The 72,089-nt window shown below is 33.7% G+C and overlaps 4 protein-coding genes across 4 annotated transcripts; 2 read left to right on the top strand and 2 right to left on the bottom strand.

The window, feature by feature from the left end:
* The first annotated feature begins 13,623 nt into the window (after positions 1–13,623).
* LOC125819320 (50S ribosomal protein L3, chloroplastic) lies at positions 13,624–16,059 on the top strand. The gene is made up of 2 exons (XM_049498776.1): positions 13,624–14,273; positions 15,696–16,059. Exons 1-2 carry the CDS (start codon positions 13,721–13,723, stop codon positions 15,983–15,985), a joined length of 843 nt encoding a protein of 280 aa, XP_049354733.1. The 5' UTR covers positions 13,624–13,720; the 3' UTR covers positions 15,986–16,059.
* A 5,760-nt stretch (positions 16,060–21,819) lies between these two features.
* LOC125819367 (uncharacterized) lies at positions 21,820–22,347 on the top strand. The gene has a single exon (XM_049498814.1). The coding sequence runs from the start codon at positions 21,820–21,822 to the stop codon at positions 22,345–22,347; it is 528 nt and encodes a 175-aa protein (XP_049354771.1).
* Positions 22,348–25,718: 3,371 nt separating this feature from the next.
* LOC125819279 (uncharacterized) lies at positions 25,719–31,241 on the bottom strand. Its single transcript, XM_049498747.1, has 9 exons — positions 30,813–31,241; positions 30,403–30,439; positions 30,244–30,322; positions 30,126–30,171; positions 29,962–30,060; positions 28,287–28,355; positions 27,838–28,216; positions 27,596–27,747; positions 25,719–26,752 (listed from the first exon to the last, which is right to left on the bottom strand). Exons 1-9 carry the CDS (start codon positions 31,197–31,199, stop codon positions 25,922–25,924), a joined length of 2,079 nt encoding a protein of 692 aa, XP_049354704.1. The 5' UTR covers positions 31,200–31,241; the 3' UTR covers positions 25,719–25,921.
* A 31,851-nt stretch (positions 31,242–63,092) lies between these two features.
* Positions 63,093–63,467, bottom strand: LOC125819369 (uncharacterized). Its single transcript, XM_049498815.1, has one exon. It carries the CDS (start codon positions 63,465–63,467, stop codon positions 63,093–63,095), a length of 375 nt encoding a protein of 124 aa, XP_049354772.1.
* Between the last annotated feature and the right edge of the window lie 8,622 nt (positions 63,468–72,089).

Here is a 72,089-nt window from a genome sequence, read left to right on the forward strand (position 1 = left end):
TAACTCATCCATCAAATGTCAATATTGGCAACATATGTACGTTTTGTTGGATAATATGTTGAATTTTGCAACAAAAATTACAACAGATACGTCATATGTGGCAACATATGTATATCCTAAAATGTAGTTTTTGGTATTAATTCAATTAAACTGTGACTTAATACAATATTTAACACTAATATGTAGTCTTACAACATGTTTAAGTACAAAATTATGGTCTAATACAACAACCTTCATAAATTCTATCAATTATTTTTACAAATATTATCATACCACTAGTTCATCATACAACGACTAAGTAATTTCATATGATAGTTATATAACATCCTTGTAAATTGTTGTTTGAAGTGTTGTAACATCTTTTTATTGTGTAATTATGGTCCAAAGTACTAAAATATGGTTCAATTTGAATTTTTTCATTGCTAAATTTCTTAATTTATCAATTAACTCATCCATCAAATGTCATATGTGGCAACATATGTGCGTTCTGTTGGATAATATGTTGAATTTTGCAATATAAATTGCAACAGATACGTCATATGTGACAATATATGTATATCCTAAAATGTGATTTTTGGTATTAATTCAATTAAATTGTGATCTAATACAATATTTAACACTAATATATAGTTCTACAACATGTCTAAGTACAAAATTATGGTCTAATACGACAACCTTTATCAATTATATCAATTATTTGTACAAATATTATCATACCACTAGTCCATCATACAATGTCTAAGTAATTTCATATGATAGTTATATAACACCCTTGTAAATCGTTATTCGAAGTGTTATAACATCTTTTTATTGCATAATTATGATCTAAAGTACTTAAATATGATTCAATTTGACATTTTTCATTGCTAAATTGCTTAATTTATTGATTAACTCATCCATCAAATGTCATTTGTGGCAACATATGTACGTTCGGTTAGATAATATGTCGAATTTTGCAACAGAAATTGCAACATATACGTTATATGTGGCAACATATATATATCCTAAAATGTGATTTTTGGTATTAATTCAATTAAATTGTGATCTAATACAACATTTAACACTAATATATAGTTCTACAACATGTCTAAGTACAAAATTATGGTCTACTATAACAACCTTCATCAATTCTATCAATTACTTTTACAAATACTATCATACCACTAGTTCATCATACAATGACTGAGTAATTCCATATGATAGTTATATAACACCCTTGTAAATTGTTGTTCGAAGTGTTATAACATCTTTTTATTGTGTAATTATGGTCAAAATTACTAAAATATGGTCCAATTTGATATTTTTCATTGCTTAATTTACCGATTAACCCATCTATCAAATGTCATATGTGGCAACATATGTACATTATTTGGATAAAACACGTAAATACTTTATAAAAGTCATAGGTCCAACCTATAAAACTGGCCCAATCGGCCCATTATTTCATTTCTAGAAGGAATTTATATAAATTAGGGTTTTCATTTTCATTTTAAGAATAGAGTTTTTATTTTCTTCCTCGTCGCTTCGCTTTCTCTCTCTTCGCATGAATCTCAGATCTCTGGAGTGCATGAGATATAATGATGTTATTTATTTCATCAGTCTTTTTTGTCCTTTATTTTTTAACACGCAACTAATTGATTGAGGTTTGGTTAGACCAAAATAATAAATAAACATAGTTTTGCACTTCAGTCCCAACATTTTTATTTGTTCTTAACATAACATAACACCCATGTGTTGCTACATATGAGTCAAATGTTGCAATATTTGAGACATATGTTGTTATAGATGACTCATTTGTTGCTATAGATACCTCAAATGTTGCAACATATCACCCTTATATAACAACATTTTACCATATGAGGCATATGTTGCAATAGATGACCCATGTGTTGCTACATATAAGTCAAATGTGGCAATATTTGAGGCATATGTTGCTACAGATGACCTTTGTGTTACTACATATAAGTCAAATGTTGCAACATTTGAGGCAAATATTGCTACAGATGACTCATTTATGTAGCAACATTTGATCATGTAGTGGATATATAGAGTTAAAAGGGAATTGATTGAAACAACATAACATATAACATCACAGATAAAATAAAACATTGTCATTAATTACAAACACATTATCAAGGCTCCAAATTCTTAGCTATTATCCCAGCAACCCGATTTCATTGTAATCGACCAACCGTATTGTCACACAACAAGGTGTTGGGAGGTTGAATTGGTGTGTTGGTAATCAAATGCTCAATAAATGCAAGCGAATATGATCCGCACGCGACACTGGTGGTAATTTTTACCATGAGTTTCAATCGACCTTCAAATTCCCATGGTTCATTAAAGAGCTTATCTGACAAATGCTTCATTATTCCACTTTGTCTCAATAAGATTGACAACAAGTCGAACACATGTTGTACAAATGTAAAAAATGCATCATGTTCCGTACACGTCAGGTTGCAGTCATAAACAATCATGCGACCCTCGTGCAAGAGGATCTCAAGAGTCACAAAATGAGTATTATTCATGTTCATGACTATCAGAATTTTTTTTGCACCAATCCAATCGATGCCTCCAGAATATGGTCTAATGCCCTTGATGTAGTCAATCATATTGTCATTCCATACAAACTCATTAAGTAACTGTGTAAAGCTTTTGCCACCAACTCTTGTTGTCTCATCGCTGATATTGTTATACCTTTGTTTGAAGTTGGTATAGAAGTTGAGATCAATGATTCTATCCGTGGAATCATAGTGCTCAGGATATCTCAACCGCCTCTCCCACATGAGGCTGAGAATTTCATCAATATACTGAAGTAACAATTAATATTAAAAAGTAAAGAAGAGTAATGATTGAAAAGATAAAACAAACAAACATTATAAATTGAAGGTTAATAGAAAAAAATTACACAGTCTTCCCACCAAACGGTTGAACTACCTTTTTATTTATTTTTGAATTTCAATAGTATAATGTTGCAACATATGACAATTCAAAGTGACATATGTTGCCACATATCTCCTTTTTGTGGGGCACATGCATATAATTGTGTGAGTTTTTTTACAACAAAGGTTCTATATGTTGCTACATATGACCTTCCTGTTGGAGAACATACAGATAATTATGTGATTTTTTTACAACAAAGGCTATATATGTTCCAACAAAATAATAAAAATAATAATCATTAATATTATCAGCAAAAATGAATACTTCATCAATTGTTTTTTATAACTTATCAACAAAAAAGATCAATGGTATACATAACCATCAAAACTAAATCTAATCAATGGTGGTAACCATAACATTTTCATCTGAACATGACTAATAAAATATTCATGTTGTTACTCACATCCTTCGCATCGACAAGAAAAGCATTTGATGTTAGATGAGGAAGCAACACTGGCAAAAGATTGAGTTGTTGCCACAGATGAAGCTCCTTGTAACATTTTGTCTACAAGGTAAATCAAATAATAAAGGTAAGAATTTATACTTATGTTGGCACAGATGAACATTATGTTGCCACAGTTGTACCTTCTATTGACACAAATGAATCTTCTATTACTACAAATGATCATTTTGTTGGTCTAACACATAGGTGACATGTTCCAACATATGACAACTATGTTGGAATATGTACCAACATATCACTAATATGTTGCAACATACGACACAAGATGAACAAAATGTTGGATAACTGAACAAAACTAAATTTCTATAATCATATCAACAAAATGATCACAAAAAGAAGAACAAAAGCAACAAAAATGACTCTTCACTAAACAACAACAAAAATGTCTCTTCACATATACATTTCCTAAAAATTAGGATTTTTTTGGGTTTATAAATTTTCTTTTAAAAACAAAAATAATAGGTACCATTCAATACTAAAAAACAGTGACCGACCTACAAATATCGACCTTCGGAGGTCGGTATTCCCTGAAATACCGACCTAAAATCAACATCCCAACCTAGGTCGGAAAAAACTTGGTCGCTATTCAATACCGACCTTTGGAGGTCGGTATTTACTGACCTTTATTTTATGTCGGAATATTCATTTTTTTAAATTCCGACCTCTGGAGGTCGGTATTTTTATTTTTGCATTTTGAGATTCTGACCTCCGGAGGTCGGTATTTTTATTTTTGTAATGTTAAAATTCTGACCTCCGGAGGTCGGTATTTTTATTTTTGTAATGTTGAAATTCTGACCTCCGGAGGTCGGTATTTTTATTTTTGTAATGTTGAAATTCCGACCTTCGGAGGTCAGTATTTTTATTTTTGTAATGTTGAAATTCTGATCTCCAGAGGTCGGTATTTTTATTTTTGTATTGTTGAAATTTCGACCTCCGAAGGTCGGTATTTTGATTTTTGTATTTTTGAAATTCTGACCTCCGGAGGTCGGTATTTTTATTTTTGTAATGTTGAAATTCTGACCTCCGGAGGTCGGTATTTTTATTTTTGTAATGTTGAAATTCTGACCTCTGGAGGTCGGTATTTTTATTTTTGTAATGTTTAAATTCTGACCTCCGGAGGTTAGTATTTTTATTTTTGTAATGTTGAAATTCCGACCTCCGGAGGTCGATATTTTTATTTTTTGTATTTTTGAAATTCTGACCTCCGGAGGTTGGTATTTTTATTTTTGTAATGTTGAAATTCCGACCTCCGGAGGTCGGTATTTTTATTTTTTGTATTTTTGAAATTCTGACCTCCGAAGGTCGATATTTTTATTTTTGTAATGTTGAAATTCTGACCTCCGGAGGTCGGAATTTTTATTTTTGTATTTTTAAAATTCTAACCTCCGGAGGTCGGTATTTTTATTTTTGTATTTTTAAAATTCTGAACTCCGGAGGTCGGTATTTTTATTTTTTAGTTTTGTAATTCTGACCTCCGGAGGTCGATATTTTTATTTTTTATTTTTGAAGTTCCGACCTCCGGAGGTCGGTTTTCTGCTACAAAACAGGCAGCAAATTGCTGCAATTTTTAGTTGCCCACCTGCATATTTATACCAAAACAACCCAAAATCAAATAAACTTCATCCAACCAAAACAACCCAAAGCCAAATAAAATTCATCCAACCAAAACAACCCAAAGCCAAATAAACTTCATTCAACCAAAACAACCCAAAGCCAAATAAACTTTATCCAACCAAAACAACACAATATTTTCAACATATACATTAAACTATTTCAAAATAAACTTCATCCAACTTCAAAATAAACTAAAATACGATCAAATTAAACAATTCCAAAAATATTGAATTCTAAAATGTCAAATAGATACAACTACTCCTCATCACCCTCACTCTCCTTATCAGACTTACCATTCTCATCATCCTCACTCTCCTTATCAGACTTCATTCTCATCACCCTCCTGATTAGATCCATCACTGCTAGCCGGACATGGAGGAAGAATATTTCCTGATTCAAAAAGAAAAGTTAGTTGGGCCTGAAGCGCTGCATACCTCTTGTTCTCTACCTCCTTTGCTGCCGCAATCTCCTCATCTCTCTTCTTCTCTCTTTCTTCTCTCTTCTTCTCTCTTTCGGCTACAACAACAAGCTTGATTGTTTCTATTATACATCCAACTACGATCAGGATCCATCTACACAAACAATAATGATAATTGTAATTAACTTTAACTACATTAGTTTTAACTTAATTCCAACAACTAAATTCACTAATTAACCCACATTATTTATTTTAACTTATTTAAACAACTTAACAACTTTTTAACTTTAACTAGTTTAGTTTTGACTTAATTCCAACAACTAAATTTACTAACTAACCCACATTATTTATTTTAACTTATTTAAACAACTTAACAACTTTTTAACGTTAACTAGTTTAGTTTTGACTTAACTCCAACAACTAAATTCACTAACTAACCCACATTATTTATTTTAACTTATTTAAACAACTTAACAACTTTTTAACGTTAACTAGTTTAGTTTTGACTTAACTCCAACAACTAAATTCACTAACTAAACCACATTATTTATTTTAACTTATTTAAACAACTTAACAACTTTTTAACTTTAACTAGTTTAGTTTTGACTTAATTCTAACAACTAAATTCACTAACTAACCCACATTATTTATTTTAACTTATTTAAACAACTTAACAACTTTTAAACTTTAACTAGTTTAGTTTTGACTTAATTCCAACAACTAAATTCACTAACTAACCCACATTATTTATTTTAACTTATTTAAACAACTTAACAACTTTTTAACGTTAACTAGTTTAGTTTTGACTTAATTCTAACAACTAAATTCACTAACTAACCCACATTATTTATTTTAACTTATTTAAACAACTTAACAACTTTTTAACGTTAACTAGTTTAGTTTTGACTTAATTCCAACAACTAAATTCACTAACTAAACCACATTACTTATTTTAACTTATTTAAACAACTTAACAACTTTTTAACTTTAACTACAATAATTTTGACTTAATTCCAACAACTAAATCCACTAACTAAACGACATTATTTATTTTAACTTATTTGAACAACTTTTTAACTTTAACTACATTAGTTTTGACTTAATTCCAACAAACTAAATCCACTAACTAAACGACATTATTTATTTTAACTTATTTAAACAACATATCAACTTTTTAACTTTACCTAGTTTAGTTTTGACTTAATTCCAACAACTAAATCCACCAACTAAATCAATTTTATCATCTACATGATCAAATAGTGTTGGTACTTATGCTTAACAAATATAATATTTCTAAATTTAAAGCTAAGTGTCAACACTAGATGGACACAAATCGATCCTGCAAGAAAATCAATTTGTCATCAATAGGATCAACTAGTGTTGGTACTTATGCTTAACAAACATATTATTTCTAAATTAAAGCTTAATATCAACACTAAATGGACACAAATCGATCTTGCAAGAAAATTAATTTTGTCATCAATAGGATCAACTAGTATTGGTACTTATGCTCAACAAATATATTATTTCTAAATTTAAAGCTAAGTGTCAACACTAGATGGACACAAATCGATCTTGCAAGAAAATCAATTTTGTCATCAATAAGATCAACTAGTGTTGATACTTATGCTCAACAAATATATTATTTCTAAATTTAAAGCTAAGTGTCAACACTACATGGACAGAAATCGATCTTGCAAGAAAATCAATTTTGTCATCAATAGGATCAACTAGTGTTGGTACTTATGCTTAACAAATATATTATTTCTAAATTTAAAGCTAAGTGTCAACACTAGATGAACAGAAATCGATCTTGCAAGAAAATCAATTTTGTCATCAATAGGATCAACTAGTGTTGGTACTTATGCTTAACAAATATATTATTTCTAAATTTAAAGCTAAGTGTCAACACTAGATGGACAGAAATCGATCTTGCAAGAAAATCAATTTTGTCATCTATATGATCAACTAGTGTTGGTACTTATGCTTAACAAATATATTATTTCTAAATTTAAAGCTAAGTGCCAACACTAGATGGACACAAATCGATCTTGCAAGAAAATCAATTTTGTCATCAATAGGATTAACTAGTGTTGGTATTTATGCTTAACAAACAATCGATGGACATAAAAAAATTATCACAAAATTAAAGCTAACTAACAATACTAGATGGACACAAACACATTTTGAAAACAATTGTACTTGAACTTTAGAAATTTAGAAGCATCAACCTTATCTCCTACTTTGATGAAAGAAGCAATATAGTCTTGTATCAACTTTTTTAGATGTTGAGCTTCCTCAGTTGTTTAGCACGAAAAGTTCTAAAATTAGTTATATATAAACTTCAAATCCAAGAATATTAGTTTATATATATATATATATATATTCAAGTTTTAAGAAGTTCAAGTTTTCAATTCAAGTTCATATCTAATTTCTAAAACTAATTAGTTATATATTCAAGCTAATTAGTTCCAAGTTCAAGTTCTACTTTCAAGTTCAAGTCTAAGTTCAACTTCAAATTTTAAGTTCATGTTCTAAGTTCAAGTTCAAGTTCTAATTTCAAGTTCAAGTTCTAAGTTCAAGTTCAAATTCTAATTTCAAGTTCAAGTTCAAATTCTAAGTTCAAGTTCTAATTTCAAGTTCAAGTTCTAAGTTCAAGTTCAAGTTCAAGTTCTAAGTTCAAGTTCAAGTTCTAAGTTCAAGTTCTAAGTTCAAGTTCAAGTTCAAGTTCAAGTTCTAAATTCAAGTTCAAGCTAATTTCAAGTTCAAGTTCAAGTTCAAGTTCTAATTTCAAGTTCAAGTTCTAAGTTCAAGTTCTATGTTCAAGTTCAAGTTCAAGTTCTAAGTTCAAGTTCAAGTTCAAGTTTTAATTTCAAGTTCAAGTTCTAAGTTCAAGTTCAAATTCTAAGTTCAAGTTCAAATTCTAATTTCAAGTTCAAGTTGTAAGTTTAACTTCAAATTCTAAGTTCAAGTTCAAGTTCTAAGTTCAAATTCTAATTTCAAGTTCAAATTCTAAGTTTAACTTCAAATTCTAAGTTCAAGTTCAAGTTCTAAGTTCAAGTTCAAGTTCTAATTTCAAGTTCAAGTTCTAAGTTCAAGTTCAAGTTCTAATTTCAAGTTCAAGTTCTAAGTTCAAGTTCTAAGTTTCACTTCAAATTCTAAGTTCAAGTTCAAGTTCTAAATTCAAGTTCTAAGTTCACATTCAAATTCTAAGTTCAACTTCAAATTCTAATTAAGTTCATGACATTCAAACATTCATCATCTAAATTCATGACATTCAAACATTCATCTTCTACTCATAACACTTCAATTACTAATTTCTAACTTCAAATTAACACTTTACTAACTAGTCCTAAAATCAAATCCAAAAAAATCCCAATTCAACCTCAAATTACATATTCTCAAGTTTAAACTAGTCCTAAAATATAAAAATGTTAATTCTTCACTAACTAACAAAGCCCAATTTAAAAATGCCTAATTTCTTTTTAAAAAAACCTTAAAATAAAATCTTCAATTATCTATACCTAACTAACAATAATCAAATCAAATTAACAATTGAATAACACAACTGGCAAACAAAAACAATAATATACTAACAAACAATCAATTATAATCACTAGAATTAAAGCTAAGTATTAATACTGGATGGACACAAACACATTATTCAAAACAATTGTACTTGAACTTGAGAAATTTAGAAGAACCAACCTTATCTCCAACTTTGATGAAAGAAGCAATATAGTCCTGTATCAACTTTTTTACATGTTGAGCTTCCTCAGTTGCCTAGCACGAAAAGTTCTTAAATTAGTTAAATATAAACTTCATATCTAAGAATATTGGTTTTATATATATATATATATATATATATATATTCAAGTTTTAATAAGTTCAAGTTTCAATTCAAGTTCATATCTAATTTCTAAACTTATTTAGTTATATATTCAAGCTAATTAGTTCCAAGTTCAAGTTCTAATTTCAAGTTCATATTCCTAATTAAGTTCAATTTATAGTAAATTCAAGTTATAATTAATTATAAGTTCTAATTAAGTTGTAATTTAAATCCCTAAAATTCTAAATTCAAACTAGCTAGCAAGTGTCCCTACTTCAAACTATTAATTAGTCCTAAAATATCAAATATAATTCAAACTATTAGTCCTAAATTCCAAATTCAAACTAGCCTTAAAATCACAAATTGAAAGTACTCCTAGAATTCAAAAATCAAACTATAGTGCTAAAATCCTAAATTCAAACTATTAGTAGTCCTAAAATCTCAATAATAATTCAAACTAGTCCAAAATTCAAAATTCAAACTAGTCTTAAAATCACAAATTCAAACTAGCCCTAAATCCCAAAATCTAACTAGTGCTAAATCCTAAATTAAAATTAGCTAGCTATTCCTAATCCCAAATTCAAACTATTAGTCCTAAAATCTCTATAATAATTCAAACTAACTCAAATAATACCCAAATTCAAACAACCCCTTAAATACCCTAATTCAATCTAATCTTACAATTCCAAAATCAAACTAATTAACTCAAGAAATACCGAATTTCAAACAAATCCTAAGATACCCTAATTCAAACTAACCCTAACATTAAAATTTTCAATTCACAATCAACAGACACAAACTAACAATCAAATAATCCATAATTCAAACTAACAATCAAAAACCCTAAATCATTAACTTACTAACTAATAATCAATCAAACTAAGTATATTAGTACTCTAATTTTGAGATACTTCAACTAAATAGAAACAAAAGTAATCTTTTATGGAGGTTCTAAAAATTCACCTTGAGTAAGAAGGTCGGGGATGATGGCGCGAACTGAGAAAACTGATATGGAGGCGGTGCGACCTTCCTCTACAGCTGCGCGCGACCTCCTCTGCTGCTGCGACGGTGGCGCCGGTCGGGGATGGTGGGTCGCCGGTCGGGGATGGGTAGGGGTGGGGAGTAAGACTTCACTTAGGTTTTGAGACTTTACTTAGAGTGAGACTTGATATTATCATTCTTTTCTTAAAAGAATTGTTTAATTTACCGACCACGGGATGTCGGTATTTTTTAAAATAATTATTTATATTTAAAAATATTTAATAAATACCGACATCGTGAAGTAAATATTATTTAAATAAAATAATAATTTAAATATACCGACCTCTTTTGGTCGGTATTTATTAATTTATTTTAATATAAATTCAGCTCTTGAGGTTGATTTATTAATTAAACATACATACATACATACATATATATATATATATATATATACATACATATGAAATACATTAAATTTAATTTTATTGATCAACAAAATTTTATCAATATCAAATTTAATATATAAATCTCCTTGAATTGATCATCGGTATTTCTTTAATTTATAATGTATTTCATATCTAAACCACTAGTATATAAGACTTGATTTGTTAAACTACTCGAGGAGTATATAATTAAATAAATAAATAAATATATATATATATATATATATATATATATATATATATATATAAAATTTAATTGCACATCAATAGAAGTTTAATTTAATAAATTTAATTTATCGATAAAGTTAATTTATCGATAAATTTAATTTTATAAATTTAAATTATATAACTCCTAATTATATAAATTTAATTTTATTGATCAACAAAAGTTTATCAATATCAAATATATATATATATATATATATATATATATATATATATAAAATTTAACTACACATCAACAGAAATTTAATTTAATAAAATTATTTTATCGATCAAGTTAATTTTATAAATTTAAAATATATAACTCCTAATTATATAAATTTAATTTTATTGATCAACAAAAGTTTATCAATATCAAATTTAATATATAAATCTCCTTGAATTGATCATCGATATTTTTTTAATTGATAATGTATTTCATATCTAAACCACTAGTATATAAGACTTGATTTGTTAAACTACTCGAGGAGTATATAATTAATTAACGTATTTTATACTCCGATAAAGTATCGTTTACATGTCATCATAATTAGAAGGTGATCACTACACTTAACATCCATTCAATTACATCAAACGTATATAATAATACTAGCTATCTCGCGCGCATTTCATACTCGAATGAATTATATGTTAGCTTTTCACCTTTACATCATGACATCAGATATTAAGTTCATGATTAGACGAAGGACTGATAGAATTTGTACATTACTCTAGAAATATAAGTATAATTATCTCCTAATTCATATCAACGTAGTTTCATACTCTAAATATGGATTATAGATATTTTTTTATTTATTCCACAAATTCTAACTTTTTATTTATAGAAGTATACAAAATTGTTACACTTTTTGAACAATTAATTGTAGGTGTAAAATGAAATTTTAGTATTGTGCACAATAGCAAAATTATGATTATTAATAGGAATATTTTAAACAAATCGACCTCCGAATGTCGCTTTTATTAAAAGTAATTAGATTTAATAAAAAAATACCGACGTCATGAGGTCGGTATCACATTAAAAAGTAATTTAATTAAATAATATTGACATCGGGAGGTCGGTATTTTATATTAAATTATTTTTTAACTTGTATAAATTACCGTCATTCGGAAGACAATTTATTTAAAGTTAATTGAAAATATTAATTTATTACATACTATTTAATTTTACCGACTTCCAGAAGTCGATATTATAATTTTTTTGTTTTTTATATTACACAAAATCGTCCTTCGGAAGATGATTTAAATAAAATTAAATCAAAATATTTCTCAATTTTATTTTTTATATTTAATTGAGAAAATAATACCGACATCAAGAGGTCGGTTTTTATTGTAATTTATTTTATGGGAAAAATTCCGACCTCCTAAGGTCAGAATTTGGTTTTCCCGCTTTATTTTGCATAAAAACCGACTACTTGTTGTCAGTTTTCATATCAACGTAATTTCATAGTATACAAAAATTGTTATAGGTGTAAAATGAACAACAAACCGACCTCCGGATGTCGCTTTTAAAAGTAATAATAAAAATACCGACCTCCGGATGTCGCTTTTAAAAGTAATAGATGAAATAAAAATACCGACCTCCGGATGTCGCTTTTAAAAGTAATAGATGAAATAAAAATACCGACCTCCGGATGTCACTTTAATTAATAGTAATTAGAAAAAATACCGACCTCATGAGGTCGGTATTTTAATTACATACTATTTTATTTTACCGACATTCGGAAGTCGGTATTATAACCGACATCAAGAAGTCGATTTTTATGCAAAATAACCAAATTCCAACCTCAGGAGGTCGGAATTTTTCCCAGAAATAAAAACCGACCTCTTGATGTCGGTATTATTTTCTCAATTAAATATAAAAAATACCGACCTCATGAGGTTGATATTTTATATTAATTTATTTTTTACATACTATTTAATTTTACCGACATTCGAAAGTCGGTATTATTTGTTATTTGTTTAATACCGACATCAAGAGATCGGTTTTTATTGTAATTCATTTTTTTCGGAAAAAATTCCGACCTCCAGAGGTCGAAATTTGATTTTCCCGCTCTATTTTGCATAAAAATCGACTACTTGTAAATACCGACCTCCGGAGGTCGGAAATTTTTAGGTCGGTATTCACTATTTTTTTAGTAGTGATTACACAATTATTCAATTTTTCACATCTATAGAACAATTTCTTGTTCATTAACCCAAGAACATAACTTAGTATCAAGAGTTTCTTTGAAATTGTAAAATCTTTCAAAAAAATGACTTACCCATTTTAAGTCGAACACGATCTTCGGTTCAAAAAGAGGAGAGAGTCACGGCCGGAGATGAGGAGGAGGATAAGATAATGGGGAGAATGTTTGTTTTGATAGTCGGATAAGGAAGAAGAAGAGAAGAGAGAAGAGAACGTTGGGAGAAGAAGAAGAAGAGAAAATTCTATTTTCTTTTACTTTTTTTTAAAATGGTTTAGATAGAATTATAAAAGTTGAAAAATGAAGTGTTTTTTGTATTTTATAAAAGATTAGAAAGTTTTGAAAATGCTAATTTAATCCCAAATTTACTTAATTACATTTTAAAGTGGATTTGATCATTTTTTGATCAAAGTGTCATAAAAAACAAAATTCAAACTTAATTGACACCTTTTATTTAATTTTCTGAAGTAAATATGTGTATATAAGTAATTTTCCCTAAAATATATTGGGGCTCTTAGTTATGTGCATCCATCTCCCTCTTTCCCCATCTTGTACTGGATAAGGAAATCCTAAAATAGAGCGTTTTCCCCCTTCCTCCTCTCTTTCTCAGCAAACCAATCAGCGATGTCTCTCTCCTCTTTCTCTACAATGCCCACAGCCAAGCTCCGCCTCAAAACCCTACCCACTTCCACCACAATCACACCCTTAACTCTGCACTCTCCATTTCTCCCTTCTTTCCGACTCCCCAAGCATAAACCCCTTTCAATCCTCCGCATCTCAACATCTCCCGCTATCTCTGCCTCACTTGAAGCTGGAGTTGGAATAATGGCAACCAAACTTGGAATGATGAGTTTCTTTGAAGATTCAGGAACAGTGGTGCCTGTTACTGTTGTAGGTTTTCGCGAAGGAAATATTATTACTCAAATTAAAACTGAAGCTACTGATGGATATAGTGCTGTACAAGTTGGATATCGACGAGTTCGTGATAGAAAACTAACTAAACCTGAAATGGGTCATCTTGAAAAATCTGGGATTATTCCTCTCCGTCATTTGCAGGAGTTTCGTCTTCAGTCTGTTGATGGATTTGAAGTTACACAGAAACTTGATTTTAATGAACTCTTTAAAGAAGGTGATTTGGTCGATGTCGCTGGTACAACCATTGGAAAAGGATTTCAAGGTCTGTTTCTCTACAACTCCAATTTTCCTAAAGATTGCATTTTCGGGTCATTATCTAAATTTAGCCTTATTTATCCTCCTATGAAGTACTAGGCTTGGCAGTATTTTGGATAAACCAGATTAGTGCCCATTTCAATTGTTTTTAAGTGTTTGGGCAACATTATAAAGTGCTTATTTTTAAGTCAAAATAACAAAAATAAGCCAAAGCCATAGGTTAGAAATCGTAACTTAAAAGGTTTTTGGTTTTTATAAGTCATAAGCCAAAAGCCAATCCAAACAGGTCCTAAGAGTTCATCCCAATTTGATTAATGAAGTGTACAATTGACCTTGATTTTATGTATTGTGATTAGTTTTTTCTTATCATCAGTGAGCTATGAATATATTGTCTTACATAAGTGAACTGTGAAATAGAGAACTTGTATTGTTAGTGAATCTAGTTTCAAATGGATATTCTAAATGCATATAGCCAGCTTTGACTAGCTTGGGATAGAGGCGTGGTTGGTGTTGTTATTTAAAAGTGAAGTGGCGTTTGGTTTTAGTAGTGTGATACATCTGAATCTTTTATCTGCGGAGAGATGGTCGTTTACATGCTTACTTACTAAAGTACGGGAAAGAAATAGCTTACAAGAACAAAATACCAAGTCTTTGGTTTTGCATTATTGCGGTCTGTTATGTTATTGCAATTCATTTATTCACGCACACCTTAAAACAGAATGTATTATGCATCTCTATAGATGTAAATATGATATTTTACTTATCTATAAGGCTACTTGATATGCCTGTTACATGAGCTACATTATATCATTAACTTTTTGGCCAATTGGTTTGTATTAATGCTTCTATTGATATTTCCCAATAACCGGTACTTTTGTCTGTAAATACTGCAATTCTATCTGAAAATGGCATTGTAATTGAACATCATGGTAGCTCCCCTCTTCATGTTGCATGGCTCCAGCACCTAAATAAGCTTCATTAATGAATATCTTGATATTCTGGTTAACATGACTTACTATCATAGTATATACCATCCTCTGGTGTCGATCATAGTGTTTATTTATGCTGATTGATTCCAGTGTACATTTTCAGATGTTTAAATGTGCAAGTAGGATTTATCAGCTTTTCATGTCTTAAAAGTTTTCCAAACAACAAGCTTTATTATATAACCTTCTCCTAATAACCTGAATAGTTGTTTTAGTATCATCTAGACGAGACTTCCATGTATTGACATATTGTAACTATTAAGTCAAGGTACAGGTAGTTCTTTGGTTCTCTATTGGTGGCGGTCTAGACTCTAGATATAGCACTCACTTACTTGAGAAGTGACTTTATCTCAAATTTGATTATCTTTAAAGAAAGCAAGTTCTATTTATCATATCTTGTTTTTCCCTCTCTCATTGTTGGCACTGGTGGAATTGGCTTGCAGGTGGTATTAAGAGGCATAATTTCAAGAGGGGTCAAATGACTCACGGATCAAAGAGTCATAGACAACTAGGATCAATTGGTGCTGGGACAACCCCAGGGCGCGTATATAAGGGCAAGAAAATGCCTGGACGAATGGGAGGCACCAAGACAAAGATTAGAAAGCTCAAGATTGTCAAGATCGATGATGAACTCAAGATCCTAATGATCAAAGGAGCTCTTCCTGGTAAGCCTGGAAATCTTTTGCGAATAGCTCCGGCCAAGATTGTAGGCAAAAACATTCCCAAGAACTAATTTTTTTTTTCTCTCTTCTCAACTCTATGAAGTGATGTAATTTATTCTTTTAAATTATGATACTGCCTTCTCTCTGTCTTTTGTCACTATGTCGTCATTTCATAGGCTGGCTAATGTTTCAACCAATCTCTACCTTCAAGTTTTATTTGTCAAATTTCTTAGCTAAAAATCTTTACATTTTCAACAAGTCTATGAAAATGTGTAGTTTTATATCTGTTTTTTTGGACTTGAAGGAAAGGATTTTACTCCCTCCCAACTCATTATAGGGGTAAAAAAACATAAATATAAATTTACCATTTAAGAAACAAAATAACCCCTATATAACAATAGTTTACTTTTTTTCTAAACATAGCAGTAGAATTCTAACAAAACAAAACAAACTAGGTAAAAATAAAAAAGCACACTTTAAAACGACTAAGATGAGTTTTTAATATTCCTTCGGTAGTTTTCTCCCCATCAATTTTTCAACTTTCATGATTCTCTCTCAATCGTCAATACAAAAGGTTCTCTCTCATAACCTCAAAAACACACATTCCATTCACGAATCAAAATATCAATCTGTTCAAAGCCATTTCATCGTATGAAACAAATTAATGACGAAATTTCGCAACATATCAATTTGTAAAATAGTGTTTTTTCACGTACTATAAACTTTTAAGTACACCATTTCGATTTTCGTCTAAAGTTTGGCATTTAAAACGATTATAGTTTAATTGGTGTTTTATTGTTAGGAAATTGTATAATTTTGGTGCAAAAATATTTATTTTATAGACTACTATATTGTAGTGCAAGTCATTATAATTACAAAAGAGAAACGGAACACTAACATTATACCACATTGAACACCAATTTATTTACATAAGAATTGATAATAACACCGACTTACAAATCTACACCATTTTTATACATATAGTTAAACACAGTGTTTTAAAAGACTCTGTTGAGACTCACCTGGGGTGGGGCTCTAGCAAAACGCCCCGAGACTCAAGTGTGGGGCTTAGTTCTATAAGACTTACGCCCTAAACGTCCGACTGTACGCCCTAAGCCACACTCAACTCCCAACGCTTGGGGTCGCCTAACAGATCTTGCACAAATTATGTATTAAAATTTTTAGTTAACATTGTTGACCCTCATAATTCTTGAATAAATGAATGAAACCTAATAATTTTTTAATCTATAGAGATAAGAAGATTGAGAGTAACTCAAATAACAAGTTGTAGTATCAGATCTTTACTATTTCGTAACACTGTGAAGGTGATTGTATATTACGTAACATTCCTTTTAAAAATACGTAGCAAAATTTTATTTTTTCACTTATGATTGGTCTTCATGGTTTTGTCATATGTCTCAAAATTATCATATTTTATTTAGCTATTTGAAAGTAATTTTATTTATATTCATGATGGAGTGATGTTTTTATTATAATACTAGTAAGTTTTATTGATTATTTTCTTTTAGGGGGTAAATTGTATAGTATGATAGAAATAATTTTTTTAGAAATTATGATTCTTTTATTATTAGAAAGTTAAGATGTTAGATTATTTATACTTGAATAATCATGTTAGAAGTTTTATTTATGAGTTTCTTTAATCATGTTTGTAATTATTTCAAACTATTGATGTATTTTTATAATTTTGTTTTATTATATTATTATACTATATTGTAAATTAAAAATTTAATGATCCATAGGGCTTATGCCCCACGTCTCAAGGCTTACGCCTCGCTCTATACTAAATAAAACGCTCTGCCTCACGCCTCGGCCTTTTAAAACACTGGTTAAACATATTTAATCATTCTGATGGTGAAATATATACTAAGACCAATGTTGTACCACAATGCATACCATATATATATATATATGAGAAAATACATAATTACCCCATTAAAGTAAGACCTATTTTTGAAAAAGACACTCAAACTTTGCAGAGGTCCTAATACCCCACGGAATTGAAAGTAATATAAATACCTCATTTTTAGGTCAAACCCACTTATAAGAAAGAAGGTGAAATCACACACCAATTGTTACTTGCCATGTGTCAATTTTATATAATTTCTCAATCTTTGATTTTATTTATGTTTTTTTTTGTTAGTTTTGATTCTTTATTTTTTCTTTCTTCTTCGCTTAACCCATCTGTTGGTCTTCTTCGCCCTAGAGTGGCCGCCATTGCTACAACACTATTCACAACACTAAATCAAAATTAAAACTGGAAAATCAAATCCGCTTTCAAAGTTAATTTTTTTCAAATTAAAATTTCTATCAAAGTCTTCTTTTTGTTTATTTTTCCTTTAATTTTTGCTCTAAATCAACCTGAGTTGTATTTGAAAAAAAATGAAAATTCTCTCTCCGAACGCAGATGATATTATTTTTGCTTGATCTTAACATGATTTCAGCCATCGTAAATTGATCAGGAGTTAATTGAAATGCCGACGATTCTATCTTCGAAGTCGCCATCATCTTCCCGGAGCTTCTCACCCCAGCCGGGCAAGAAGGAGGAGAAGAAATTTGAGGATGAAACAACAAATATGTTGTTGCTTCCGTTATCAATGGAATTTTTTTGTTATTGATCATACTAAAAAGACATTTTCTTTTATGGACTGAGATTGTATTATTTAGTTACAATCAAATCTCTCTGTTGAAATCCAATCTAAATGAAAAACGAAAAGAGAGAAAAAAGAAAGAAAGAAACTTCAAGTTGTTGTCATCTCCTTCAATGGTGAAGGTTATGAAGGAGAAGAAAGAAAAAAAAATCAAAACAGTAAAATAAACGATTATTTATTTAGTTAATAAAAAATATTGCAAAAGAAAAGTTTAATCTTATTTTTTTTTGGTTTCCACGCTCTTCAGGTGAGTGATATACACTCTCTTTATAAAATATCAAAAAATGGTTCAATAATTTCATATTAAACTAGTTTAGGGATGTATTAGGACCCCCGCAAAGTTTGAGTGTCTTTTTGAAAAATAGGTCTTACTTTAATGGGGTAATTATGTATTTTCTCTATATGTATTGATAATTTTATAAAGAATGTTATTTAGTAGAGGAAATACATAATTACCCCATGGAACTTAAACCCTTTTTTTAAGTAGACACCTTAAGTTTGCGGGGGTCCATTACCCCACGAAACTATCCAAAAGCACAATAAATACATCATTTTTTCAACATCAGTGCTCTCAATTCAAGAGCGTGTGCCACACCTCCAACCCATTTAACAAAGGCCGGGTTTTATCCTAACCCATTCATTTTTAACCCATAACCCAAACCCAAACCCAAAGAAACTTCCAACCCATTTCACTCTCACCTACCCTCGTCTTCTCTCTCTCTCTTCAACCGATCAAAACCCTAAGAATTTTCATGAGGCAAAGCTAGTTGGTAACATTTCTTGTTGAAATTTGTTGAATATTGATGGCAGAACGAAGAAGTGAAGGCTCATAGGTTAGTTTATTTTACATTGTAAGTGAATTTTGTAGTGATTAGTCGTTAGTTTATTTTACATTGTTTGATGCGTATTTCGTTTGTCGTCATGTTGTTGTTGTGTATATTACTCATCTGTATTATTGGGAAGTTGGCCTGTTGCAGTTGATGTGTATTTCTTTGTTGGGTTGTTGTTGTTGAATATTGTTGTAACTTTCATTGATTCGGTGTTTCTGAGATCTGTTTGTAACTGTGTTTTCAGGATTTCTTACAATGTCATTTGTTCTTATAACTTTGAGATGGTATCATGGGGGGGAAATTGTGTTTGGTCCCCCATTTGATTATGTTGGTAGGTCTGTGACTGAATTCTTGGAAGTAGACACTGATCAAATGTCTTATTTTGAACTGAAAGGCTACATAAAGGACTTAGGATATTCAACAGATTGTTCCTTTTTTATTAGATCTCCAATCGATGGATTTTTGTTCAAGTTAAAAGTGATTAGGTTATTTGTGACATTTCCTCTATGTTTAAAAATGGGGATAAAATGGATGTTTATGTCTGTCATGAGGTTAATGAGCCAGAAATTGCTCCATTGGCTTTGGATTATGTCCCCCATGTGATGGACAGTGGTGTAGGTGGGGAATCTTTTACATCTTTTAATGAAATTGAGTCTCCTGCTGAACCTTCTAGTCCTCCTTTTGAACATTTCAACCCTTCATTTCAGCCTTCTAATCCTCTTGGTGAACCTTCCAACACTTCATCTCAGCCTTCTAATCCTCTTGGTGAACCTTCTAACACTTCTTATTAGCCTTCTAATCCTGCTGCTGAACCTTCCAATCTAAGTGTAGAAAGTTCAGATGATGAATCAGATAATGAATCAGATGAGAGATCTAAAGTGTATAGTAGTGAAGAGAGTTTAGATAGTAATGTTCATGAAGAGTATAGAGATTTTAGGGCTTCAAGAAGGCATTTCAACAGGTCAAACAGGAGAACTAGAGGCACAACTACAGAACATATTCATACTACTCAAAAGGGCCCAGATATAGGATACGATGAAACAAATGTTGGCAGTAAGGATAGCTTATTAGGTAAGTTAGGGGGGTGATGAACCTTACTATCCTAGTGATGAAGCTCCTAGCTTTGAATTAGAAAAGAAACAGGATGGGGAGATGGTGAAGAGGTTGAACAAATTGTTAGAAAGAAGAAAAAAAATAGAGTTATTTTTTATCCAACTTCATTGTTTGGGAATTAGGTTTGGTGTTTACAATTGTAAGAGTATTTAGGGAAGCTGTAACCAAATATGCAGTTCAAGAAAAAATTCAAATTGAGAAATATGTGAATGAGCCTAGAAGAGTCAGAGTTAGGTGATGCAAAAAGGGTTGTCCTTGGTTATTGGTTGCAAGTTTGGATAGCCAAACTACAGATTTTGTGGTTAAAAACTACAACCCTGTCCATATTTGTATGTCTTCAACTCATAACTATTTGTGCAATTCAAGGTTTCTAGCTGTTATATACAAGGATAGAATAACTGAGCAGCCAAACATCAGAATTAACAAGTTGCAAGAGCTTATTAGAAAAGAATTGGATATTCAAGTTGGAAAGACAATAGTGAGAAGAGCTAGAGCTAGAGTGTTAAAAGAGATTATGGGTGATCATATTGTTGAGCATGGTAGAATTTTTTATTACAGAGATGAGATTTTAAGAACAAATCCAGGTAGCACTTGTATTGTTAAAGTTGGAGAAACTGTTGAACTGGGCATAAAATCTTTGAAGGATTTTATGTGTGCTTTCATGCTTTAAAGAAAGCTTTCTTTGGAGGTACTAGGAGATGCATTGGCCTAGATGGATGTTTTCTCAAAGGAGTGTGCAGAGGTAAGTTATTGTTGACAGTTTGCAAAGATGGAAATAACCAGATGTTGCCTATTGCCTGGGCAGTAGTTGAGGTTGAGAATAAATTTACTTGGGCATGATTTTTGACTCTAGTGAAGAACGATCTTCATCTTGGAGAAGGACATGAACTTACCCTAATTACTGATATGCAAAAGGTATGTCCTTGGTTATTAATACACATTCATCTTATATTCTATATACTTTTTTATTCACATTAACTCTTTTATATGTTTATTTTCTTTCTTTAATAGGGACTGGAAATTGCAGTGGAAGTTTTATTACCACTTGCTGAACATAGGGTGTGTGCTAGACATGTCTTTGCAAATTGGTGCAAAAATTGGAAGGGAATAGAGAGAAGAAATGTTTTCTAGAAGATTGCAAAATCTACATTTGAAGCTGAATTGAGGGACCACATAGATGTTATGAAGAAATTGGGAAGTAACTGCTTGGATGGTCTTTTGTACTACAATGTAGAAATGTGGTGTAAAAAATACTTCAAAGAACATAGCAAATGTGACTCAGTTGATAACAATATGGCAGAGAGCTTCAATTCATGGATATTGTCTGCAAGATACAAGACAATCATTACAATGCTGGAAGAGATTAGGATGATGAAAAGAATTGGCCAATTACGAGAGTTCTCAAACACATGGGTCACTAATATTTCTCCCCTGGCTTTTAAGATTTTACAACAAAACATTAATAAGTCAATGCAGTGTAACATATCATGGAATGGAGAAAGGGGTTTTGAGGTTGTAGACAAAGGCTTTACACATTGTGTAGACATTGTTAGATGCACTTGTAGTTGCAGAGCTTGGCAGCTTAAGGGCATACCTTGTCCTCATGGTGTTGTTTCCCTACACTACAAGCAATATGAACCAATTCATTATGTGGCTAGCTATTATAACAACGAAACCTACCTAAGGACATATGAATATGTTATCCAGCCAATGAACAATATGAATATGTGGCCACCATCTGTTAATCCAACAGTTCAACCACCAACAGTTAAACAGTTGCCTGGAAGACCAAGTAAAGCTAGAATCGAAAACGACAAATGAAACAAAGAGAACTGGTAAGCTTAGCAAATGTGGAGCTGTTATGACTTGTAGCAATTGCCATACAAAGGGCCACAATAAAAGAAGTTGTCCTATTCCTCCAACTGTTCCAACTCAAACTGCAACAACTTCTACTCAACCACAGGTAAATGTATCAATTGTCATTAATATTTAGTTGAATATATACTAATATGTTGTATTATAATAATCATGCCAGATCAAATAATGAAAATGATAGAGGAAGAGGAAGAGGAAGGGCCAAGGGAAGAGGGATGTCTCAAGGAAGCCAGGAGAACACACATGCAATGCCTCAAGGAAGAGGCAGAGGAAGAGGAAGGGCCAAGGGAAGGGGGATGTCTCAAGAAAGCTAGGAGAACACACAGACAATGCCTCAAGGAAGAGGCAGAGGAAGGGGAATGCCTCAAGGAAGACAAGAAAATGAAAACACAAGCAACGAAAGAGAGATGCCTCACCAAAACCAAGTGAATGAAAGAACGAATAGAGAAAGAGGCAGAGGAATAGGTATGCCTCAAAAAAATCATGAGAATGAAGGCACTAGTGGTGGACAATATTCAAGACCTTTTAAAAGGCCAAGGATGGTAGGATTTGGAGTATTGATTGGTGATGATGGTTTTATAACTATTAATGTAAGTACAACTGTTATTAGTTGGTGATGCTGATTTTTCATATACTTTTACTAACCTTTGTGGTTTATTTATACAACATGGAATGCAAAGTAGTAGAGTTGTTGACATTGGTACAAGAGTTCCAAGGAGGTCTGATGAAGTTACTGGAGATATTGGCTATCAACCACATTTTGGAGTGAAATGGAAGGGAAAATCAGCCATTACGAGTAATAGACTTCAACAAATGAGGGGTGAAAAAAGAATTCAAACAAGGTCTGCAGTTGTTGCTATTAATGAAAGCCAAAGCAATTCAACTACTAAGAAATAGATGATTTTGGGGTTGTTTTTTTTTGTGTTTTGGTTATTATTGTGTTATTTACACTTTTCTTGATACCAAACTATATTTTGGTGCATTATTGGGTATCAATTGTGTTTTGCCAAGTTTGTTTATGCAACTTTCTTCTTTGTGACATTTAATCAAGTTGTATCAACTTCAAACTTTCAGTAAGAATGAAATGAAGTTCTTATTTTGTCACAATGATTGTCATTCTGATTATTCTCTTTCGATCAAGTATGAAAGGAAGTTGGCAGACGAGATTACAATGTTCTGTATATTGTTAAATGGTCACAATATCACCCAAAATAGATGTATTATACAACCAAACATCAACAAAAACAACAATGTATTACACAACCAAATAAGCTTGCCTTAAACTAGAAAAAAGAAGCAACTACAACAAACTTCCAATGTATTACACAACCAAACATAAACGAAAACAACAAATAACAACTAAGGCAATTCCAATGGCATACAACTACATTTTCCAGCATTTACATTCTTATTAATGCCTAAAATAAAAAAAAACACTGTGACAAACACTATGATAAGCTTCCAATTCAAGATGCTACATTTCATCTTCTTTTTCTTCTTGACTAGCTTATCATCACATACTCGATCACCTTTCTTCTCCAACAATTTCATCTTCTCTTTACTTTTATAGAATTGTAATGCTTCTTCCAATTCCTTAATTCTATTCGCCAATCTTGGAATAACAGACTTGGATTGCATATCAATCTCCTCAAGATCCCTCCATCTAAAGTACTTGCATGAATTTTCCTAAAATAGGTCATACACAGTGAATTTATTGAAACATTGAACAAAAAAAAAAGTAAAGAAATATGTATTGAACTTACACGAAAGTGTGGACAGGACCAAAATCTTCTAGTTGGGTTGTCCTCAGACCACGAAGTCTGCAATTGCATCAAGTCTACATGTTTGCATCGCATTGTTTTTTTTTTTTTTAATTAAACGACCCTTGAGGGGGTCAGGGGCTTAGCAACACCCCCAGACCTTATCATAAATAGAAACAAAAGTACAAGGAGGGGGGCATAAACCTTACCTCCACCTATGGTGGTTCCAAGTTCGTTATCCTACTAAGGTTAACCTACTCATCCCCATAATCTAAAAGAAAATCAAAGAAGACACCTAAGAGAGGACTCCTCTCTTTACATATCCACTACGAAATTTAAATAAGGGAGACTCTCCCCTTACAAGGAGAATAAAAAACCTAAGCCTATTCACTATAGCTATAATTACCAATAACCATAGCCAAACTGAAAAGGGTAGGGGAAACAAAAACTATAGAAATTTCTATAGGTATCATAGGGAAGTAGGTTTAAGGTGGATGTTTGATTCTCTTGAGTTTCTTTCTTCTGAAATTGGTCATCCCCATTTTCTCCAAAAGATAACTGCCATTAGCTGCTGGAGGGAGTTGCTGGCAGGTATAAAAATGCTGGATTCTGTTGAATTGATGGCTCCATTTAGAGAGGAAGTCAGCAGTGCAGTTGGCTTCTCTGTAGATGTGTCTGCATTGAAAAAACTCACACTGACTGATCAGGTTCTGGAGTTGCATCGCATTGTTAAATGCAACATTGGATCGTTCTCATCATTACAAATGCGATTCAAGCTTGCATTTGACATCTCTCCCTCAAAACCTAATCATAGGAAATTGATTTCACAGATTTTAAACAAAAAAAAATAAATTAAAATGAAAAATTGCAAAAATCCAACGGCTAACAATGGATAATTTTGGGGAAGATAGTCTATTTAATGAAGAAGCTAATTTAAATTGGGAATGCCACATGGCAGTTTAACATTGGTTGGATGTTATTTTTTTATTCCTTGACGCGCCCAACCTGCGTGACAACACTGATGGGTGTGAAACGGGTCAAAATGATGTATTTATTGTGCTTTAGGATGGTTTCGTGGGGGTAATAGGACCCCCGCAAACTTAAGATGTCTACTTAAAAAAAGGATATAAGTTTCATGGGGTAATTATGTATTTCCTCTATTTAGTATAATAAGACTTGCTTCCCAATTAGATGTGAACACATTAATATTTGATTATTTATGAGTGATCAATGCCCATTAATGATCATCCATCGTAATTTAGACACTAGTTTTTTTGTGTTTAAGGCAAAACAAAACAATCATTGGAGATCATTGTAGACTATTTTTTGGTTATATGGCATTATATTAAACCACATTGTACACCATATAAATCAACTTGATGATACTAAAAAGTTGTCACATACTTGATTAGATTATGTTGCTATGCATTGTAGGGTTGTAATATATAACCAAAATCAATTTTTTTTTTTAAAAAAGAAGCCAAAAACCATTTCCCCCCCCTAATTACCTACCTATTGGTTTTTTGCCAAAATATTTGGGAGATACTACTTACAGAGTTGCAGTATCAACTGCGGATATTCCCCACCCAACTATCTATTTGAATCATGGGTTCAAATTCTCAAATGTTGTTACATACCAATTCCCTAGTTTCAATCTAAAAATTGGATACATCCATTTTCCTAGTGCCCCTACCATGATTTAGGTTAACATGAATAATCTACTTCACCTGGTTCAGATGCAGAAAGGGCTAATAAATAAGTTAGAGCTGCAATGCTAAATCTGGCTGCTGTGGGGATCCAACTCGTAAACTAGAACTAGGGGAGCTTGAAGTTTGGACTTTGACATTCAGGTCCGGCGGATTTGGAAGAGATACCCTATACTGCCCTGCAGATACAGAGGCAGGTTGAGAATCTCCAGAAACCCTCCAAGTCTGCTCTAAATTCCCAGAATGCAATGTACTCCAGCTTTCTCGTAAACTGTTTTCCAGAGAGGAGACACGGTTTGAAGGCGACTGATGTGAGGATGAAACATCTCTTTTAGGAACTGTTCCAAGCAATTGACCACCAGGCCTTGAGGCAGCCTCTTGTAGGTTTGGTTCCCCTTTAGGCATGGACAGCCTTTTTACCTCCATTTGCGCAGACAAATCATACCCAATCATACCACTGAAACCATTTCTTGGGTTGCCGGAAGGTTTCTGCTTAGCCTGGGAGTTAGATGCAGGAAATGCACAGGAAAAATCACCACTAGCCTCTGCTACATCATTTTGGCTGTTCAATGTCTTACCAGCTTCAACATTTCCATCACTAGGCCTGCACATGACAGCAGAACCTACTCCCCGAAGAGATGGTATAACGGCTCTAGAAGAATGGTGATCAGCTGCCAAGCAATCTGATGATTTGTTCTGAGATGAAAAAGTTGACTTTAATGTTGATCCTCCACCTTCTCCTACCCATCCAGGACCAAACTTTACTTCAGCAGGTAAAACAGTTTCTAACTTCTTAGAAGCTACTTTCCAGACTACTGGCCCAAGATCTGCAGCAAATCTGGCAAGGCTTCTAGCGTATGCATGCTGCTCGATGTGAACACCAACCTGCATTATAGTCAGATTAGTCTTGGTTGCATAAGACAACATCAAAGATAATCACACACAATCACAAGAAAATAAAGGCATCTTATTTTCTTTCAGGGATGGTGGGACAAGGTAATCTGGCAAGAGTGACAATACACCAGACTGATTACTGCAATTTTTCCCCACTCTTTGATTGCATTGATGGGAGAGGATCAGCCCTAAAAAGTGTTTAGAAGGTCCAGCATGAGACTGTTAATACTTCACAGCAGAATCATTAGTGAAACAAATTAATGTTTGCCCATCCAATATAGTGCACTAAAAACATGAACTTTATCTTGCAGTACAGTTGATATACCTACAAGCAACCTAGAGGTGGAAAGATTTGTTTTTCTCCATTTTCATCAAAGTCGAGTCTTAGAAGGTAGTGTTTTTATCATTTTTAATAGGTAGTCTTAGAAGATAATGTGTACCGGAAATGCAAAATAATAATTTGCAAAACTCGACAGCAGCAGCATAGTATTTCCTGAAAGGCATTGCACAGCTATAAAAAAAAACAGTGAAAACGTCCACAACACCCTGCAGTCGTCGAGAGCAGGGAGAAAAAGAAAAATAAAAGGTGAGAAAGAAAGAGAAAAGAAAGCAACATAAGCCACAAGGGTATTTCGTCTAGTGGTAAGAGCACAACATAGGATGTTTAGGTCGAGTGTGTCACAGGTTTGAACCTCAACACAGATAAAAAGCCTGGTATTTAAGTGGAGAAGGGTAGAGGGCGGGCCCATCATCCACCGATTTTCAAACCCTGTGTCACTGGCTGTCGAATTTCTCGGTTATTAAAAAAAAATAACATAGGCTTAAAGTACATACTGCCATTAACCGCTTTAGGTCATCAGCATTCCACAACAAAGATGGCTCACTACAAGAAGCTGACTGATGGAATAGTTGGTATGTGTCACGCCTGTTTTCATCAACTGAAAAATGTTTCTTTCCATACTTCAGATCAGCCCTCAAAATGGAAGCTGCACGTAACAAAACAATCAGCTTTTTTCAACAAAATAGAAAAAGAAAAGAGATTGCAGAAAAACAAAAAAAGAGTGTAAGGTACAAACCTGGAAACTCATTCCAATCAACCAACCATTCAGAATAAGTTTCACCACGAGAGCGATATGTGGAGGATATATCAGCAGAACGGAACTTATAAAGCATAGGTCCCTTTCTTAGATTGTAAGAATTAGATCCACCGACTTTTTCCTCTCCACTAGCAAGAGTGGCGCCTGAAGAAAGCTCAGGAGCAATACAATCAATAGGTGAACCCTCAACAGACATTTTTAGGTTTTTGCTTGGGGGTGGAGAACTCTCTTCAGACTTCTTAAGATTTTTGCTTGGGGGCCGGCCTCTACGAACAACCTTAGGTTGCAGCTCACCATCCTCCCCTTCATGCCTCAAATTATCAAAATCTCTTTTTGCCAGATCTTGAATAGACCGTGCCTAAAGAGCAATATGTTCAGGAAATAATGGAAGCAAAAAAAAATGGAAGCAGACAAAGGCTAATGCGCACCTGCCGAAAGTAAACAGTATCTGAGGCATTATATTGCATTGCATTTGAACATATTAAGAAGACATCAGCCTGCATGAGCCGACATTGTGCCAGAGGTCAGCATCAAATTTTAACTGTTTACCACTCCAGCAGCATTTTCTCAGGACAAACACAATTGCACCCCACCAATAATAAAGCATATGATGAAAAAAAAACTAATTGAACCAATAGAAGTATCAAGAAGCGAAAATAAGCAACCTAACACAAATTTTGCTAAACAAAATGAGAAATAAGACACCATGACTAAACAAACACTAGAAGAACATCCTCAGGCTAACGATGATAGTGCATTTGGGTACATTTACATCTCCTTAAGCATACCTTCCCCAAATGCATCATAAATTCTGGAATTTGAGACCTGCATATTTATCGTATTCTTTTAACTTCTTTATATTGATGCCTCTTTTGCTGCTTCTTTTTTTCATCTTTAGAATTAATTTCCAATTCTAGACTAAGAGGGTGTTTGGATTGACTTGAAAGTTGGTCAAATCTTCTTTTAAGACAGTTTTTAAATTCGGTAAGTGTTAGACAAATATAAAAAATAACTTAAGATAAGTCAAAAATGACTTAAAATAAGTTAGGAAGTGTTTGACAAGGTGAAAAATGACTTAAAATAAGTTTAAATGACTTAATATAAGTCAAAAACCAAAAGTTGGTCTTCACCTACGTTTTATTTTTTGACTTAAAAGTCATTTCAGTTTGACTTTTTATTTTTAACTTAAAAGCTACTCCCTCTCCTTTTTTGGCAACACTTTAAATTCAACTTTCCACGTGACATGTTTAAGGCCACAAGATTAAAGGGCATTTTGGTACATTTGACATAACTTTAATTTAGAACAACAAGATTAAAAAGTCTTCTTTCTTTTCTTAAACTCCGTTCCAAGTCAAACTAGGTCATTCTTTTTTAAACGGAGGGAGTACTTTTTTTAAGCCAATCCAAACGGGCTCTAAACAACCAAGAAAGAGAGATGATCATGAGGATAAGTCTTGAATTCTAAACCAACTAAAGATAAGAAATATATAAAATCAATTGTGCATGAAAGGCTGATAAGGTCGAGAGGAAGACAATGAACATGTTCAACAGCTTCAGCTTAACTGAAAGCAAATCAAACACAAAAGTCTTACTGTCATAGCTTCTTTTATTTAAATAACACTGTTAACAACGACTGCAGCACTGTAGCCTTGAGAATTAGTCTGGACACAAGGATCCAAAAACAAGGGACTCTAATGGCTATGAAGGTCAGACATCTTGCCAACACTCCTAAGCTTTAATAAATGACCAACAGAGCAAATATCAAACTGATAAATTCAAGAATATTGGTCCTCCCTTAACCACTTTAAATTTGCATGGTCACGAAATTTCTTAAATGATAAAACAAAAATAAATATCACCAGATCGGAACTTAAAACAGGAAACTGTAACCTAAAAAGAATTTTGTGCTTAACTCAACGTGCAGTCAGCATTATGCTACAAAAGGCAACAGAAAACATCAGCAAACAGGAGAATCTACAAGTTTGCATAAAATATCAATAGCCGTAATTGTTTCCAAAGTAAGCCATGGAGTGTCAATGGAAAGTTGAATCCACAACTACTACAAATAGAATACACTCGACCATTGAGTAATCCTTTACCGACCTCTAACTCCTCCAGGTTTGAGTAGAGTCGTCCATCAAGTTTCTTCCTCACGGTTCCAAAATCCATAGGATGCTGTATAATCTCATGATAATCAGGTATCTGCAAAGAAACTATTTCAGTATCTACTAAAAATACAATTAAATGTGTCTCTTGCAAAAGAGTACCTCATCATGATCAACAGGCTCGGAGAATACACCATAAGTGTCCTTCCTGCATTTGAACATAGAGAGAATTTGAGATATGGAAAAAATAAAAAGAAAGTGAAAAAATCTGAAATCTTACTTTTGAAGTCTGTCAAGTATGAACACCAACAACTTTTTGTCTGGCAAAGGTGTTGTGGGGCCGGACACCAATGGCGACCCTAACCAACAATAAACAGAATTTAAAAACAATAACTGGGAATTCAAAACGAAAATTCGTGAAAATAGTTCGAATTTGCACCATTTGATGTGTCCGTCGCTTTCGAAAGCTTTTCCTCCTGCAAAATTCAATTTTTTACTAAATATACATCAACACTCAAATGAAGTAGGCGACTTTTGGAAATGAAAGAAGAAAAATAAGCAACTGCAAGTAATAAAAGTTTAATTAATTACTTTCTAAAATTTCGAAAATACATTGAAATAAAAAAGCAGCGACTCAGTCAAAACACATCAGATCTTTAAAATCACCAGAAAAAAAAAAAAAAGGAACGTTGAAGTTAGGCGCCAAATCCAAATAAGTTTTGGATCACATAAACATAGGAAATTTCCAACGAAAAACAAAAATTGTAATTTTTCCAAAAATAGAAGAACATTTATTGACTCAATAAATTAAGCTTTTGAAAATTAGCAAAAAACTCCAAATTTCACCACCTGATCAGCAACAACGTCGTCAGATCTGGGATCCACGGAATCGATTTTCCTTCTCTTAACATTAACAGACGCGTCGTGATTATCACCGTCGGAATCAGAAAGTGAATTGGCAGAAGACGAATCTTGTTCGAAATGTTGTTGATTTGATTCAGGCAAACGCACAACTAATTTGACTTTCTTCTCTTTTCTTTCGTCATCGTCGTCGATGAAGTCCGGAGGCGGAGAATTCGAGTTCGGATTAGGGTTCCGGCGATTGGATCGACGGGAAGGGGTAGAAATGGAAAGTTTATTGTCACGTTCATGGAGATCTGAAAGAGAAGGACGGCCTTTCTTCTTCTTCTTCTTCATTTCAGTCGGCGCTGCTGTGGTGGTTGCTACCTTACCCATTTCTCTCTCTGTCTCTCTCTACAAACAACGTTGATTATTCTTTTTCCTAATTTTTGTTTTATTTATTTTTTATACGTGGTTAATACTCATGGAGTTATGGGTCACTATTTGAATTGAATTAATGTAATAAGTTATGACAGAATTTAAGAGAAAGGCTTAATTATATCATCTACTTTCATTATTTATGTTATTAGTTAAAAGTCAAAATTTAGTTTATTTATGTTATTTTTGTTTGAAATTATTTTTACCTATGTCTTTGATGGTTAACGAAAAATTATCCGATTTTATAAAATTATTTTGTCCACGTGGTGAAGGATAATTTCCTATATCATTATTTTTTCTTTAAAAAGAAGAATTAGGCAAATTCCTAAAACCAGTTTGAATCTATCTATCTATATATGATATATTTATAATAGAAGTAAAAAGTAAAAAGTGTTACGTGTCAGTATCATAAAAAAAAATTCATAATAAAATAAATTTATCCTCTCTCTTAAATTTATCATTTCTCTTAAATTATCATATTCGAACTTTGATCGAAATTGTTATAACGATATCGAACTCTGGAAATGACCTTTTACCCCTGCACTATTTAATAATGTATTTTAAAGGTATATATGTGTCCACGTGGACATCATAAATATTGCATCATTATAAATAGTAATATGTCCGTCACACTCATACTTCCGTTGGGTCATTATAAAACTGATTGTCATAAAAAAAAAAAAAATTACCATAAAAAATTAATAATAAAAAAATAATTAAAATTGTTTGGCAAAATAAAGATAATTACCATTATAAACTCAAAAACTTATTGTCAAAAAAAAAAGTTAAAAATTGTGGATTGAGGTATTTTTTTTTCCCTTTCGTTTCTAAAATTTGTTTTAAATTCTATCCATATAAATTATAATATGCCTTATTTTGTTTTAAAAATATCTAGTTTATTTATGTCATATTTACCATTAAGAAAATCATCTTATCTCTATATATAACCAATATATAATAAGAGAAGTAAAAAGTGTCATGTGTTAGCACAAAAAATAAAATAATTACCATTAAAAAAATAAATTGATAATCAAAAAAATAAATTTAAAATTGATTGTCATAAAAAAACAATAATCACAATAAAAAAAAAATCTAACTATATATAATAAGAGAATTAAAAAATGTCACATGTCACACAAAAAAAAAACAATAATTACCATTAATGTAATAAAATTTAAAAACTGATAGTCATTAAAATGCAATAATTACCATAAAAAATTACTAATCCAGAAAATAAATTTAAAATTGTTTGTCAAAAATAAATAAATCAATAATCTATCTATTTATCTAAATATAATAAGAGAAGTAAAAAGTGTCACGTGTCATCACCATAAAAAAACAATAAGTACCATTAAAAAAAATAATGCAATAATAATAAATTTAAAACTGATTGTCATAAAAAAACAATAATTACCATAAAAAATTAATACTAAAAAAAATAATTAAAACTGTTTGGCAAAATAAAGATAATTACCATTATAAACTCAAAAACTTATTGTCAAAAAAAAAAGTTAAAAATTGTGGATTGAGGTATTTTTTTCCCCTTTCTTTTCTAAAATTTGTTTTAAATTCTATCCATATAAATTATAATATGCCTTATTTTGTTTTAATAATAGAAAGAAAAAACTTTCAATTCAATTCAAAAAAAAAAAGATCACGTCCTTTAAAAAAAGAAAGCTAGCCACAACAAAATACCTAAATAATTAATTTAAATTTTAAATAATAACTAATTTCATCCCTAAAATAAATCTAAACTTCCTAACGCATATCTTTGAAAAAATACTATTCTTAATAACATCATCTACACTTTTTTGAACCAAACTCTTCAAAATACGAATTTAAACATTTGTAAAACAAAAATTACAAATCTAAATATAATAAGAGAAGTAAAAAGTGTCACATGTTAGCACCACAAAAATACAATAATTATCATTAAAAAAAATTAATCAATAATAAAAAAAATAAACGGAAAAGGGCCAAAAAAATTCCTGGACTATCTGAAAAGGTTTTAAAATCTCCTCATTCACCTATTGGGTTAAATGTACCTCTCGGTCCACTATTACTCTTAAGGCCTCATTTGTTTTCATTAAGAATAAGATGTTTAGATGAATGCACATCTGAATGATTAAAATCTTGTCTCTAGATCTGAACATTGAATGATTAAGATTGTTTGTTATTAAACATCTGAATATAAGTGTGTACATATATATATAATTTTTATTAATTTGTAGTTAAATATTACATTAACAAGATATTAGAAAAAAACCCAGTCTTTGATAAACATTAATATATTTAAATTATAAATTAATATTTTAACTTTGATAAAAATAAAATGGAACTACGTGGATTATATATATAAATTATAATGATAAAAGTAATTGTTAGAATGTCATCTTTTTTTTTAAAATTTCAAAATCACATATTTATGAAGTTTGTTTTGCACTTTAGTCAAAATAAAAAATTTACAATAAATTTTATCAATTCTTGGTAAACAAGCCACAAGAACAAAAATGAAAAGTATAAGGAAAATAATTTGGATAATTAATAAAGTTAGAGAATAAGAGAGGCTTAATTTTTTTTTTGAAGAAAAAAATATGGAGCACAATTTTTTTCCGAAAATAAATCTGTCTTTAAAAGGGTCTGAATGAGAATAAGACTATCACAAATCTGATTCATTCACACCTTTTCGGACCCATTCAGACTCATTAAGAGATTTTTTTAGTAAAAAAAACAAACGCACTTAATGACCTAATGTCTGAACCATTCAGATTCAGACCTCCATTAAGTGCAAACAAATGAGACCTAAAACAAAGAGTGCAGAACTTATTTGAGCCATAAAGAGATAAAATTGACATAAATAAGTCACCGTTTTAGAGTATAACTAAAATAAGCTTAGCATAATTTTTTCTTCCATTATATAAAAAAAATATAAACGACCGACGTTAATCTATTAACGACTAAATTTTAATATAAAATGAATATTTTTCTTCCACTTTATAAAGTAGAAGTTTTTCTTACACTTTATAGAATAATTTACTTTGTCAAAAACCTTTTACTTTCTTGCTCGAATTTTCTAACCCTACACTAGTCCCCAACCCGACAACCAATCAATTCGATCCCACTTTTGAAATTCGAAAGTTCTCATTTGAAGAGTTTCAAAAGATTAGAGGTTCATAGCATAACCGTAGAACAACCCGATAATCCAACAAAATATTATGTGTTTTCAAATATTTTATATTTTTATTACATATCAATACTTTAAGATTAAGGAGGAACAAATTAAATAAAAAATCATAGCTTAAGTGCAATATGTTAGATTCCATATGTTACTGAAGATACATACATATAAAAAGTTGAGAATTACTGGTGCATACAAGATGCATGTTCTAGTACCACATTGGATGTTCTCTTACTTTGTCGAAGAGAAATGTTAATATTTGTTGAGACAGGAGCTCGACTAAGATATGATATTAGTCTGTTATTATACTCTATTTGAAAGGCTTGTCAACTTGTAAACATTATGTGGTTTTGATATTATTTTGTTATGTTTATGTGTGGAACTCACACAATAAGTTAGGTTATCAGGTTGTGCTACAGACCTCCAATTGTTCGAAAAACTTCAAATGAGAACTTTCAAATTTCAAAAGAGGGGTCGATGTTGGGTTGGGGACCCATATAGGGTTAGAAAATTTGAAGAAGAAAGTAAAAAGTTTTTGGTGAATTAAAAACTTCTACTTTATAAAGTGTAAGAAAAACTTCTACTTTATTAAGTGCAAGAAAAATTTCTACTTTATAAAGTGTAAGAAAAAATTACACTTATTTGTGTCAATTTTATCTTTTAATGGCTCAACCATGTTCCGGACTCTAAAACAAAAGCCTTTTATTTTATATATTTTATTATTATTAATTATTACGTAGCATCTTTCTATTGGATAAATTTAAATTTCAACCCACCAAATTTTTTTACCCGCCCAACTCATATCCACATTCTTTGACCCAAACCCAATTAAAAGATTCATCAAAAATAAAAGATTTGATCGTCTCCTTTCTCCCCCTTAAACCTAATAACCTTTTTTCTTCTTTCCTCTTTTCTTATTTAACTATTTCAAGATCAATTTCACCCCCAAATACTTAGATTTTCAGTGCAATACTTTATTGAAGTTGAAGGATTCAAGTTAGAGCATTGACTTTTAAAGGACAAGGCAAGGAATAGACGGGGGACTTGGTCATCTTCAAGAAAAGGACTTCTAATGACACGTGGATATTATAGTAACAGAGATCACAACATATGGATCTTCCCAGGAAATGCAAGATGTGACCTTAACAACAATACAAGAGAGTCAAATTTCTGAACAAGAACAATAATTTGCTCAATATTTAGCCATCGTTGATTATAAATGGGAAGGTGAAGAGGAAGATGAAGATGACCGACCAATTTTGAGGCCGAAGGTGGTATCTGAAGCAAAGACTAGACTTCAACAAAAAAAGTTACAACGAAGACCAACTAGTACCAGAAAAATAAGCTTCAAGGGAGATGAGTCCGGTGTCATAGAACCTACCAATATGTCTTATTCACCAAAGAAAGTTACTTGGAAAGGCAAGCTAACAATGACCTCAAATCAGCTGGTTGCATAGAAAGAAAAAAGAGTTAATAAATTGAAGACTAATAAGGCAAGCATTAGAGAAGAAATGACCAACATTTAGGAAAAAAATACATGTTTTTGTGGTGACTAATTCGAGAATTTACTCGGTAATCCTCCTCTCATGAGTCAGTTTTTGGGATTGAGTTAAACCCAAGATCTATTTCTTTAACAAAAGACAAGTACGTTACAAACAGTTGGGACCTTTAGAAATCCAATGATTTTGTTATTTAGAGATTCATGGTTGTTACTTTTCATCATATTGTAGTTCCAGGGAAATTCAATGCTCATCTTGCAAATCTATACTCTTGATAGAATCCATGAGTGGCTACCTTCCAACCCCTTCTCGAGTTGTCTGGGCCTTTTATTTTCTTTTAGTTATTTAAGGTTCTTTAGTTAAACTTTTATCTTCTTATGGGTTTTCATTTTGGTCTTGATTTCAAAAATTTATTGCTGTGTCAATTAAAGTATGTTTGGGTCGAGTTTCGTGATTTTATTAATTATTGTTAAAAGCCCATCTCTAGGCCAAATGAGTAGTTCACATTAAAATAGTCACTTAAATGCTCTTCTATAAGACTATAATTATACACTTTTTTTAATGAGTGGTGTCCGGGCCAACTTTCGTGCACCTTGACTAATTCCATGAGATACCTTCCACCAGCAACATGTACCAGGTAACTCTGTCTACCAAGTCTAGGAAATATGTGTAACACCTCGCTAAGTAAAAGAGCTGGAATTAGAAAGAGTCATTTGTAGAAAGAATGAAAAATCTGAAAATTGGGTAAGTTATGTTAAGTATGAATTTTGGGTCAACTTCAAAAGACCATAACTCCTAACTCATGATGAATTAGGTGTGCTACAAGATACCTTAGAAAATCTTTTTGAATTATCTTTCCAACGCTGCCGAGTTTGCTTATTTTTGAGTTCGTATGAGTGAGATATTCCCATGGGAAGTCGGGTTGTCTAGATAAAGGAAGTCAAAACCGGATTTTAGAAGGGTAGTATAGTCTTTTCCATACCCAATTGATTTAATTCGTTTTTAGGGAGAGAAGAGGAAAGTCAAGATTTGTCGTCTTCGTGAGGAATTAATTGCGGATTTCGTCAAGGATTTGATCCTACGAGGTATGTGAGACTTTCATAACGTTGGGTTCAATCACCCACGTGCCAAACATATTTATTTCAAAGTGAAGTCGTCCTAAAAAGATTGAAAGTTTGAATGTTCTTGATGTGCGTTCTTGAATTGCTTTCGTTCTTGAATTTGGGTTGAGATTGAGGAATTTCTTGAGGTTATAGTGTTGTTTCCTTGAGTTATTTGAGTTAGATTCTTGTGTGTATATACTGGGTATCTGAATCTAAAGATAATTTGAGAAAAAGAATCGAGTTTAGGCAAATTGGGGTTAGAAAATGAAGAAGGAAAAAGTCGGGCGAATCTGGGTACCAAGTCCGCGTCACGGACCTGTTCCTCAAGATGGGGAATTTTCTCTCCGCGTCGCAGAGCGATCACGGACCCTTCTGCCTCAAAATTTATTTTGCGACCAAATATTTAAATGCATCTCCGCGTCGCAGATTTGTTTCCAGACAGTGATTTCTTGATCGTTTTTAATGTTTAACTATCTCAAAACACTCCTATATATCATGAGATCTTTCCTATCACAAATCAAAATCCTTGAATCCATAAATTCAAATTCAAATTCAAGGAAAGTTCAGAGTCAAGTCTAGAGAGTTCTTAGAGTCCTTTCAAAAAGTCTTTTGCAAATGCTTTAAACTTGTTTTAAGACTTGAGTTTTGAGTTAAGTAAGAGTAACAAATGAAGTTCATTTCTTCAAAAAGAGTAAATGTTTTCACATTTTAAACAAGAGAGGAAACACTGATTTTCAAGAGAGCCTTTGAGCTAGTTTTTGAGTAATTATCTCAAACCACAGAAAGAGTTGTTTCTAAACATATGAGCTGAGTTATTTTGGGAGTAGTATTGAGCACCGATATGGGGACGTGTTCATAATAACTCATGTCTTCATAAACCATGTAGCCAACGTGGGTAGAAAGGGTCATACTTTTTAGATGATTTCTTAAGGCTTTTTAGCATAGACTAGAAGATCCACTTAGTTGAGGCGTTCTATATCCCGACAAGTTATAAGAAAGTTCTGACAGCTTGGGCGAGACGTTGTATCATCACATAGCTCATAGTGATAATTGTCGATTAGAGAAATTCCCGCAGAATTATATTACTTTATTATATATGTATATTGAGTTGTTACCTACTGTTTTAAATGCTTTATATAAACTACATCTTTACTGTTGTTTATTTTTGCATTGAGTTGATTATCCATGAGTTGATTAAAGTTGAGGTAAGTGTTTCTTTCAGAATTCAGTTCAAGCTTATGTCATGTTTAGTTTTCCCCTCACATGCTCGTACATTCAATGTACTGATGTCATTTGGCTTGCATCATTTCATGATGTAGATACAAGTAACCGTGATCAACATCTAGCGCCTCGTTGATCCAGTTGAGCACTCATAGTCAGTTGGTGAGGCTCTTTGCTTTCCGGAGAACCTTTTTTTTCATTATTTTCAATATTTTAGTTGTTAGGATGATCAGGGTTTTTGTCCCGACATCCGTCATTGTTTTAGAGGCTTCATAGATGAATAGTTATAGTTCACTAGTCTTTCCATTTAAGTTGTTTATCTTAAGACATTGAGTTGCCATTTTGGCTAGTCGAATGTTCTTTTAAGACATTCCAAGTTATTGCATGAGTTATCTTTTGAGGCTGTTTCTTATGATTTAAGTCTGCCAAGTTATTGCATGAGCTATCTTTTGAGGTTGTTTCTTCTGATTTAAGTCTTCCGCTACAAGTTAAGCCAAGCCAAATGATTGTTTGGGGACAACAATGGTTCTCGAGTTCCAGTCTCGCCCAGGGTGTAGGCTCGGGGGTGTGACAAACTTGGTATCAGAGAACAAAGTTAAAGAGTCATAGGGAGTCTATGAAGCCGTGTCTGTAGAGTCCTAGTTATCGGTGTGAAGCGCGCCACATCTATAATTGGGAGGCTGCAACATTTAGGAACTATCTCACTTCTTTTATATTCATTTTGTGCGATAAAGTTAATCTCTATAAAGTTTCCTTCTAACTCGTGTTTGTGCGTGTCTTTCAGTTGATCATGCCTCCACAAAGAGCTGTCAGAGGTTGTCCTGCTAGGAGGAATGTCGAGGAACACGGGGTACTTAATGCACCTGAAGTGCAACCCCAAGAAGAAGTCACCAATGTTGAGTTCAGGGAAGCGATCAGAACGTTAAATCAAGTTGTTACCAATCAAGCTGGTTAGAGAGAGAATTGATAGGAAGGGAATGATACTTCAAGAATCTGTGATTTTCTTAGGATGAATCCTCTAAGCTTCACTGGTTCAAGCACTACTGAGGATCTGGAAAATTTTGTTGAGGAACTGCAGAAGTTTTTTGATGTTATGCACGTCGCCGATGCTGAGCGAGTGGAACTAGTTGTATATCAACTAAAAAGTGTTGCTAGGACTTGGTATGACCAGTGGAAAAAAGGGTAGAGCTGAGGGTGCACCAATTTTGAGTTGGGCTATGTTTGAGGAAGCTTTCTTGGGGCGTTTCTTTCCTCGTGAACTGAGAGAATCCAAGGTACGAAAATTCCTTTCTCTTAAGCAAGATTCTTTGAGTGTTCATGAGTACAGTTTAAAAGTCACCCAACTTTCCCGATATGCTCTGGAGATGGTTGCGGATATGAGGAGCATGATGAGTTTGTTTGTTGTTGGATTGTCTCGTTGTCAAGTAAGGAGCGCAAGGCAGCGATGCTAATAGAGAACATAGATATAGAGATACTTATGGTTTATGTGCATCATGTTGAAGAAGAGAAGCTGAGGGATAGAGAAGAATTCAAAAACAAGAAAGCTAAGACAGGGAATGAGTCCAGGCTGCAAAGAGGTAATGTGAACCGTTTTTCCTTTCAACATAAGTAAAAGGGACCTGCTCCATCATCTGCTAGTGCACCTGCACCAAGGAACAAATGTGAGTATATTAGTCAGAATTTCAGAGCTAGACCTGCCTAGTCTCATGGTAGTGTGGCACAATGAGGTAATTGGGCTCATACATGTGCTAAGTGGTATGATCAAAGTCTTTACTTTTGATGTTTATGCCTTGCTAGATCCAAGACTGAGTTTATATTTTGTGACTCCTTATGTTGCGATGAATTTTGATGTTCTTCCTGAGAAACTTTGTGAGCCCTTCAGTGATTCTACCCCTGTTGGTGAGTCTATTCTAGCTGAGAGAGTCTATCGTGATTGTATTATTTCTGCCAATCAGAAGAGCACCATGGCTGATTTAGTTGAGTTAGACATGACTAATTTTGATGTTATTCTGTGTATGGACTGGCTTCATGTCTGTTATGCCTCAATGGATTGTAAAACTCGAGTTGTCAAATTCCAGTTTCCTAATGAGCTAGTCTTTGAGTGGAGGAGTAGTTCAACAGTGCCTAAGGTTCGTTTCATTTCGTACCTTAAGGCGAGAAAGTTAGTTTCCAAGGGTTGTGTCTATCACTTAGTTCGAGTTAATGATTCTACTGTTGAGACACCTCCCATTGAGTCAGTTCCTGTTGTGAGTGAGTTTCTAGAGGTCTTTTCAGATGATCTACCCGGAGTCCCTCTTGAGAGAGAAATAGACTTCGGTAGATATTCTTCCTGATACTCGTCCTATATTTATTCCTCCATATATAATTTCTCCAGAAGATTTGAAAGAGCTAAAAAATAGTTGAAAGATCTCTTTGATAAGGGTTTTATTCGACCGAGTGTCTCACCTTGGGGCGCTCCGGTCTTTTTTGTGAGGAAGAAATATGGTTCCCTTAGAATGTGTATAGATTACCGTCAGTTGAACAAGGTTACTATCAGGAATAAGTATCCTCTTTCGAGAATTGATGATCTTTTCGATCAGTTTCAAGGTGCTACTTGTTTTTCTAAGATAGACCTCAGATCTGGCTACCTTCAGTTAAGAGTAAGGGAAAGTGATATTCCAAAGACAACTTTTAGGACCCGTTATGGTCATTATGAGTTTCTGGTCATGTCGTTCAGTTTAACCAATGCGTCTGCAGCGTTTATGGACTTTATGAATAGAGTATTCAAGCCTTATTTAGATATGTTTGTGATCGTGTTCATTGATGACATTCTAATCTATTCGAGGAATGAGCAAGATCATGCTAGCCATCTCAGAATAGTTCTCCAAACTCTAAAAGATAGATAGTTGTATGCCAAGTTCTCTAAATGTGAGTTTTGGCTTGAGTTTGTGGCATTCTTAGGCCACATTATTTCCGGTGATGGAATTAAAGTTGATACTTAGAAAATAGAGGTAGTGCAGAATTAGCCTAGACCCATATGTCCAACTGATATTAGGAGTTTCTTGGGATTGGCTGGATATTATAGAAGGTTCGTCGAAGGGTTCTCATCTATTTCATCTCATTTGACCAAGTTGACTCAGAAAACAGTTAAGTTTCAATGGTCTGAAGCTTGTGAGAAACGCTTTCAGGAATCAAAAACTAGGTTGACTACTACCCAGAATTGACCTTACCAGAGGGTACACAAGGCTTTGTTGTATATTGTGATGCTTCCAGAGTTGGTTTGGGTTGTGTGTTAATGCAGAATGGTAAAGTTATAACTTATGCCTCTAGACAGTTGAAAGTTCACGAGAAGAATTATCCAACCCATGATCTAGAGTTGGTTGTCATGGTATTTGCTTTGAAAATATCGCGTCATTATCTTTATGTTGTTCATGTGGATGTGTTCACCGACCATAAGAGTCTTCAGTATGTATTCAGTCAGAAGGATCTTAATCTCAAACAAAGAAGATGGTTAGAGTTACTCAAGGATTATGATATGAGTATACTCTATTACCCATGTAAAGCTAATGTGGTTGCAGATGCCTTGATCATGTTGTCTATGGGTAGTACCGCCCATGCTGAGGAAAAATAGAGAGAGTTAACGAAAGATGTGCACATACTTGCACGATTATAAGTTCGACTATTAGATTCCACAGAAGGAGGAGTGATGGTGATAAATGGGGTTGAATCATCATTAGTATTAGAAGTAAAAGAGAAACAAAACCAAGATCCTATATTGCTTGAATTGAAGGCAAATGTTCATAAGCAAAAAGTAATGGCTTTTGAACACGGGGGAGATGGTGTATTGAGATATCAAGGTAGATTGTGTGTACCAAGGGTGGATGAACTCCAAGAGAGGATCATGGAGAAAGCTCATAGCTCCAGATATTCCATTCATACGGGTTCCACAAAGATGTATTGTGACTTGAGAGAGGTATATTGGTGGAATGGTATGAAGAAAAGTATTGCTGAGTTCGTTGTTAAATGCCTGAATTGTCAACAAGTTAAAGTAGAACACCAAAGGCCCGGTGGTATGACTCAGAATATAGAACTTCCATAATGGAAGTGGGAGATAATCAATATGGATTTCATCACAGGTTTGCCATGGTCTCGCAAGCAACATGATTCTATTTGGGTGATTGTTAATAGAATGACAAAATCAGCCCACTTTTTGCCGGTAAAGACTACCCATTCAATAGAGGATTATGCTAAGTTATACATTCAAGAGGTAGTAATACTGCATGGAGTCCCTGTTTCGATTATATTAGATAGAGGTGCACAATTTTGGAAATCTTTTCAGAAAGACTTTGGTTCAAAGGTGAACCTAAGTACTGCTTTTCATCCTCAGACAGATGATCAAGCAGAGCACACTATTCAGACTTTAGAAGATATGTTGAGGGCCCGTGTGATTGATTTCAAGGGTAATTGGGATGATCACTTACCTCTTATTGAGTTTGCTTATAACAATAGTTATAATTCTAGCATTCAGATGACTCATTATGAAGCTCTTTATGAGAGAAAATGCAAATCTCCAATTGGGTGGTTTGAGGTTGGTAAAGCTGGATTGATAGGACCAGACTTAGTTTATCAAGCTATGGAGAAAGTGAAAGTCATTCAAGAGAGGTTGAAAACAACGCATAGTCGTCAGAAATCCTATACTGATGTGAGGAGAAGAGAGTTAGAGTTTGAAGTAGATGATTGGGTATACTTGAAAGTTTCACCCATGAAGGGTGTTATGAGATTTGGTAAGAAGAGGAAGCTTGGTCCCGAGTATATTGGTCCTTATAGAATATCCAAAAGGATTGGTAATGTAGCTTATGAGTTAGAACTACTACAAGGTTAGCAGCGATCCATCCGGTATTTCATATTTCCATGTTGAAGAAGTGCATGAGAGATCCTTCACTTATCATACCTACTAAAATATTGGTATCAAGGATAGCTTATCTTATGAGGAGATTCATGTTCAGATTCTAGATCGCCAAGTTCGCAAGTTGAGAACAAAAGAGGTAGCATCAGTCAAAGTTCTGTGGAGAAATTAGTTTGTTGAGGAAGCTACTTGGGAAGCTGAGGAGGATATGAAGAAGAGATACCTACATCTCTTCAAATCCAGAGAAGTTCCAAAATAAGGTACTAATCCTTTTCTTGGCATTTATTTTAAGTTGGCATGTTGTAGTTATATTTTTGCTTGTTGGGTGTTTGTGCTAGATGGTAGATGTTACACCCTTAGTATACTTAGAGTGATCCCATTCGAGGACGAATGATTTCAAGGGGGAGATATTGTAACACCTCGCTAAGTAAAGGAGCTGGAATTAAGAGTTATTTTTGGAAAGAATGAAAAATCTGAAAATTGGGTAAGTTATGTTAAGTATGAGTTTTGGGTCAACTTCAAATGACTATAACTCCTAGATCAAGATGATTTAGATTTGCTAAAAGATATCATAGGAAATATCTTTGAATTATCTTTCCAACACTGCCGAGTTTACTCAATTTCAAGTTCGTATGAGGGAGATATGCCCATTAGAAGTTGGGCTGTCTAGATAAGGAAAGTCAAAACCGGATTTTAGTAGGGTATTATGGTTTTTCCATGCCCAATTGATTTAATTCGTTTTTAGTGAATTAATAAGGATCAAAACTGAATTGGTTCATTTTTCACAATTGAAAATTCACGCTAGGGTTTTAGAGAGAAGAACTCAAGAGAGAAGAGAAGAGGAAAGTCAAGATTCATCGTTTTCTTGAGGAATTGATTGCGGATTTCGTCAAGGATTTGATCCTACGGGGTATGTGAGACTTTCATAACGTTGGGTTCGTTCACCCATGTGTCAAATATGTTTATTTCAACGTAAAGTCATCCTAAAAAGTTTGGAAGTTTGAATGTTCTTGATGTGTGTTCTTGAACTATCGTTTTTGAATTTGGGTTGAGAATGAGGAGTTTCTTGAGGTTATAGTTTTGTTAGCTTGAGTTGTTTGAGTTAGATTCTTATGTATATATACTGGGTATCTAAATATAGAGAGAATTTGAGAAAAAAAACTGAGTTTAAGCGAATTGAGGTTAGAAAATGAAGAAGGAAAAAGTCGGGTGAATCTGGGTACTAGGTCAGCGTCGCAGACCTGTTCCTCAGGATGGGGAATTTTCTCTCCGCGTCGCAGAGCGATCACGGACCCTTCTGCCTCAAAATTTATTTCGCAACCAACTATTTAAATGCATCTCCACATCGCGGACTTGTTTCTAGACAGTGATTTCTTGATCGTTTCTCATGTTTAAATATCTAAAAACACTCCTAAACATCATGAGATCTTTTCTATCACAAATCAAAATCCTTGAATCCATAAATTCAAATTCAAGGAAAATTAAGAGCCAAGTCTAGAGAGTTCTTAGAGTCCTTTCAAAAAGTCTTTTTCAAATGCTTTAAACTTGTTTTAAGACTTGAGTTTTGAGTTAAGTAAGAGTAACAAATGAAGTTCATTTCTTCAAAAAAAGTATGTGGGGACTAAGTATTCCCAAATGAGTAAATGTTTTCACATTTTGAACAAGAAAGGAAACACTGATTTCCAAGAGAGCCTTTGAGCTAGTTTTTGAGTAATTATCTCAAACCAGAGAAAGAGATTTGTTTTTAAACATATGAGCCGAGTTATTTTGGGAGTAGTATTGAGCACCGATTTGGGGACGAGTTCATAATAACTCATGTCTCCATAAACCATGTAGCCAACGTGGGTAGAAAGGGTCATACTTTTTAGATGATTTCTTAATGCTTTTTAGCATAGACTAGTGGATCCACTTAGTTGAGGCGTTTTATATCCCGACAAGTTATATGACAGTTCTGGTAGCGTGGACAAGACGTTGTATCATCACATAGCTCATAGTGATGGTTGTCGGTTCGAGAAACTCCCACAAAATTATATTACTCTATTATATATGTATATTGAGTTGTTACCTACTATTTTAAATGCTTTATATAAATTGCATCTTTATTGTTGTTTATTTCTGCATTGAGTTGAGTATCCATGAGTTGAGTAAAGTTGAGGTAAGTGTTTCTTTCAGAATTCAGTTCAAGCTTATGTCATGTTTAGTTTTCCCCTCGCATGCTCGTACATTCAATGTACTGATGTCATTTGGCCTGCATCTTTTTATGATGCAGATACAGGTAACCAAGATCAGCATCCAGCCCCTCGTTGATCTAGTTGAGCACTCAGAGTCAGTTGGTGAGCCTCTTTGCTTTCCGGAGAACCCTTTTTTTTCATTGTTTTCAGTATTTCAGTTGTTAGGATGATCAGGGGTTTTGTCCCGACATCCCTCATTGTTTTAGAGGCTTCATTAACGGATAGTTATAGCTCACTAGTCTTTCCCTTTTCAGTTTTTTATGTTAAGACATTGAGTTGCCATTTTGGCTAGTCGAATATTTTTTTATGACATTCCAAGTTATTGCATGAGTTATTTTTTGAGGTTGTTTCTTATGATTTAAGTCTTCCGCTATAAGTTAAGACAAGCCAAGGGTTCGCTTGGGGCTAATAATGGTTCTTGAGTGCCAGTCCCGCCCAGGGTGTAGACTCGGGGAGTGACAATATGTGAAAAATCACCTAATGATTTTTGTCTCCGCTGAGTTTTGAACCTGAGACCTCGGGGTTCTCACTTCATTTCTTTTATATGACAATATATATTTTTAAGTACATTTAAAAAACAATGACACATTTCTATATTTGAAAACAATGAACTTTGAACTCCTCATATTATCGTTAATGAGCCATTTTCACACAAATAATTATTCCATCTTTACGACCATAGAAATGTAAAGGCATATTTAAGACCACAAGTTTCAGAATTTCTACCTTTAACTACATGTCGAACCAATCTATGTTATATAGATTGAAACAAAGAAAACATTAATTTATATCGCTCAGCCTCTTCAAAAATATTGTCAAACTCATGTTGAATCCTCCAAAAATACACTACTTTAGGAGAATATAACGCGCGCCATCAATATTATTGGGGAGTTTGACCAACATAAGAATAAATTAATAAATTATTGAATATCAATATTTACTCTAGTGTTTTGTCTTTTTCTCCATATTAAAGGTTCATAGACAGATTCTTCAGATTTTCTCATAGGCTAAGGGTGTCATCACAATTCAATAAACTAACACTATATATTTGTGATTATGGCAAAGTGTTTTCATGATTTAGATTGGCTAAGATCACAGTCTTTGCATTTATAGCCAATTCCTAGAGTAGTTAGGTCATCTTAGCATCTCCATTTCTTGTATTCCAAGCAATTACCAGGGTTGAATCATAGCTAAGTAGTCTATCAGATGTAGGGGTGGAAAATGGGTCGTTTGAGCTGAAGTTGGGTGAATCAAGATGGGTTGAACCTATAGATGGGTCAATACCCAACCCTGTCCATGTGTTTTCTCTGTTGTGAAAAAAAAGAGACCAATAACCATCTCTTCCTTCATTGTAAATTCACTTCTCAATTATGGTCTCTGTTTTTTCAACTAACAGAGCTTAAATGGACAATGCCAGAGCACACAACAGGTCTCGTAAGTTGCTGGATCAGGAAAGGGCACAATAAGAGTGAAAATAAATGCCGGAGATTAATTCCATCTTGTATTTGGTGGACAATTTGGAAGGAGAGAAATGCAAGATGTTTTAAAGATATGATACACAACATCTAGAAAATTAATGATAGATGCATTGCCACCTTATATTTTTGGTGTAACGAATCTTGTATAGAAAAAGCAGAACAATTCGTAGATTTCTTGGGATTTTTGTAAGTAATCTAGAATCTAATAGTTTTTTGGAGGTCTCCAACATTAATTCTGAGGAATACAATTTTATCTGTTTCAAAAAGAAGACGGGCTAAATGATGGGTCAAAACCCAACCCTCCCAATTTGACTCAACTTTTTTTTTTTTTAGAGATATCAATAAATTTGCTTAACAAAATATCCACAAATAAGTTCCTAGAAACACTATATCTTGTAAAATTTTATAAATTTATCTACTTGTACTACAAATCCCCTTAGGTGTACTACAAAACAAATCCCTGCTACAGTTAAATGGAGTATAATATAACAAATCCCTTAGGTGTACTATACTCAGTACTACTACATACTCTGTCTAATTAAAAAAAAATTGAACAATGATTTCTCTTCTTTAACTTCAGAAGAAGTAAATGATTTAGCTAGTAAAGACGTATAAAAGTTTAATCTGATATAAAATATACACGTAAAATGCTTTACTGCAAAGGTGAAACCCTAAAACTATGAAATAAAGAAAAAATAATGATGGGATAGAAGGAGCCTGATATTTTAGGAATTAATTAGTTAGTATGAGCTTAAATGCAATTACATGCTCCTAATTACAAATTACAATGACTAAAAGCTCCAAGTTTTGTAATGCCAACACTTCTTTTCTCAACACATGATAATATTGTTAAGATATTTAACTTTTTCAAGAATGAAACTATTTCATTTGAATTTGCTTCATGTGTACCATCGGTTAAAGAAGAAGCGAAAGGATTTTCCCAAGCTCAGTCAGAAAAGGATTAGTAACATCATGATGGATTTCTGTTTGTTTAGAAAATCCAGTGTCATAGCCTTCATGTTTTAATATGAACCTCCATGGAAGTCACACTTCAAGTATCTCAATCTGCATGTGTTTTTACAACAGAGAAAAATGTACTAATGAGATTGAACATAATATCATGGCTCCATAACTGAGTAAATCCATCTTACTTACACCGCATGATAATAAAATAATGATGGTTTTGTCTGTTAGTATTTGGAACTCTTAAGAAAAAGACAAGGTTCTGCAGAATTTTCTTTGGTCATTCATATGGGCTATTACAAAAGGCTTAGACACATATAACTATATAAGCTAATCAAAAGTTAGTAGAGACCATATCTATCCAATCACTATTGACTTTCTTACAAAACATATTCCATAAAATAAGGACTACCTTTCCTTTACAAACTAAACATAATATTTTTAAAAAAGAACCATTAAACAAAAGACTATCTAGAAATATCTAATTTTCTAACACTAACACTACTCCTTGGGATTTTTCTTGGATACTCCCTACTTAGCCCTTAAAACTTCAAATTTTCCCTTAGGAAGAGCCTTGGTCATGATGTCTGCAATCTATTGCACAAACCTCTTTTGTGTATTCTGAATGTGAGAGAAAGGTTTGTAAAGTTTGTTGTGCAGAAAAGGATCTCTTTTAATTGCTATGTTCAACTCTAAGGAGGTTCCTAGCTACAATGGTGTGAGCAGCCAGAGGGGAGCGATCTATGCAAACTCAGTTGATTTATCCTTAAATCATTCCATGACACTTGATGGTGTCATTTGCAAAGCCTGTTGCGTTGATGTTGTGCTCGAGACTTTAATCTTGGACTACAACAGGGTTTTGGTTGGCTAGAGGAGAAAAGTACGTGTAGATAACGCTGCTAAAAAATCTGTAGACCATTTGATCAGATTTACTTCGAGGCAGGGGATGAGCCACAGCCAAGCAAGGATAGTCAGGTGAACACCCTTCATTGGAAAATTAGATTATATATATAAGTAAGATATTCAATATTATTTGAATATATTAATAAAAGAACACTCTTAGACACAATAGTGGTTGACACTTGACAACCCAATGATATGTGTGCGCATTTAAGTCCTTGAGGTTAGGGGTTTGATCCCCAATGCTTAATCTTTTAACACAATCTTTTGTGTCTCTCTTTCTTTCTATCTTTTCCATGTTTTCACAAATCTGTGTGGTTGATGTAAAACTGGATTCTCTTGAACACAAAAGGCTACTACTTAATTTGCCTAATTACTAAATTATGTTGAAAGAATTATTTTCTCCATCTATCATCATTTGCAGACTGCATTGACTATGCAGTAACTAAGGTGAACCTTGATTTGCTGCAAACAATGCCAATCAAATCCATGTTTGGACAATATTTAGCTGAAGTTCGGAAAAAGAGTATTTAAGTTGAAGTTGCAAAATAATACTTGAAAGTTGAAATCAGGAGCTATAACTATTATTGTCACGATCCGATTTCTCAAGTCATGATGACACCTACTATAACCCACCAGTAGGTAAGCCAACCCGTAACCCGGAACAACAAGTAATGGGTCTGAGGGTAGAAACTAAACAAGAGTAGGCAAATAACAATATAAACAGGCAGAAGAAAACCAAAAACATATATATAAATAAAGATCTCTCCCAGAACCTGGAAGTCACTAGTACAGAGCTACTAACAAAATGAGTACAAGTCTCAAAAGTGGACAACAGAGACTGGACTGTCTCGAAAGGAAAAAGACAAGTCTATATATACAGATGGAGACTGAAATAGTACAAAACGCCGTGTGCTCACCCCCGTCTCCGGATCAGACTGCTCCAAGCTCGATCAACGCTGGTTACTAGTGCCCGGACCTGCATCACGAAACAGATGCAAAGCGTAGCATGAGTACCAAAACAATCGGTACCCAGTAGGCATCATAGGCCGACTAAACTTGAAAAGTAAAGGCAATATGAAAAGAAGGAATAACACAAACCGAAGTCAAGAACTAAAATCTAACTAACAAGGGAATGCACACGAGTGTACAAAGAACTAACTAAAGTAATCTATAAGCTAACTACACCTAACTGGGCCCCCATAAGCCCAGAAGGTACACTCGTGCGTAAGTTAAATAAAAATCCGAACGGACTCCCATAAGCCCGACGAGTACACAAAATAACTATAACTAAAGAAAATTGCATAAAAGAACCCAAGAACGAAGAACACGAATCAGAACCTCAACCCAAATTAGTAAAATCTGACAATACGGAGGCCGGACCTCGAACCGGATGCTCAGCAGAAGTACTCAAGTAACCAATCACAAGTATCAAGTATCTGAGGCCGGAACTCTAACCGGATGCTCTATATAAGTAACTGGGCAATAGAGGCCGGAACTCTAACCGAATGCTTTATATAAGTAACTGGGCAATAGAGGCCGAAACTCTAACCGGATGCTCTATATAGGTATCTGAGCAATAGAGGCCGGAACTCTAACCGGATGCTCTATATAAGTATCTGGGCAATAGAGGCCGGAACTCTAATCGGATGCTCTATATAAGTATCTGGGCAATAGAGGCCGGACCTTAAACCGAATGCTCTATAAAGGAGCCAATGTAGCTGCTGAAAGAGTCTCAATCGATCCATACTCATAAATGTCCGTGAAACGCCGTCCACACATAGCCAATCAATGTAAGTCCTTGGAAGCAAATCGAAAACCAAATTCAAATCGCGAAGTAGAATTAGTGTCGCCGACGTAACTCGTGAAGCCGTAACATCGGGGAAAATAAGGATAACTAAAGTCGGAGCAAGCGTATCGCCTAGCTAAGGCCCAATCTATCAGACTCAAGTCTGCTACACCACTCTACAGGGATCTAAGTCGGCCGAGCGACGTCGGGGCAAAACTAAGGCCTATCGGATTCGAATTATGTATTTCTAAGGCAAGCCCTAGTCAAACCTAAACTAAGGCCCAAATGCTTCAAATAAACAATAATTAAGCATGCAAGCACTCCACATAGCGAGGAGGGTCCTTTAATAATACAAAACATGCTCACAGTTACCCGATAATTCTCGAAATAGGCCGAAAACATGATTTCTTAACACCTATGCAAGATTCAATGACTACCCAACCCAAATCCCAACTAATCAACATGCATTCACATTCTCAAGCTCAATCTAAGAGAGGAAAATCGTAGCCTACCTGTAGGCCGATCACACGCGCTCCAAAATCACTCCTTCGGAGCTTTCCCTTTCCGAACGGTCTCGAAACGCTGCCCCGCTATCAAAAATAGAGTCACAACGTTAATACGGTCGTTTAGACACTAGAATCACAACAAACGGAGACGGGTCAATTTTGGAGTCAAAACGGGGAAAGTGGGACCCGCGCAGGAAATTCCGAAATTAACCCCAAAAGTGGGTCCTAACCAGTTCTCCCACCTCATGTTCCAAAATGGGACACAATTCGGGGCTCGGGACCAACACAATATCAACATGCAACTAAAACCCAAATTTTCTCAAAAATTAGAAATGGGACAACAGTGAATTTACCAAAAACGAGCGGTCTACAGTAAAATCTAACAACACCACAATGTTCTCCTCGAAAAACCACTCAAGATAGCCTCAAAAATCACCAAAATCGGATCTAAAATGGCTAAGAAAACAAGTCTAAAAAATTTCCAAAATCAAGCTCACAAAAAGGGTGAGGCAGCAGGTATTTTACGAAAATTACCTCAAACGGGGACTCCAAATCACTATCCGAGCTCACCAACACGTTGTCCTCGAAAAATCTCACAACTTTGCCTTTTGAATCGTCCAAATCAGTTGAGAGATGAGAGAGTGATGAGGGTTTGAAATTTGGGAAATGTTGCTGATTTTCTGCAATTTATTGCAGAAAATCTGCAACATTTCCAAAACTTAAAATTCCGATGGGGTGCTCCGATCTCGTTCGGAACCCCGTGCACGCAAACGAGATATGCAACCATATCAAATTCGATATTTCAGACTCAACGGCGCAGTCGAAATTTTCATCAGAGGTCATTTCGATAAAAAGTGGGTCCCACTTCCAAAAGTCATTTTAAGTCAAAACCCACAAAAGAGCTCGGAAAGATATCGAAAACCTCCAGACACAAAAGAAGGGTCAATTTAGACCAAACTCGACATTCCGGAGCTAGCCACGCTGACGGAATTCTCATCCGAGCGCGTTTACTCAGAATGTTGACCAAAGTCAAACTTAAAGCAAATTTCAAAGGCTAAAACGCCTAATCGCACCGACTCACACTAAAAACCTCGAGAGTCATGTCAACCATGCTACTAGCCTAAAATGACCCTTCCGGAGCTGATGGAATCGTCAGAATTGGATTCCGATGTCATCTTCTTGAACTTTTGATCGAAAATGATCGTTCAAGGTTCATAAGCTCCAAAACACAAAAACTCGCACCAAGACCAAATGAACGACCAGGTGACCGAACTGTCAGTCCCAGCAAGTCATAAATGACTTGGGGTCGCTATAGGAACGCTCTAAACGACACACAGAAGGTAAGACACAGAAATGACCAAGAGGGTCATTACAATTATTTTACTTGAAATACTTATCAATCAAGTTTTTCAACTTCAAAATCTCTATTTCAAGTTGACATTGAAAAAATATTCAAAATTATAGGACATTGTTTTTGCAAATAATGTTTGTCCTAACGCATGCACATTATTTGTTTTTGAACAATAATATTTCATTCTTTAAACTTCAAATTAAAATATCATTTGCAAATCAATATTTTTTTAAGTAGTTGGTCCATCATTTCAACTTGAATAAAACAAATTGAAGCTGAAAAACTGGTTTGCGGAATATTTCAAGTGAAGTAATGGTTTTCACACACAGAAGTTTAATTATTTCAAGTGGAAATCATGCCTAGACACAACTTCAACTTCCAGATGTTCTTTTCAACTTAAATTTCGAATACCTTTTCTTAACTTTAATTAAACACAACATCCTCTCTACCTCCTCGAGGCCAGACTCCAGTTAGTGGGGTTTTATTGGGTATGTTGTTGTAATAAAAAAAAATATCCAAATGCCGAGTTACATGATCATCATTTTTGGCTGGTTCTTGTAAAGTAGAAAAGAACTTTGGTATGTTTTTATATCCTGAGAATTAACCTCTAGAAATACAATCTTATTATTGTCTGATTAAGGTCCCTCTGTTGATCCTTTGTCTTCCTCACCTTTTTCTTTGTTACAAAATGATTGTAGACACCTTTAAGTGTAGTGTGCATAGCTTAACATATATGTAGGGATATAATAAAATCTCCAGCAGATATGTAGGGATATAATAGAATATCTTTTGATTCCTTCCTTATTTAGTTTTCTTGGTTAGAGCTCATTGTATTTGTATTTATACATTTTACATAATGGAATAAGAAACAAGTTATTCTCCATTCTTTTACATGGTATCAAAGCTATGGCATTGTTTCTAGGTTAGTCAAAATATTCATAGGGTAATTTGGTGTATTTGGGAGTTGGGATTTACGGCCTTCAACCCAAGTAGGATTGCCTTTCCCAGACAAGCAGAAATCTAGATTCCAGTGGACGGGAGAAATTGCACCAGTAACAACAATTCCAGTGATCTGTTGAGGTGGTGTGTGAGGTAGCGGGCATCGTCAAAACTTCAATTTGCTTGCATTTTCAGTGTCGTCACGACATTTCTGGCCAGAATTTGGTAGAAACTGGTTCGAATAATCCTAACTTGTGAGAGGTTTGACAATTCCAAAATCAATCAGCCAGGTTCTTAATTTTTTGATCATTTTATTTTCTATGATTTGGTGGCTCTGTATCACTACTGGAAGCTTCTGTGTTGGTATCTGATTATTCGTTTGGGACTAGATATTGATCTTTGTCATATTTGTTGTCCACTGTCGAATCCTTAGTTTGCTTGCACACTGAATTATCACGTGGGTTAATTTATGTGTTCTCCAAATTTCAGATCTAAGGAAAGTGATTATTCTGTGGTATGCTATAAATCTGTTGGTTATTAGTTGTTGGTGATCCAACTTCATTTATTTTATGATATTGTTATTTTTCCACATTAATTTAGTTTGAAAATGATTCTACACAATAGAGGAAAGGCTATAGATAACTGCAATAAGAAAACAGTAAATGTTGTTGTTAATTCTGGTCAATCATCTGGTCAAACAATTTTGGTTTCATCAGAGGAGTTTGATAATTCTTGCAGTATCAAAAATCATTGAAGGAATCTATTTCAGTTACTACCCTTCTGAGGCCAATTAAACATGTCTTGTCTCCACATCAAATAAATGGGTGATTGATTCTGGTGCCACTGATCATATGACCAGTAATCCTAATGTATTTTCTAGCTTTCAATCACAAAACATTTTCTCTTGTTAAGGTAGATGATGGTTCAACTTGTAACATTGTTGGATCTGGAACTGTTAAATCAACTTCTTCCATTACTTTGTCATCTGTATTGAGTTTGCCGAAATTGGCCTTTAATTTGATATTTGTCGGTAGACTTACTAAAGACCTCAATTGTCATATCTCATTCTTCCCTGATCATTGTTTGTTTTGTGATCTTACAACAAATCAAGTTATTGGTAAAGGACATACATATAATGGTCTCTATATCCTTGATGAATATAAGCATCTTCATATTCCAATGTCGTGTCTCAATTTGAAGCACATTGTCGATTGTGACATCCTTTTTTTAACTATGTTGAAGAAGCTTTGTCCGCAGTTTCAAAATATCTCTTCGTTGGAATGTGAGCCATGTCAATTTTCCAAACATGATCGCAGCTCAGTAGGTCCAAGGGTCAATACACGGGCTGAGTCAGCTTGTGAGTTAGTTCACTCTAATGTTTGGGGACCATGTCCGATCGTTTCCAAAACTGGACAGAAGTATTTTTTCACTTTTGTAGATGATTTCTCTCGAATGACTTGGATTTATTTTATGAAGAGTCATTCTGAAGTGTTCACTCACTTTTGTGCCTTCTATGCTGAAATCAAAACTCAATTCAATGCTTCAGTACATATTTTAAGAAGTGACAATGCTAAAGAATACATATCAGAATTGCTTCAGTCACACATGAGAAAACACAGTATTCTTCATCAGTCTTCATGTGTTGATACACCTTCTCAAAATGGAGTTTCTGAGAGGAAGAATAGGCATCTACTTGAGACAGCTCAAGCACTTCTGTTCGAAATGAAAGTTCCTAAACAGTTTTGGGTAGATGCGGTTTCTATGGCTTGTTTTCTGATCAATCGCATGCCATCTACTGTGCTTCTTGGTAATATTCCCTATATTGTTATTTTTTCAATCAAGTCACTATTTCCAGTGGAACCTAAGGTGCTTGGAAGCATATGTTATGTTCGAGATGTTTGGCTATCTGTTACCAAGTTGGATCCGAAAGTAGTAAAGTGTGTTTTTCTTGGCTATTCTCGTCTCTGGAAAGGTTATCGATGTTATTCTACTGAACTTGGAAAATACTTGGTGTCCAATGATGTGGTGTTTTCAGAGACTACACCATTCTTCTATGCACCTCCCAGTTCTACAATTCATGGGGAGGAAGATGAATGGTTAGTCTATCAAGTTACTCGTGATTTCACAAAGCAATCAGATGATATTGTTCCTGCAACTTTTGGTCCTTCTATGGAGCATCAACCAATTATTGTGCCTTCAACAACACCTGATCTATCAGTGTTCGCTAGATCGCCAATTACTCAAGTTTACTCGAGGAGGCAAGAAACCAATGATGCATGTCCTTGACCAGCCCCTTCATCATTAGATCTTCCTCCACTTGTTCCTCCAGAAAACCTTGACCTTCCTATTTCTCTTCGCAAAGGTACAAGGACTTGCAAATCCGCATATTCCATTGCTAATTTTGTTTCCTATGATCGCTTATCCTATACACCTAGATCTCTGATTTCTTCTCTAGACTCCATCTCTGTACCCAAAACAGTAAATGAGGTTTTGAATTATCCGAGATGGTCTGATGCATTGTTTGAGAAAATACATGCCTTAGAGTGGGTGTTTACAGTTAAAGTTAATCCCGATGGTTCTGTTGCTAGACTTAAGGCCATACTTGTGGCTAAAGGATATGAACAAAATTATGGGGTGGATTATTTAGACACCTTTTCCCCAATTGCTAAAATCACTTCTGTAACACCTCAAATTTGAAAAAAGAAGAAGAAAAATGCAGATTTTTCAACTGGTGTCTATGTCTACGGTTCCCCACCTACGGACCGTAAGTGATCCTATGGGTCGTAGGTGGCAACCGTGTAGTGGGAAATAAACTTTTCAAAACAAGTTTCAGTACCCTTTTTTACTATTTAACAAGATGGTCTGTCATTCCTTTTGCGATTCGTAGATAAATCTCGTAGGTGACCCCCAGACATAGAAAAAAATTTAAAGCTTAAATTTGGACCTATGGTGGCCATGTACGGACCGTAGGTAGACCTACGAACCGTACATAGGCCCCGTTGTTTGAGGGTCCACATTCAAGTCCCTGAACCCCACCTACAGTCGACCAAGACGGTCCATGGTACGACCTACGAACCATAGGTCTGAGCCGTCGGTGGAGGTTTAACAGTTTTATTTTAAAGTAACTTGGGTCTTTTCCTAATTGTTTTAACCCAATACTATGTCGTTTTACCCTCTACCCTAGGCCCTATGTAAACATTTTTTATCTCCCAAATTGCCCAATTGAACTCATTCTCCTAAATTCTCAAAAGTTGATTAAAGTTCATCCCCAATAATTCTCTCTCTAAATCTTGAAGAAGAAGTCTAGGGTTTCAAGATCAAGTCTCTAAATTCCCATTGATTGTGGGCTTCTGACATCAAGGTATGATAGTATTCACCTATGGAGTCTTTTTCTCCACGGGGTTCCTAAATTCTCAAATTTTACAAGATATTAATTGTTTTATGTCTTTTTATGCATGAATTGAGATAATTACATGTTTTTAAGTTGAGTTCCCATGAACCCATGCATGACCCACGATTTCTAAACTATGATTATATGATGAGGTTTTTGAACTATGAAAGAAGAATTTATGAAGATATGTATGCTCTTTATGAAATTGACTTAAATGATTTAAGGTTGCTTTGAGAGTGAAGCATCGATGTTGTTGTTGTTGTGAAAGGAATTTCTCACATGAAGGATTCATAAGGTTGAAAGGTTTTCTCAACTAAACTTTGAATCAAGATTTAGGAGCTAGTATAATGAACTCTAGTTTGGATTGGCTACTTGATTGTGCCTTTCCATGGATAATAAGATGAATATGACTAATGACTATTACGTGGGATTTATATATAGCACCAAGAGGATATTGAGATGGAAGCTCTCCCGTAGATGAGGCCGAGTTTTTAGTAGCAATCTCCCTATCCCATAACTATGTACCACTATAGGTTTGTCTTAGATAGACATTAGCTAATGGATCCACCTAAGCTAGAAGTTTATGGTTCTCACCTTGGAAAGTAAGGAAATCTCTTTTCGGTGTGGGATAGACTCCGGATTCCATGTTATAGCTCATATGGTTTATGTCAGTTAATGGCAAAAATCCCACAATAATGAACTAAGGTTACTTCTAGAAGTATCTCAAATGTGCTTTAAAGATATTTAGCTTGCATTGACCATGATTTATACTTATGTATTCTAACATATTATTTTATGATTTAGCTTGGTCATTGCATGTCATATAAAGGCCTTTTTAGCGTGATTTCATAACTCTTATGCATTGCTATCATACTTAGTACATTCCATGTACTAATGCATACTTGTGTCTACATTGTTTCACTAATGTAGGGTCCGACGCTTCCCATCCGCATACCCGTGGCTAGTGATCCCATATACACATTGAAGATTGGTGAGTCCTCATATTCCGAGGATCGATATTCTTTTATTGCTTTCACGTATGTGATGTACGGGTTACGTCCCAATCACTTTCTTTATGATGTAATAGATGACTTTGAGACTTATGTTAGACTTCTGCTACTTTTGTCAAACTCTTTTATATGAATTGATACTCTTAAAAATCTTTTGGTTTTCTATTATCTTGTATGATGTATGCTAAGTGGATTGTGTAGGGCCTCTTGGGGGTCTTATACGCCATGTCACATCTAGGGTGTACTTTGGGTCGTGACAACTTCTGTTCGCTTGTTCATTTCTTTAGCTGCCTCTACGAATTGGCCTTTACATCAGTTGGATATTAAAAATGTGTTCCTTTATGGTGATCTTCTAGAGGAAGTATATATGGAGCAACCACCTGAATTTGTTGCTCAGGGAGGGTATGGGCAAGTCTGTCACTTGAAAAAGTCCTTGGATGGCTTGAAGTAGAGTCCTCGGGCTTGGTTTGGCAAGTTTAGTAAGGTAGTTCAGGATTTTGGTTTAAAAATGAGCAAATGTGATCACTCAGTATTCTACCACCACTCAACAATGGGCATTATTCTCCTTGTTATGTATGTTGATGACATTGTTATCACAGGAAGTGATTATGTAGAGATCTCTTCCCTCAAGTCTTTCCTGCATACTAGGCTTCATATGAAGGACTTGGGCCAGTTGAAATACTTTTTGGGACTAGAAGTAAATAGAAACAAGAAGGGAGTTCTTTTGTCTCAAAGAAAATATATTCTTGACCTACTTGCAGAAACTGGAAAGATGGCAGCCAAACCCTGCAGTGCTCCAATGGTTCCCAATATGCATCTTATGAAAGATGATGACGATCCTTTTGATACATAAGGTTAGTTGGAAAATTAAACTACTTTATTGTGACTCGTCCTGATATTGCTTTAGTAGTAAGTGTTGTTAACCAGTTCATGTTCGCGCCTACGGTCAAACATTGGGCAACTTTAGAACAGATTCTATGTTACTTGAAAGGAGCTCCTGGACTTGGCATACTGTATCGGAATCACGACCATACTCGTATTGAGTGTTTTGCAGATGTCAATTGGGCTGGATCGAAAATTGATAGAAGATCGACTATAGGTTATTGTGTCTTTGTTGGAGGGAACCTGGTATCATGGAGGAGTAGGAAGAAAAATGTTGTATCTCGATCCAGTGCATAATATGAGTACAAAGCTCACTACAACAAATTCGATTATCAGGGACAAATAATTTCGTCATTTATAAATCATATTTCGTCACTAAAAATCTTGTGAGACGAAAAATAATTTGTTACTTAGTCGTCACTAAATGTGTGTCTCTAAAAGTATACAAAGACGATTTAGTGCTTCGTCGCTAAAAGTATTATATGAACTACAAAAAGAAAAATTGTCCCCAAATGCTTAAACATTTGTGACAAATTCATTTGTTGTAAAAAGTATTTTTTTATAGATAATAGTATGTTTTGTCACTAAAAAGGTTATTACTACCGATAAAATTATATCGTCGCTAATTATTTTACTTCAATCAGTGACGATATCAGTTGTCTCTAAAGTTATATGCATTTTGTAGTTGAACAAAATCTAATTTCGTCACTAATGACTATATTTTATATACCAACAATTATTTTGTTATTAAATGTATTAATTAGGGACAATTTTATTATTATAAAAAAGGTTAATTTTCCTATTATCCTCCCCCCCCCCCCCCCCCCCGGCCCCATCTCAAATTTATTTTAAACTCCTCCTTAGGAGCTCCCACATCATGCTTTCTTGGAGATTCGAACTCACAACCTTAAGGTTGGAAGTGAGGAGTGCTTACCATCCGATCAACTCTCTCTTGTCTCTCATTTTTAATTTATTTTCTACTTCATTCACTTCTTTCAAATATAACTTCTGTAGATATAATATATTATATGATTATTTATACACATACACAAGTGCATGAAATTTACCACTCACAATTCATTCAAATGTAGATTATATTTTAATTAAACTGTATATTTTTTAACATATCTTTAAATATATTTAGTACGATTCTGTTATTTTTATAAATTTTAAAAATTATATAGTACAATTATAACTTTATATAAAATTAAACTTTTGATTTTATTTAAAAAATTGAATAATCGGTTCAATTCGGTCAGTAAATCAATTTATTTTGTAAAAAAAAAAACATCGATACCCATAACTATAGTACTTCATCATAATATATTTGAAATCCTAGGTTGTTCATTTCTTTCATTTGTGCTTTCATTTTTTAGTTTATTTTGATTTTCACACTGATGGAAAAGTTAATAGAAATTCATGAAATATTTCGCACCTTTGCAAAGTCTAAGTTTGTAAGTCGATGTTATCTCTGTATAGTTGATCTACGTGCATTTGTGGAACTACTATTAAATATCTACATATTTTTAGACATAAGCAAATAGATCGACTTAGTCTATGTAGTTTACCAATGACGAATCAATAGACACGCACAAAAATTAGCACCAAGACTTGAGAAATTATTTTTTCTATCGTCTTTATCGATGAAAGTGTATCAAATAAAAAACAAAGTGTTAAACCAACAAATATTAGTGATCTAGTGGCAGAATCGTACCCCACTCACGATACTTATAACCTGGATTGTATTTTTGAAATGATGCATTTTATAATTGTGTAATTTTAAGAAAATTCATGAATTGAACTTTTTCATTTTTACAAAATGGACCGAATTCGTTGGTTTTAATATTTTCCCTCGCCAATTAACGAAAGGATTCTGTCTATTTCTTATGAAGCACTTATACTATTCTTTTTGTAAGTTGTCACTTGTAATTATGAACAATTGTAGCAAAAAAAAAATTTATTTAGCTATGAATTTTTTTCGTAGCAAATAGTTGAATTATTCACTACAAATTTTAAGTCGTCGCTATTTAACACTTTACATATTTTGTGACAATTTTTTTGTTGTCACTAAATCATAGATTGTTTAGAGACAATAAAATCTTTGTCACCAATTATTTATACTATTAGTGACGAAAATAAATATCATAATTAAAGCTAAATTCTTATAGCTAAAACTTATAATATTTAACTACGAATTCAAATTTGTCGATATTGTAACAACATATTTTTTTAGATGAAATTTTTTTGGGTAAAAAAATCAATAAATTTTAAGACAAAGTAATTTGTCATGAATTAGATACATTATTAGTGACGAAATAATGTGTCACCGATAACTTTAAATTCGTAACTAACACTACTTAACAAATGGCGCCAATTAATTTTTTGGTGGTAAACTATAGTAGACGAACTTTGCTACGGATTTTTTTGTTTCGTCACTAAAAGTATGTATCTCATATATTTAAGCACGAAAAGTAAATTTTGTCACTAAAAGCGAATAACTAGTGATGAATTTGATATCGTAGCTAATAATTTCGTAGCTATATATCACATTTGTTGTAGTGGCTAGGTCGCAGTCTACATGAGATCATGTGGATACATCATCTTTTAACAGAAATTGGGTTGAAGCATCATATACCAGCAAAACTCTGGTGTGATAATCAAGTTGCGCTCCATATTGCCTTGAATCCGGTGTATCATGAAAGAATAAACATATTGAGGTTGACTGACATTTTATTCGTAAGAAGATTCAAAAAAGCCTGATTTCCACTGGCTACGTGAAGACATGAGAGCAACTAGGTGATTTATTCACAAAGGTATTGAATGAAACTCGAATTGATTATCTTTGTAACAAGTTGGGCGTGATTAATATCTATGCTCCAACTTGAGGGGGAGTGTTACAAAATGATTGTAGACACCTTTAGGTGTAGTGAACATAGCTTAACAATTATGTAGGGATATGATAGAATCTCTAGCAGTATGTAGGGATATGATAGAATATCTTTTGATTCCTTCCTTATTTAGTTTCCTTAATTAGAGCTCATTGTATTTGTATTTATACATCTTACATAATGGAATAAGATACAAGTTATTCTCCATTCTGTTACATCCTTCAAATAAGTAAGACGATAGAATTTTAGGAGGTTAGCTATTTTGGTTTGCTCCATTTAAAATTTCCTTTTGAGGGATTAAATAGAAAGATCATGGAAAAAGTGGGCAAGTGATAAAAAGTACTGGAATAAGAAATGTGATTCATTTTTACTTGTGTTAAGGTCTGCGTACATTTCATCATAAGTTTAATAATATACGATCAATTACAAGTTCAGGAACCAAATGTGATTCATTTTTACTTCCAATGAAGTATGAAGTTGAAATTTGGGACATATCCTTCTCTTTGGTCTTCGCATATGATACTGAAACATTTGATTGGATTAAAAAATGTATATTTGATCCTTCTCCTTCTTGTTTAGGTTGTATATTTGATCCTTCTCCTCTGTTGAATTTGTCATTGTCCTTGGCGATTTATCTGATGCTTGTGGTGTTGTTCTTCTAGTTAGTCCTTATGGCTACTCGATGTCAGACGTTCCTGTTGTAAGTTCACTCTTTTTAGCTGTAGCAGGTTTTGTGACATATTCAAATATGGAAAATCCAAGACAGTTTGGACGTGATTAAATCTCATGCTGTCGTGAAAGTTCTGTCGTCCTGCCTAGTCCACCTCCCTAAAGGTGGCACTTATCTTTTCTCTTTGGAGACTCCATAGACGACAAGGGATACCAATTTACAGTAGTATGTTAGTTTTTCCATGAGAAGAGCTAGCAATGTTAAATGTTTTGTTTAGTAGTTACGTAATTATGCATTATGTTTAATCAACTACTATATGTTAAGCTCGTTGCTTTTAACATACCTATAAGTATAAATGGCCCTAGATTGGCCACACATGAAACTTGTGTACGATGGCAAATTCCTTTTTATCAGATGTTACTTTTCTGTATCAACAAAACCGAGATTCCTTTTTTGATCTTGTAAAGCTACTGCTATATTCAAGTTAATCAATCTCACATGAATTGTATTACTTCTGTTATCACCTGACAGCCATGTTTCAGTAGCGGACCTATAACTTTGCACAAGCGGATTCAAATATATAATACCATAGTAGACAAAAATAGAGGCAGGCAGCATCAGACATAGCAAGCCAGAATTTCTAGCAACTCTGTTTTTCTTCTTTCTTATCACTCCCTCGCGATGCAATCATCATCTCTAAATCACATTCGTTATTTTTTGACAATGGACAATTTTTCCATATTAATATTTTGAAATTTATCTATTTTTTACTCTATCGAAAGTTTGAACATCTCATTTCGACTTCTTGGAGATGTCACTGATGATCCATCATATTTAATAAACACAAATACATGTTTAAATAAAATCTATTGGGTTCGACTACATTTGCATATATAAACATTTCTTTTCCTTAAATGAAAATAGAAAAGAGTTGAATGAATAGATAGTAAAACATGGATGATCAAGATTAATATTTATTAGTATGTACTTGCATCTTCAATATGTAACCTGCAGGCTTCTTTCTCTTAAGCTTAATCATATGGCTTAAAACTTTAGCATAACGACTAACCACTTCCTTGAATTTAACACCATTATTCTCTGCCTGTTTTACAACTATTTGAACTTGTCTTTCTTCTTCTGTAAAATGGTGTCCCAAAGAAGTCCTTCTACCTTCAATCAATTGCTTTAAACTCTTCTTCTCATCTGAATTATTCATCAATTCTTCATCATGATACTCCACACTTTCAACCACAACGTCTTCTTCTTTCGCTGTTTTTCTTGTTCTTTTTGACATACTAATATCATAACGAAGTTTTCTTGGAAAATTACATTCATTTTCCATTACTTTAATTTTGTTTGTTTTTAAGGTGCTTATTCTTCATGCTCATATGATTAAATAATTATAGACTAATTTACTATTCAAGGTTTGCTTAAGGGGTAGTTTTGGACTCCTAGGTAAAATGTCAGTTTTCTTTGGCAGGTTTTATTTATTTGTTCTAATAAGAGTTATAGTTTTACACTAATGATGGTGTAAACATCACTATTAGTGTGGTCATCTTCAATTATTACAAATGATAACAACAATATACGTAGAGTAATCTCACAAAGTGGGATTTGAGGAGGGAATAATGTATACAAGCCTTACCATTACTTTAGAGTTAGAGAGACTGTTTCTGATAGACCATCGGCGGCTCAAGAAAAAGAAGTACTACAAAGCACTATAGAGAAAGAAAGTAATTGAAATGAGTCAAATATTATAGATAACGTAATTTGACAAATTATTCTAAACAATAGTCATTATAGATGAAACGATAATCGAAGCATAAAAGAAACCACCGATAAAAAATGAACTCAAATGGCAAACAACTACAAGAGTACTAATACTATGAGTAATAGTACCCCTAATAGTATAAAAGAATATGTCAGATAACGTAAAACTATCTAACAAACATCCTACCCTAAGCGGTTTTGAGATATCAAATTTCACATTTTAATTACCTATAAATATACTTTAATTAGCTTAATAGTGTAAAAATATATATTTATACTGTTGATTTATTACTTTTAAGTAGGTAACGCTTTAAGTGCAAAGTTGTAATCATCAACAGTGAAGAGGAAATCTGTGAAACTTACGACTGTATTTTTGGCAAACCTTCATTTTCTTCAATTATTGCACATTGAAATTCATTTTAATTCATTTTCACGTCTTCTTTTTAAATTTTTTTTATTAGGGATAATTCCTATTGCTTTCACCACAAATTAGGTCACTTTTTTTTGCTTTCCTAAAATCAAGTTTTGATAATAAAATTAACTCACATTAGTATGTATATTAAATCAATAAATGCATGGGTATGTGTTCGTACATAACTTTCAATATTTAACTATGGTTAATTTGTTGGGATCTATATTATTAACCATATGTTTAGATATAGTATCTATTATAGAATAATTATTTATTCAGTTTTAATAAAAAATTTAATAGATCATATAATCGTTTATGGTGTCTGTTTACTTATATAGTAGATGGTTTAGTGTATAAAAGTTTTATCCAAGGATTAAATCTTTGGTTCTTACAAGTATAAAGTTTTTTTTTGTTCACAATCTAATTAAGATGGAAATTGGACATGTCATCGGTACGATTGTAGCACAAGATTATGTATAATTTATCTTGATTATGGGAACGATATAGTTCCAACTTCTTGTGCTAGTGCATTTTATATGTATTGAACGTGACCGAGTAGAGATAACCGCTTTAGACGATATAGTGCATTTTAAAAGCATATTCTCTAAACTATTAAATGTACTTGTATTCTTAATCCTGATATAAATATCATGATTTGTATATATTAATTATTTGATTTATTAAAAGGTGAGATTCTGACGTGGGTCAATATGCCTGGTAGATTTGATGATGATAATATATATTGGTGAAATAATAAGTTAGTTGATGGAATTCATGTCTCGATATAGAGATTGATGATATGCCTTTTCGAGAAGCTTATAAGTTTTCATCGTGTCAAACCTTGCAAGTGAATTTTTGAATCCAACACATAAAATAAGTTAAGCAATGCTCTAAAGGAAATTAATCATTGAATTAAATTCATCAGTAATTTAATTTATTGATTAATATATATATGTAATCTTAACATGGAGAATTTACATAAATGTTTATGATTTGTATATATTAATTATTGTTTTGATTTATTAGAATGTGAGATTCTCATATGGATCAATATGCCTGGTAGGTTTGATGATGATAACATATATCGGTGAAATAATAAATTAGTTGATGAAATTCATGTCTCGATAGAGATTGATAACATGTCTTTTTGAGAAGCTTATAAGTTTTCATTGTGTCAAACCTTGCAAGTGAATTTTTGAATCCGAGACATGAATTAAGTTAAGCAGTGCTCTAAAAGAAATTAATCATTGAATTAAATTTGTCAGTAATTTAATTTATTTGTAATGATCCGGTTGGTTAGTTTTAAATTTTTTTGTGAATTTACCATTTTATCCCTCCCGATATCGACCCCGAGTCTTTTATAATTGAGTTTTGAAAGTTAGTCTCAAACTTTGAGTTTAAAGTTCAAAGTTTTGTAAGTTTTGATTTTGAAAGGTTAATATTATTAAGAAAGTGATTTTCATTATCTTTTAGAGTTTTGAGGGTCGAAATAGAATTTCGTCGATTCCATCAGTCTCGGATTGTGCAATCTGGATTGTGAGAGTTGTGGGCTTCAAATCAGTCCTTTTGAAGATCTGAGGTCCTAAGCTGTGAAATTATGAAAATTTAGCTTTTGGGTTGACTTTGGTTAACATTTGGGGTTCGAATGCTCAGATTAAAATTTCGATAGTTTTATTGAATTTGGGGGATGATTTTAGGCCCAAGTGAGGTCTTGGTTGATTTTTGATAGGTCCCGAGCTTGTTTTAGTCATTTAAGCATTGTGTTAGCTTCTTGTGATTTTCACGGATGTCGGGTCAAAGAGACAATGTACTCGTATTTTGACAGTTCTATTGAGTGATGAACGCCGAGTATAATTGATTTGCATATATAGTTTGTATGTACGAGGTTCTAAACGAATTCATAGGGTCCTTACGATTATTTTGAGTTCAGTTATTTTTGCTGGTTTCTGGTTCAGGTTCATGACCATTTTGGTCATCGCGAGACTCCCTCATCACAATCGCGTAGCATCAATTTGAGGTGCATCGTAATCCCGTGGGTCTTGTTGCGATCGCGGTGGTCAACTTAAATGAGTTGACTGTCTTACTCATCGCGATCGCGTGGCTCTAGGTCGCGATCACAATGAGCATTTGAGACATGGGCAGAATATTTTTGAAACATCAAGGTTTCAATCCCTGTAATGACCCGATCGACCATTGTTTAAAAGTTCCATGAATTTACCATTTGCGCCTCTCGATAGCGACCCCGAGTCTTTAATGATTTAGTTTTGAAAGTTGGTTTCAAACTTTGAGTTTAAAGTTGAGAATTCAGTAAGTTTTGAGTTTGAAAGGCTAAAGTGTTAAGAAAGTGATTTCCGGTGTCTTTTGGAGTTTCGAGTGTCGAAATGGAATTCAATCGATTTCATTAGTCCTGGAATGTGGAATTTGATTTGTTAGAGTTGTCGGTTTCAGGTTTAGAGTATTTTTGAGGATTTGAGGTTCTAAATTCTGAATTGTGGAAATTTTGCCTTTAGTTGACTTTGGACAACATTATGAGGTTCGGATGCTCGAATCGAAATTTCGAGAGTTCGGTTAGATTTGGGGGATGATTTTAGGCCTATTTGAGGTCTTAGTTGATTTTAAATATGTTTCGAGCTTGTTTTAGCCTTTTTAGGCGTTGAGTTAGTTTCTTGTAATTTTCAGAGATGTCGGGTCAAGGAGACATCAGATTTGTATTTCGACGATTCCATTGAGACTGGAACGTCGAGCATAATTGATTTGCATATGTGGTTTGTGTGTACGGGATTCCGAATGAATCTCGAGGGTCCTTTTGATGTTTTGGGAGATTGTTGATTTTACTGATGTTTGCGTTTTGGTGCGCCTCGCGATCACGCGAGACATCTCACTTTTGCGAGCCTCACGTTAGCGAGGTTCGGTTGAGTTTTGCGAAAGGGTTAACTCTTGTTGACCTACGCGTTTGCGAAGGACCTCCGCTTTCACAACCTTTGTGTTAGTAAAGGTCTGGTTTACGATTGCGATGGCCCCAAATTTTGTGGGGTTTGCTTAAGTGAACCTATGGTCGCAAAAGCGACATCAGAGGGGGGTTTTGACCTGCCATTTTTGGAGTCTAATCCCCATTTTTCATTTTTGAGCTTGGACTACCTTTGAAGGCGATTTTTGAAAGAATTTCTTGTGCAAAATTATTTGGGTAAGCTTTTATGATCCTATAACTTCATTTCTCTTTGTTGGTGAAGGTCGTTTACAACACCAACCGCTCGTTGCTCTGTTCACTTTTTCAACTGTATCTTATAATATAATTTACAAAAACGTCATAAATTTTCGTCATTTAATATCAGAAAATGAGAGGTTTTTGAATCTGAAACTTAATTATGCAGTCATTCACTATTCTAAATGTCTAATTATAATGAATTTAGAATAGTTTCAATGCAAAAAATGACGGTTTCTGTAACAATGAAAACTCAATGTAGAAACTGTTTTTCCCTTAACAATGAATACACGCGACATAAATTATAGTAGTTGGAATATGATAGGTCGGGACATTTCATCTTTGATGCCCTTTTAATTTAAATAAGAAATAAATGTGAACAGTTACAGTTTACACAATGGCTAGTGGCCTGCTAGGAAAAAATTATCAAAGAAAATAGCTAAATACCTTTTATGAGAGGTGCCACATTAGCTTTTACATATCCTCCTATATATATATATATATATATATATATATATAAAAGGTTACTATTACTTTCTCATCTCCTCTTTTTGTAAGGTTTAGGTCGATCCGATTTTCATGCAAACCCTAACCTTTTACGTCTGAATCTATGATCGGAGCGGTCGTTGGCCAATCGGCGGTGATGGCTGGTCTTCAACCGATCCCACTCTCTCCTTTCTAATCCTAATAAATTGTTGGGTTTAGCAAGGTGTGAATGAGAAATAAAAAGAGAAAATAGAAAAAGGAAGAACCAATGAAAGTGGGGGAACCAATTTTGGAGGGAAAATGAAAAGTCATTGCAAAGTGCAAATGAAAAGTCATTTTTATCATATTGGTAGAAGAAATGAAATTATTGTCCTTATATTGGGAAACATATAGGATGAAATCCAATAAAGGCAACTATGCATCTCTTCTAAAACCTCTGCATATTAACTCTCTGAAAAATGATAAGCCCCAGGTGGGCTCCCCAATATTCCTACTTTCAAGAATGGTGTTACAAGTGTGACATAGACGGAGGATGAAGTTAAGAGGATGAATGCATTGGAAAACCTTCAATATGCGGTGATAGGAAAGTTCTCTTTTGGCTGGCCACAATTGGAGGAATTAAGGAAGCTCAATGTCATATTAAAGGAGACTTCCAGATCGGTTTATTGAGAAACAAGCATGTATTAATAAGGTTGGAACTATTTGAAGATTTTGTGAATATGATGGCTAAACCCTCGTATTACATCACTTATGAGACCTCTAATATATGATAAAAAATTCAAAGTTACTGAAGAAACCACTCAAGCTATGGCATGGATTTCTTTTCCTGACCTATGGCCTACATTTTTTGGGAAGGAATCTCTATTTTCACTAGCGACAACTATAGGGAAACCAATTCACAGCTACCTAACCTGGTGGAAGTTGCTGATCCTATTAAGAATACGTCCAGAGTGGAGAAGATTAGAGTAGTATATGACATGCTACCTAAATATTGCAAGAAGTGCAGATTACACGGGCATAATGAGGAAGAGTGTAGAATTCTACACCCAGAATTGAAAAAGAAGGAACCAACAGAGGATGAAAAGGGGAATGACAATGAGGTATTTAAACAACATCAGAGAGTTCAAGGAAAAGTTTATAAGCAGTGGGTCCCTACTACGTTTTCTTAAAGGGATACCAATATCGCAGCTGATGATAGTGGAAGAAAAATAGAGAAAGTAAAGGTTACTACTAGTAACCCTTTTAATGCTCTTACAGAAGAAAATACTGATATTGATGCTGAAGCAGGGCAGAGAATAATTACAGATAAAGGAGTACAGGAGTGCACTAAAGGATGGGTGTGTAATTTTTTCTATAAGGTAAAGGACAGACATGATCAGAGAACTAGCAGGCAAACAATCACAGAGATGCAGTGCAGAGATGAACAAAAAAGTCATTCACAAACATATACTACATGGGAGTTGTCAATCATTACAAGTTGCAATATAAACTTGGACATAGAAGAGCATACATTAATGGATAAAGATAAGCTGGAAGATGAAAACATGAATATTGTAGCATATGCCAATCCGCAGAATAGAACAAAAGAGGTTAATGTTAGGCCTAATGGTGAATATCAATCAATTGTAAAATGGACAAAGGAGGAGACATCAGCTACCAGTCAGGGAGACATATTTCTCAGCCCTTTACAGATTGAATGTGTTGATGGGACCCAGATATCTGAACAAGAAGAATTGTTAGCCCTTGCATATTGTGAGCAAGCCAATGAGGCACTTGGAAATAGCACTTTCAACACCTGCAGATACAAGGTTAATTCCTTTTGTTGATACACATCAAAGTTTTCCCATGCAAATGTTTCATGAATTGGTATCTCATCAAGGGGTAAACAAGGAGAATCAAATAAAGGTTGCACAATAGGAGAGGGCTAAGGTGGAGGAACAGGATGAATGTGATGACCAAAATAACCTCATTGAGGTGTGTATAGAAGCAGGACTATCAACACAAGAGATAACAAAGAAGAGAAAGATTAAACCTCAAGGACCTATTAGGGTCAACCCGGTGAGGACTGTAAGAACAAATCTAAAATGATGTACAAAGTTTTGATATGGAATATTAGATCTGTGAGGATTCATCATTCATTCCACATAGTACAATGTTGCATAGACACCATAAATTTGATGTGGTGGCTCTTATGGAACCTTTTCAAGATATAAGGCATATTCAATCATATAAAAGAAGGTTGAGCATGTCATATGCAAATTATAATGTAAATGGGAAGATATGGATATTTGTACAAGAGAATATTCAAGTGGAGGTAATATCTGACTCGGAACAACAACTGACTGTGAAATTACTATTTGATAATGGCCATCAAATGATCGATACCTTGGTATATGCAAAATGTAGTTCCTATGAAAGACTACAATTGTGGAATGCGATCTACTCTATTGATCAGAGTATTGTATATCCATGGTTGGTAGGAGGTGATTTTAATCTAATTTTGTCTCCAGAAAAGAAAATAGGTGGTCTGCCAGTTTATCCTTCTGAAGTGGAAGACTTTGCTTTCTGCACAAATTCTTGTGAATTGGTTGATATAAGATTAAATGGAAGTCCATTCACATGGTGGAATGGTAGGGCTGATGAGGAGTGTATCTTCAAAAGATTGGACAGAATCTTTGTAAACAATCTATTTTTGGGAGAAATGGGGAATGTAAAATTAGATATTCTTGCTAGGTCTGGATCTGATCATGCTCCAATGTTATTAACTTGTGGTGGACAAGTTCCACATCTTTATAAACCTTTCAGATTTCTTAAATTTTGGACTGAGAAAGAAGAGTTTAAAGAGGTGGTGCAGCAGAATTGGGTTGCTGATGGAACCTCAGATGTTTTTGTAAACTTGAAGTTGAAGATGAAGAGAACTAGGCAAGCTTTGAGAAAGTGGAGCAGAGAGTGTTATGGTGATATTTTCCAACAACTTATCATCAGGGAAGATATTGTCAGAGTTAAGGAACAATTGTTTGAGAAAACACATTCTACTGTCAACAGAGAGGTACTTAGTAGAGCTCAAGCTGAGTATAATAAGTATCTACACTTTGAGGAAGAGTTTTGGAGACAGAAATTAGTTATTCAGTGGTTCACAGAAGGGGATAGAAATACTAAATTTTTCCATAATCTAGTAAAAGGCAGAAGGAAGAGACTCCACATTGATAAAATTTAGAAAGCTGATGGTACATGGGCTGAGGGTAAGGAAGTGGAGACAGAAGCCAACAAATTTTATCATGAGCAATTTACAGGAGGGTCAGATGATATAGATATGACCTTAATTGATTTAGTTCCTGGGATGGTATCTGAAGAACATAATGTGCAATTGAACAGGTCTCTTTCATTAGATGAAGTCAGAAGGGTAGTTTTTGAGTTGAATGGAGCCAGTGCTAGTGGTCCTGATGGATTTACAGGTCATTTTTATCAGTTTTGCTGGGATATTGTTAGTTATGATGTATTTGCTGTAATACAAGCCTTTTTTAGTGGTTTGACTTTACCAAAATCTATTACTCACACTAATCTGATCTTAATCCCTAAAAGAGAAAAGATGGTCTCTTTTTCTGATTTAAGACCTATCAATCTGAGTAACTTCTTAAATAAGATCAAAACTAGACTCATTCATGACAGGTTAGAGTGACTGCTGCCTAATGTCACGGACTTAGAGTGATGGCTAAGATTCCGTGTGGCCCTTGACGGTTTACTCACTAATCTTTCAAGATCTTGTAAACTCAAGGAAGCCTTTAGGGCTTGATTTGCTAAGAGAATGTTGAGGAAAGTGTTGGAAAGAAGAAAGATGGCTTTTTGAAGAAGGCTTTGTATTGAGCTTTGGAAGATTGCTTACAACTTGCTTGGTGCCTTTGCAAATGGTGGCACCTCTATTTATACTACTCTCCAAGGACTAAAGTGCAATTAATATTTACATGAGAGGTCCCTCAAATATTTACACTTTGACCCCTATCTAGAGAATTCTACATTTCTCTAAAGTTCTCTTGAAATATCTAAGGTTTTCTAGCCTATTCTAGAAACCTCTATGCCTTCTTCGCTGCAAGGGT

Source organism: Solanum verrucosum, unplaced genomic scaffold (assembly GCF_900185275.1).
Source record: "Solanum verrucosum unplaced genomic scaffold, falcon-dt-bn FXZP01000207.1, whole genome shotgun sequence".
NCBI lineage: Eukaryota > Viridiplantae > Streptophyta > Magnoliopsida > Solanales > Solanaceae > Solanum > Solanum verrucosum.

What these genes read in the sequence shown, in the direction of transcription:
- LOC125819279 (XM_049498747.1), bottom strand. Translation starts at nt 31,199, where the DNA reads ATGGGTAAGGTAGCAACCACCACAGCAGCGCCGACTGAAATGAAGAAG. An exon ending in ACGACGTTGTTGCTGATCAG is followed by an intron (nt 30,440 to 30,812) that starts GTGGTGAAATTT and finishes TGAATTTTGCAG; the next exon opens with GAGGAAAAGCTTTCGAAAGC. An exon ending in ATACTTGACAGACTTCAAAA is followed by an intron (nt 30,172 to 30,243) that starts GTAAGATTTCAG and finishes GTTCAAATGCAG; the next exon opens with GAAGGACACTTATGGTGTAT.
- LOC125819369 (XM_049498815.1), bottom strand. Translation starts at nt 63,467, where the DNA reads ATGGAAAATGAATGTAATTTTCCAAGAAAACTTCGTTATGATATTAGT.
- LOC125819367 (XM_049498814.1), top strand. Translation starts at nt 21,820, where the DNA reads ATGGCAGAGAGCTTCAATTCATGGATATTGTCTGCAAGATACAAGACA.
- LOC125819320 (XM_049498776.1), top strand. Translation starts at nt 13,721, where the DNA reads ATGTCTCTCTCCTCTTTCTCTACAATGCCCACAGCCAAGCTCCGCCTC. An exon ending in CATTGGAAAAGGATTTCAAG is followed by an intron (nt 14,274 to 15,695) that starts GTCTGTTTCTCT and finishes ATTGGCTTGCAG; the next exon opens with GTGGTATTAAGAGGCATAAT.